This window comes from Microcebus murinus, chromosome 11 (assembly GCF_040939455.1).
Source record: "Microcebus murinus isolate Inina chromosome 11, M.murinus_Inina_mat1.0, whole genome shotgun sequence".
Classification (NCBI taxonomy): domain Eukaryota; kingdom Metazoa; phylum Chordata; class Mammalia; order Primates; family Cheirogaleidae; genus Microcebus; species Microcebus murinus.
This window is the reverse complement of record NC_134114.1, coordinates 65,504,914-65,577,002: the sequence shown is the minus strand read 5'-3', so window position 1 is coordinate 65,577,002 and position 72,089 is coordinate 65,504,914. Positions and strand designations below refer to the sequence as shown.

At 34.3% G+C, this 72,089-nt stretch overlaps 1 non-coding gene across 1 annotated transcript; it reads left to right on the top strand.

Moving 5' to 3' along the window:
* The first annotated feature begins 35,885 nt into the window (after window positions 1-35,885).
* Window positions 35,886-36,012, top strand: LOC142874201 (small nucleolar RNA SNORA72). Its single transcript, XR_012922017.1, has one exon. It is a non-coding gene; the product is annotated as a small nucleolar RNA SNORA72 (small nucleolar RNA).
* Window positions 36,013-72,089: the final 36,077 nt, after the last annotated feature.

The window sequence follows — 72,089 nt, the reverse complement described above, 5'->3', positions numbered from 1 at the left end:
CCCACTCTGCCCCTGATTTCCTATGTTCCAGGCACATCAGCCATTTTATAGTCTTCAAACACGCTGTGCTTATTTCCTGAGGGCTTTTTCCCTTGCTATTTGCTATTTCCATGCTTGTAACAGTCGGCCCCAATTCTTCCAGCGGAGCACTTCTTCTCCTTCGAGAAGTCATCCCTGACCAACCTCTTTAAAGTTTTCTTGGAACAGTAATAACCCTTTCAAAATTATTTTATGTGTTCCCTAGTTGACACGTGTTGTTTCTCTGTTTCCCCATTAGAATGGGAAACTTCCCCTGACTTTCGTGTTATTAACCATAATCCTATCCCATTATCTAAAGTAGGTACATGGTAAGCATTCAATAAGCATTAGCTAAATGAATGAATGAAATAGTATTTGAGTAGCAATAAAGCAGTGCAAAATATTTGCTATAGTCTCTTTTTCCTCTTATAGCCCTCAGAGTGGTATGTACTGAGAACATTGCTTGCATGAACTCTAAAACCAGACCAGGTGGCTTTAAATCCCAGATCCGGCATTAACCAACTGAATGAAAACTTGGGCAAGTTACTTAAATTCTCTGAGTTTTAGTTTTGTAATCTGTGAGTATGGTAATAAAACTCACCTAAACATACTTGACAAAATATCTTTGTGCAGTTGCTTGCTTTCCTTAGGATATATATGGAAAGAATTTCTACACCTAAAAGCAGGTGCAGATCAATGGATTTGATCATAGGAAACCTAATTTGGAATATATGCAATAATAAAGCAAATAAGACAGAAAGAGTGAAGTGTAGGAAATATTTGCAAGACATACATGATATAAAATCATGATTGCTCGAGCCTGCCTGGCAGTGCCTGACTTCGCTTACCAGCTCGGTGACCTGGGTAAAGTCATTTACTTTCTCTGTGCTTCAATTCCTCATCCATAAAAGTGGTGACAATGATATTACCCTATCACTAGGGTAATTATGAGGAGTATATATAAAGTGCCCTGAGCTATGCCTGACACCTAGGAATGAGTATATCAATGTTTGTTAATACACATGCCAAGGCTGGGCACAATGGTTACACCTGTCATCCCAGCACCTTGGGAGGTCGAGGCGGGAGGATTGCTTAAGCCCTGGAGCTCAAGATAAGCCTGGGCAACATAGCGAGACCCTGTCTTTACAAAAAACAAAACATAAATAAATAAACTTGTGAAGAAAGGGTAATTTTGAAAATACATCAAAAGTTTAAAGATCACTAAGATTAATCCTTGAGCAAAAAACAACTAAGCAGTTTGACAACACATTCACAGAAGAAACAATACAAATAGGCAATGCATAAATTAAACATATTTGATTATCTAAAAATAAAAATAAAAACCGGGAAGGTAAATCCATGAAATATATCTTGGCCTATCTAATTAACAAATATTAAATAGAGACTAACCAATAGTAAGATCCCTTGCACTGGGATAGTAATGTGAACTTGATTAACACACTTGGGAAATAATTAGGACAAATATAATAATAGCCTCAAAAATGGTTCGCCCTTTGACTCTAATTCTACCTCTGAGAATATACCTCAAGACATGTTCTAAAACATACACAAAGCCCATACCACAAAGATTCTTATCCAGATGTTATATGAAACGTGCAGCCCAAACAGCAAAGTGCTTAACAGGCTGAGCTTGGGAATAAGATAAAACCTGTTTTCAAATTATGACTGTACCAGGAACTAGTTATAGACAAATGCTTAACCCCCTTTAACTCAATCTTTCACTTGAAATTAAAGATAATACCTAGCATAGCAAATTTGATATAAAAAGTATACAATGCCTGACACAGAAATCTGAAGAAATGATTGCAATTGTTATTGTTAATAATAGCTCCAAATTTGAGGTAACCAAAATAATTGTAGACACATAAACTATCATATACATTTTTTCAGATATTTTAAAGGCATATTTAGAGAATGACATGAGCATTCTAATGGATATATTTACTTAAAAAGTGAGTTTTGAAAGTAAATCCATTGTATAATTTTAACTATGTAAAACTATAGATATAGAAGGTAAATTACATCAAATGGTAGTTATTTTTGTATGGTAGAATAAGAATTTTATTATCTCACTGTATATAAATATACATTTCTGTAATTTCTAAATTTTATATGTGGTACTCTTTCATGCAGAAAACAAGAATTTGTATAAATAAATTAAATCTCTAAGTAATTTTTTACAGCTACGATGATATACATATATAGTATTTCTTTGGGTAAGAATCTGTCTTTTTTTCTTATTCTAACATCTTCCTATTATCAAATATTTATTACGTGTTCCCAGGCACTTAGCACTTGCTACAGGCGAGCCTGAATAAGTCCCTATCCTCAAGGTGTTGACATACAAGAGATCATCTCACCAATAATATTCTCTAAGGTATAGGAAGTGTATACACATTCATGATGACTCATGAATAAATTCAATATGACAGGATATATTTCAGAGTAGATTGTTATGCCCATTGGTATACATAGATGAAATTCGTTAAAAGTTTAACACTTAAAAGTGGTAACAGACTACAAACTAATGTTTTCTCCAGGAAAATAAAAAGCCCAAACTTTCCAGTAACTATAAAGTTTTAGTTATATAGTTCAGAAGTATACATATCTGACAAAGCAAGAGATTTTACTAGTTGTCAGTGTATAAACAATGAGCAATTAATATTTTCCACACAGTGAGAAGAATCATCACCTCTACCTGTTATTTAAAAACCTCATTTCTCCACCTGGCTTTTCTTTTTTTTTTTTTTTATAAATTTGTGGATTTTGTTTTTTATTTATTTATTTTAGCATATTATAGGGGTGCAAGTGTCTTTATTTGTGAAGTCGGCTGGAGTATGCTAAGCAAAGCTTAAATCAGTTGATTACTTAATATTAGTAATTGATCAAGAATGTCCCAGAAATTCAGTTATAATATGAAACTTAACGTAACATGAAATTTTACTGCCACCAAAATTTTTTTTTAAAAGTCAAGTGAAATGAAAGAGCTAAATTTCATTGCGAAGCAAAGTTGGGTGCACCACTCCTTTTGTAATCCTGGTGAGGGCAGGATAATATTGCTGTTGCTGCATGATCTATTCTCTGTGTATCTAGCACATAGTGGATTTTACTTCAGAAAATGCTAAAACAAAGCATGCGAAACGGCAATCATGAAGCTCTAATACATATGTTACTAATTACTAATATCCACTTTTCAATTAAAGTATGAATGACTATGAAAGGATACAGAAGCATAAGGGGCCTGACATTTCCTGCCACACTCAGGATCTGATAAAGAAGATCTGGAGTGTTCATTCAGTCCATCCTGCTCATCACTGTGTAGGACACACAAAGTCCTACAACCCTATACTGTGGAAGAGGGGAGGAGGCGGAGTTGTCACAGTGGCAGATAAATATTTTTATGAAAGTAGAATTTTAGCATTTAAAACTCTTTCAAATTTAATTTTCAAATATATAAGTCATACGTATTCATTACAGAAAATTATAAACTATGAAAATTAGAGGAAAGAGAATCTACCCCATTCTCCAGCACCCATGGACATCTACTTGGACAACCTGGCAAATTCCCTCTCCATTTTTAAGTACCCGCCTTCAACACACACAACACACACAAGCACACACAACTATATTCTTCATAGTGAAGAGATCTAAAGAAAACTCCTGTCTCTCTGTGCTTCAGTTCTTTTGTTTATGAATTCCTTATATCATATTCAGAAGAGTTTGAAACATTTGTATTAACCCTCTGGTTCACTTCTCACCTCTACTACAAGACACACAAACTTTGTATCTCATTTGATTATCAGGTAGAAGTTATATTTAACCCCCGAAATGGAAGTAATCATCATAATCTGCAATGTTTTCTCAGCAGTTCTGCCCCATTCCAGAAAAAGGTTATCTATTGCCTTTAAAATAGGAAAAATAATAGTTCATTTCAGGCAAGGCTGCACTGAGTGAATATATCTAATCCTATTTTAAAGTATCTCCAAAGGGGAGATGCCATGATTTCTTTTGAAAGCCCATGTCAGTACTAAGCAACCTTTTCTGTAGCCAGTCTAGCATCTCTAGTGATTTATTTTAAATTCATCTTTATAAAAAATACCTCATTTCGAAGTTTTATTATGAGAATTAAACAAATTGATACATGTGAAGGAGTGAGTACAGAAACAAGCATACAGAATGAGTTAAACAAATATTAGTTACTATTATTATTTTCACATGGTCCCTATGGATTTTTGGAAAAGACCAGGGCAAAAAAAGGAGGGCAATGGGGCTCACGTCAATATCAACCAAAAGAAACATAGCAGAGCAAAACAGCTGTACTTCTTTCACTATATTTTTATCAGGGCGTAAGGGAAAAATCATTACATACAGGCATCACAAAACAAGCCCTACATGTGAGTATGCCTGGAAGGATTGGGCTGTAAGATTATACAATATTTTAAAATATTATGTAAATGCAACATAACAAATTATCATAATAAATATTGTGAAACCTCTCAAGATAATTATTTCTCATGTTCATTGTGTAACCAAAGCTAACACTTGCTATTCAACTGAAGAGTAAAATAAATAACTTCATGAAATTTGTAGTTTCTTAATTAACCTAATTTCATCTATAAAATATATGAGTCAACTTGGCGAGGATCAAATGCAATTTTATTTATCAATTTAAGATTGAAAAAATCCAGTTGACTATTTTTAAATTGTGTAAGAGCAAAAAGAAACAAAAAAGAATTATTGCTTTCAACGGCATCCTTTCTGCTTTTCCTACTCGAAAATGGCTCTGATTAAAATTTTTAGCTTTGGCAAGCAGTTATCCAAAAATATGATCAAATGATAAATAGATGAGAGACTCATAACTAAAACCCAGCTTTCTGCTGTGCTTTCTAAGTAATATTTTCAACCAAATTTGAGTAATTACCTTTACAATGCAGACTGTTGTGACTAATATTTGAGGAGTCTATGAAAAACATAAAATGGGGGAGATGCTCATATTATAGAGATTCAGTGGACAAAGATAAATTCATAATTAAATTACTTTGAATTTCTTCTGTTTAGTATACCATCAAAGATGGGGTTTCCCAGGAAGCAGACTCAAAGACAGAGGTAAAGGTATTTAGTAAGGAGGGCTTTGAGGATCAACATCTGTGGAAGGAAAAAAAAAAGCAGCAGAAAAAAGCTGAACTGCATCACAGACCCAATGCCAGCCTTGGCTGATCCCACTGGGAGCTGTGGAGCTAAATGGCCCTTCAGTATTCCCCCATGTGGGGCAAGAATGGCTAAGTCTGTATACTCATGCCCTCATCAGTCATGGAATGTTGGCTTTCCCCACAAAGGTGTGACCTTAGATGAGCTGTCTCTAACTGTGGCAATTTTTTAAAGATACCAACAGCTAAAGGTATCTGACAACAGAATATCCAGGATCTAGACAACAAACCCTTCCTCGGCAGATGAACTAGGTAAAATTTCATGATCTGGGCAAAATGTCTACTACATACTCTATCATGTTTGTGTATAGAAGTAGTGTAATTTCAGAATAAACCTACATGGAAAGTTTTATAAACTTTTCCCATTCCTCTCTCCTACCTGATTTCGTGAAGTTATTTCACAAATGTCTTTGAGACCAAGATTGAAACCAAATTTTATCACCTCTTTCAGGAAGCTTTTGCCGCCCAACCAGACGCGTACATATTACTTTAATATTTTTTTCAGAATTGTAATTAATGTGTCAGTTCCCCTCATAGGAGAACGTCTTTAGAGCAGGGATTGCACCTGGATTATCTTTATATCTAACTGTCTAGCACATATCTGCATTATAATAGTCACTCAATTAAATATTTATTGATAAATGAATAAATTTTTTTTACGTCTGTTAGCTCTATCATCTTAATCCTCCCTAATCTTTCCTATGATTTATAAACTCTTAATTAATACAGAATTAATACAAGTCATTCTCTTTTCCACAATTTGTAAACTCTGGTGGTTTTTTTTTGTTTTTTTTTTAAACTGTCTTGCTCATTAGTGTATCACTAGGGCCTGGCTTAAAGGAGCTTTATAAATAATCATTGAAAAGATGAATGTTGGTTTAAAGCCCTGGATGGGACAATAATGTAGTCTGTATACAAGGAACTACATGATTTGAAGATTTATCATACTACTGGAGGTTTCAGTAAATCTCAGAAAAATTGACATAAAAATTTTAATATTAAGTATTAAAAATTGGCATTTTATTATTTTAGAGCATTTGTTACAAATTATACTAATACTGTCATTTATTCATATGTAGAAATGTCTGGATTCCTATTTCCACTATCACAGACAATGCCTACAGCCTACAACAAACATTTTTTTAATACTTAAGAATTGTGTGACTTAAATGCGAAATATCTTTTAACCCTAATAACTCTATGAAGCATGTATTATTTTCATTCTCATTTGGTATGTGAAAAAAATTTGAGGCTCCCCAGGGATTTTAGAAAGTTATCCATGCCTGCATTTAATGAATGACAACCTGGGATTCCAAATGATTTATCAGACTTACAAAAATATTTTACTACCACAATCAACTATTGGTACTTTATAAATCTACAGATATTTACAAAATTGCTCATCATATTTATATGCACATATTTTTATCCTCAGAATTTAAATCTAAACCATGGCTTAAAAAATAAAAGAACTGGTAACAATATATTTTAAGGACACGTTGTACATTGTATTTTCCAAAGACAGTTGCAACTTCAATTCTGTCTCACATGCTCCTCTGCAACCTGACCTTGCCACTCCTCCAACAAGTTGTGGAATCTCTTCTCTTCTTGAATCTAGGCTGGCCTTAGTGATTCTCTTGAAACCAATAAAATGTGGCTAGAAGGATGCCCCATGCCTTCTGAGGCTAGGTCAGAAGGAGCCCTGCAGCTTCTTCCTTTGTCTCTTGGTCAGCTGGCCCTCTGGATATTCCTTCTCCAGCTGCTCTCTTTTGGATCCCACACATCATTTTTTGAAAGGCCCAAACTACATGGAGAGGTTACATGGGACAGGCTGTTGATAGTCACAGCTAAGCTCAGATGTGAAGTTATTCAGCCCAGGCAACATACATGTGAGTGAAGCAGCTTCCAAATTATTCCACACCCCAGCAACATAGGTCACCTCCAGCATTTGGGTTTCTCCAATTAAGGCCCTGGACATAACTGAAGATAGATAAGCCCTCCCTACTTTGTCTTGTCCTGACCCATGGATGTGTTGAGCATGCTGAAATGGCTGCCGTTTTATGGTGCTAAAAATGGAGTAATTTTTCACACAGTAGTTATCAGACATCTTAGCACTAACGCTTCATCTTCTATTACCCAAGTCTTAGTGAACTACCTGATTTTATCTGCCGAAGATGAAACGGTAAAAGGTACCAATTCTGAAATATTCCATAAAACACTAACTAGTCTTAAATGCATACTATCACACAAATTTGATTTTTCAGTGCATAAATTCTAAAATTATTCAAATTAATAACAGAAAAGGTGATAGAATGATTAAGTCACTCCAATTACTGTATCTTATATTGATAGTATTGAACGATTCTTCCATTTCCCATCCCAACTCCTCAAAATTGGAGATATAACAGCTTTAGGACAAAAAGTTTTGTTTATCTTTCTTAATAACTACCTAACTGGTTAGTGACTTTTATTGCTTTATTGATATGGCAGTACATTTACAACTTTATGAGACTTGATTTAAGTCCCATTTATGATACTGTAAATAGTAGTACTTAACTGCTACTACTTGAACTTAAAGAATGGATAGATTTTTACTCAAATTGATTTAGTAGAATAATGTATTGAGTGCTAAGGAAAAGGGAAGAGGATAATACTTTTAGGACTAATTTTTGACAAGCCAAATCTTCATATATAATATTCCCTTAAATATGTTTGACCGTAACTGTCTTCATCAATGTTATCAACGTTTTAGGATTGTAATTTTTTTGGCTACATTTGATAAACTCTTATCTGTCCTTCCATGCCCAGAATCATTATATTCATGTATGTGTATGAGTATATTCAAATATATATGAAATATTAGGCAAACCATATAGCACATACACCAGGTAATTCAGCTCTATTTCTAGAAATTCATAAAACACATAAAAATCAATATTAAAAATGAGAATGAAAGTAGTCAACATGAATATATAAAGATTAAGGTTCATTATTGTTTTTTATAAAGTGAGTGGAATATTTATCAACATTTTTCTTTATTATTCCATTGCCTAGCACAATGCAAAAGAACAACTTTAAATATATATTTATTCAAATGGTAAAACCAATCATTCATTAAGTGATATTTTCCTTTGCTTTGTATGTATCTTGGTTCTGAAAGCAGGCTAAAATGAAATTGTTGATGCATCTATTTCTATTTTTCTTTTAACACAAAGAAATCAGATTAATAGGAGTCTTAAACTGATAGGAAATAAGTCAATCCCTAGATGTAGTTAACATTCAAATTGAAAGAATACTTGGCAATTGGTCTGCCATCAGCCAAAAAAGAAAAAGAAAAGAAAAAAGGACAGGAGAAAACCCAGGGCCGGGCCTAGAAACAAATTTGTCTTTCTTAAATGCTCACTTTCAAGTGTGTCTGGTTTCTAGCCCAGTTTGTATCAGAAGGGATCAATTTTTTCCCCTTTTCCCTGTTCTACTTTTGCACTGGTATTGTCTGAATCCCAGAGTGAGCAGCAATACATCATCTTGCTTCAACATCTGCTAGAGCCCCCTCTCCTCCTAATCTGCCCAGATCCCCAAAGCCTTTTCCACCTGCTATAGCGCCAAATGCTCATTATAGCATACAGCTACGCCCTTCATTGTCCTTCCTCCCAGATCCTCAAGGTTAACGTGGAACAATGACTATTATTAAGTGGGGGCTTCAGGAATATAAAAGCAGACTGGGCAAGGAGAGGGGGGAGGGGCAGTGGAAGCACTGGGTGGAATGCCAAGAGAGCTGGCAGGAAAGAGCTGCTAGAAAGCGGTGGCCAATTTTCCAGTCGAAACATGAGTCACTGAACAGAGATGCCCTAGAAATAAATAGCTTCCCTGTTCATTGCCCAGGACAAGCGGAGACCACACCCTCCAGTGGTTTTGTGTCAGGGCACTTTTGGGTATGGCTCTGAGCAGCTAGTGCAGAAAAGGAGATAAAAATGTCCAGTTTGAGAAGGCTGGCAAGTCTACAAGTTGTGTTTACTGCTGGGCCAACTGTAAATTGTAAGCAATTGTCAGTTGTTCTGCCTCCTTTTTTACTTCAAATCACCAACCTGTTCCTCTGCTTGCATCATCAGACCAACTGCCAATGGAATATTTGAAGCACATGGGATTAGACTGCATAGAAAATAGAGAAATTTAGAATCTGGTGGTGGTCTGTATTCTTCTTAGATTTCCATAGAATCCAAAAAACTTTAAAAACAAAATCTAATGCGGGAGGAGGCAGCTTTACTTTAAATTTCTTGTCTTTAGCAGCTGAGCACCTCACTCCCAGATGTCATACTTGGTGTAATTTCCTTTTAGTTTTGTAGGAGATATTTTAAGAAGTTAAATGATGTTTCCTCAGTGACACTCATAGGGATAATCTTGATAAACCACATGAATGCGGGCTGGCTTTGGGCAGAGTTGGCCAGCACTGCCCTGGACTTAGTCTCCTGTTATGGACCACAAGGCAATGTCTCCAGCAGAATCAAGTCACTCCCTGTTGCTCTTCATCTCTTGGAAGAAATGTAAAACCATAGGTTTCTCCAAAGACTGTCTAGTACAATTTTACTTGCCTCTACCACCCAGGACCCCAAGGAAATGTGTCTCTATCCTATGGTCACACAATGTCCCAATCTAAATAAGACATAGGCTGCCTAGCTTAATCACTGCTCTAGCCAGCATGCTTGGAGGGACTGAATGAGCTCTCATTAAGAAACTCAGCTAAGTGTAAAACTGTCTGGGGTAGATAAAATAGGAACCTATTGCTTGCTCTGTTAAATGACAACACACCTGAACTGTCAAACTTACACTTAGAAGATTGTTATAGTTACCTTTTCCTTTTTTTAAATCCAAGTTTGAAAGTTACAACTAATTTTGGATAGGCAGGTTTTTCTCAATTACAATTAAAAAGACACACATCAAGGGATAAAAAAGTTCCTTGTTTTCACTTGAATCGATCAAGATACTAGATCTTCATTGGGGGTTTGTGTAAGATAGAAAAGTAATTAGAGTTTAACTAAATGGTGGACATTAAACTAAATGGTTTAACTAAATGGTGGGCAACTAAATGGTGGACATAATTTTAAAAGTCTAAAATCTAAATCTTGTCCTAGACATTTCATATATAAGCCTCCATTTTAAGATTAAGAGGTAGGAAGTACGTGCTAATATGAAGTATTTTATGTGAATGCGGTAAGAAAATTAGGGGAATATATATATGTGTGTGTGCGTAAAAAAATACATAAGAAAATTAAGGGAAAGTAGTTTGTCATTGAGATAAATATTATGAAACATCTGGATGCTTTAGAAGCATGATCTTAGCTCTTTCATTGGCTTGCTTTATAATTGCTCTTTCATTATAATTTTGGGCAAGTTTTATTTTACCTCTGTAGGCCTTATTTTTACAGTATAAAAGGAAGGTAGAAATACTATCTTACCTTCCTCATAAGGTTATTATGAGTATAACTGAAAGAGTTTGAGAGGGTGCCTGAAATAGTAAAAGATCAACCCATTTCAATTGGTATTGCCCTTAGTCTATTCTACTTGGAGACATTTGCCAGACATTTAAAAATTTTCATAGGACTCTATTTATTTTCTCCTTCATTTCTTCATTTTTTTCTTCTCTTTTTTTCTGATTTTAATTACTATATTTTTTTTATCCAAACCTTATAGAGAGTAGCATTCTCTTTCATTTTTTATAAAGTTTTATAACCTTAAATTAGAATATAATAAGATGTTACAAGTATAAATACCCCAAATTGTGGGAAAAAAATAAATGACTAGGTCTTAGCCAACTTGGGATGTCATAACAAAATACCATGGACTAAATGGCTTAAACAACAGAAATGTATTTCCTTACAGTTATGGAGGCTGAAAGTCCAAGATCAGGATGCCAGCATGGTCTGGTGAGGGGCCTCTTCCTGGCTTGTAGACAGCTACCTTCTTCCTGTGTTTGCACATGTCAGAATGAGAGCAAATTCTCTAGTGTCAGTTTTTATATGGGCACTAATCCACCATGAGAACCCCACCCTCATGACCTCATCTGAACTTAATTACCTCCCAAAAGCCCATTCTCCAAATACCATCACATTGAGGGTTAGGGCTTCAACATATAAATTTTGGGAGGAGACAATTCAGTCTATATCAGCCTGTTGTCTCAAAATCAGAGACCTGATATCATAAGCTTGATGGCAAAGTTTTCAATAGAACTAATAAACTTTGATCACCAAGATTCCAAATTTTCAGGCATTTTGATATTACAATGTCATCTTTGGAGTTGATTAGCTCTATACATTATTTTATACAAATTCTTCTTTGTCTCTAACAAGTCCCTCCACATAACTTCTTCATTGTTATGTACAATTACCAGTTTGGCACAAATTCTGGCCCTTTCTCTACACTGTTTTCTGCTTTTTTTCTTTCATTGGCCAGCTTGATCCTATCTACTCATTGCCTCACTCTCCAACTAGTACTGACCTTGTCCTAATCAGCCTTACTCAGAATAGTTTCTAAGTCTCCCTTCAGTATCTGAAAATCTTGCCTTGAGCCAAACCTCTTTTTATACTCTCTTCTCTGATTTCTTTCTCTCAGAGCTATCTGCACAAATCTCACCAAAGCATTTGGGATTTTTTGACCACTTCTCTTGTCCTCTTTCCAGGAAAGTCAACTGTCCTGATACTTTTTCCCCAGATTCTCCTCCAATGCCTCTTACCTTTCCTTTCCAAGTTTCTCTACATCTACGCCTTGGCGTAAGTCCCTGGTACTTCCTTCGCCTTTCTTTACTGTTCCTTCTGCATTTCATTATACCATCCACTTTCAAAGGTTTTACTTTCATCTCTATGAAGATGACAACCAACTCTTCCTTCATTCTAACTTCATAATTCAGCCCACCATCAAGAGCTCAAGCTTGGGGGAGGGTCAGCCCTAGGAAAGGGAGATATGAAGAAGTTTTTAATTGGTGAAAGAAATACTTCAATAATAAGGACAATTAACTTTGACGTCCTTCTCTAGCAACTTCATGATGTGGCCTTCATTTTATTTATATTGTTTCATCCACTGTAAAAAAAAAACTTAGGCTTCTCCTACTCTGCTGTATCACAATCACACTGCTATAGCTAATTCACTTTTCCAGTGCCATTGAATGTCTCCTAAATAACAGGTGTATAAAGTTGATTTAACAATATTTGTCTTCTTTCCTTACCAACCCATGTATGCTTTATGTTAATAGTTTTATCACTCTTCTAGAAATCCAAGCTCAATTCTCAAATTTGAAACTCTCAAATTCTTCCCCATAGACTATATTTTACAGTCATCAAGACCTCTGATTCTCCTGGAAATTCTCACGCACCCAACAGCTCCATTTCATTTCTACTGACATTATTTTGTTCAAACTTTTACTTTATCTACATTATTGTATTCTCTTTTTAAATGATTCTGGCTCTACTGCTCATTCCTGTCTCCAAGTTCATCATTATAAGCCACTCATTTTAACATCTCTTTATCCACTTTGGTGTCTCTTACTGCCAATCAAACAAAACCTAAGGCTTTATCCTGGCTTTCAATGCCTACTACCCATCAGGTTGTGCCTAATTTTTGGGATGCATAAGCTACAAGTTGCCTTCAAATACCCTCCACCGTTACATCCCAATCCTACTTACCATTCTTGAATGGATGTGGTTAGTCACATATTGGTGATGCTGCTGCTTTCACATGGTCAAGAGGCTTCTCCACTTTGTCCACTGGTTGAGATGTTTTTCCCTTTAAAGGGAAACAGAGATGTCAACCTCACATGAAGTTTTCTCTATTTCTTCCTGCCACAGCTTTCATAATTACATATGCACACACAGTTTTACATTTAAATTCCTTACCACATTCTACTTTAGTTACTTGTACCCCTTTCTTATGTTCTCTAATAGGTTAGGAATAACTTTGTGTCTAGAACCAGACCTATTTATGTCTTCCCTCTTCTCTACCAACAAACAATTTATCTGCAACCATATGTATTTGTCAAGTAATGTAGATTAAATCTTGATAAATATCTTTGAAATAAATATAAAATAAAATAATTAAATTACTAATATGAAAAATTCTACTTTTAATACTAGATCTTATTTCTTAAGAGGTTGACTACTTTGATTACTTAAAATAATTACAATATTGCTTATTATAGGAAGCAGCCTTTAGTTTTATGAATATATTTTGTTGGTAGAATGACATGATATTGGCAACTATATCCTTCTGTTCTCTAACGACTTCCATGCTTACATGCAAAATGGGCTACTATTATTTTTGTTTGCATGACCATAGATATCTACATTAGGAAGAATACAATTTTAAAAAGAATAATGGCTTTTTAGATATGAGAATATAGCTAGCATTTGGTTACATTGAATTTGTTATAGAATTATATTCCATTTAATGAATGTTATATCTGTGAACATAATTATATCTAAGAAAACTATACAAATTTAAAATCTATACTAAATAATTATTTATTTTTTTATTTTAGCATATTATGGGGGTACCAGTGTTAAGGTTACTTATATTGCCCATGTCCCCCGCCCCCCTCAAGTAAGAGCTTCAAGCATTATTTTTGATAAGAGATAAGATTAAGATTTTTAAAGAGCTACCAGTTATTAAAAGCTCTGCTTTTAAAATAATTTAATATAATAGGTTACATGTAAGGAAAACTTATTTATCTAGGTATGGGACATAATATTGCTACTATCAAAAACTAATTTCCTTAATAGAGATTACAAAGTCTTTCTTTTTCCTCAATCCCACCAAAGTCCAGGAAATTTTATATACTATAAAGAAAGAACTATGTGGAACGTTTTGGGTAAAACAAAATACAATAACGCTTTGTAAAAAAAAAGCTAGTTATTTGAGGGTATTCAAAAGATGCATCATAAACAGAACATGCATCATAGAAGTCTATATTTAGTCATTTTTGAAAAAGACAAGAGAAGTTTGATGATGGGATGGCAGGTGTCTGTGGCCATGATTGGGAGAACCCATAAAAGACCTCAGTCCTGTGTGGGAGGTTTCAGTATAGGTGACAGGATATTTCCACGTGTGCTTCCTTTCAGTTGATACTTTCTGGTAAAGCTTCCTATGTGCTGCTAGAATGCTCACCTACACCACCCACAGCCCAGCTTCTTGATTTGAGTTAGGCTTCATAGAGTGTGGGAAGTAGGAGTTTCACTAAATACCCCGACATCTGAGAATGTAGTGACAGCCCTAATTATTAAGTTCAAAGAGTTTCACCATTGCCAAAAAAAGAGAAAGTCTTAACAAAGAAAAATAAAAATCCATAGAACACAAATTTTATTACTTTAGAACCCTCATTTGGAAGGGACATTCATTCTAACTTTGTTATTTTGCAGATGAGGAAATAGAGATGGAGAAAAAGTAAAATGAGTTTCCCAAGGTAGAATTACAAGGTGAATATAGGTTTCCTGAATTCTAGTCATTCAACCTCACAGACTGACTTCTCTAAAGAAAATTATCATCTCAATATTAGGCATCTAAATGTCATATTTGATACAGTTAGTGAAAACTATTTTTCCCCCAGATTCTTTTCAAAGGGGCAGGTTGAAAGAGCAAGAAAATGTGTATTGAATTAAAAAGGGTTATAATGTGGTTGCATATGATTGAGTTCTTAGAACACTGACAAGAATCTGTTTATACACATACATATATATATAATTTCTAAAGGCTAAAATTATAAATTATGAAATAAGATGAGATATATTTGAATTGCCATTGAAAGTTATTGGGATAAGACCCACACATCTCATAAAATGTCCTTTGTCTAAAAATTGGCAGCTTGTTTTTCCTTACATGTTATTTTCCCTAATGAGTTCATGCACGGTGAAAAAGTATTGGTGGAAGTTGTCTTTGCCATACACTTAAAAGGCAGACAGGCAAATCAGAAAGAGTATAGGTTTAAATTATCCTTAAATCTGTCTCCGATGTGGCTTTGTTTAAACATCCTCAAGCCAACTGAGATCAATCATTCAATAAATTCCTATCATAATGCAAGGAAGGAAAAATGATTTTAAACTTCAGTGTTACCTTAGTTTGTCACAACTATTCTTGACTTAAAAGAAATGTAGAAAGAATTATTTCTGGAATTGAAATGCATATTGATAAGTCACTAAAAGCAGGATTAAAATTATCTTGCTTATACTTTAGCTGACCCATTGGTGATCAGCAGTTGTTAAGAAACTGATGACTTCTGGTTTGTGACTATACCTGGTTACCAGTATGATTACCTATTTGGGGTCTAAGTCTCTGCTTAGAAAAAATGTATAATGTAGGCTGAGGAAAAGAATCCAGAGTTTCAAATATAAGCACAGGAATTTGTGAAAAGCTGTGATCAAATATCTATTAGCCAAATGAGCTGGAGTGGAGAGTTCTGGAAGAGATATCCAATATGAACTGAGTAGACATAAATTGGAAAGAGGGGAAATAGAATTATGAGAAGACATAAAAACCTGATAATTGAGCCAGTGGAAGAAAAGGAACAAAATATCATGTGAAAGAATGATTAATAGAAGGTATAGAACAATATGCAAAAATAATTGAAAACTTAGCAAGTGAAGGCCTAGGAAATACTAAAGGTGAAAGTCTGTGTTTAAGCAGCTGGGAATGGTTATTTTACAGCATGGGCCTTGCAGAATATTGAGGAATTAGATTTTGTTCTAAATATCATGGTATAAATGAGAAAAAAATATATACAAGGACAGTTCAGAGGGGTTAGGGTTCACAAGGTCTCATTCAACTAACTCATAAAACTCAGCAATCCTCACATACTTTTAGCTATTACTCCCTTATCCCTGTTGCTCCACACCCACACACACACCTGCTGCCAATAATTTCATCTCAGGCATCCGCAAAGGTAAATTAAATAACTTGAGCTTTTTGACATCTCAAGACAATCAAACTGCTCTCTAAGATATGTGAAATGATATTACACAGTGAAGCATTATAAACCTTAAATATTTAACTCAATTCTACCCCCAAATTGAGCAAATTACATTTAATCAATTATATCTCAGTATCCTTGATTATTCAAATACTTAAGGATGCTTTAAAACTAAAATAAAAATGGTGATTTATTTGCATTTATGCAAATAAGAGATAGATATAAAGTATTTCTTAGACATTTTAAAAATTATTTTTTTTTTCTTTTTTTTTTTTTTTTTTTTTTTTTTTTTTTTTTTTTTGAGACAGAGTCTCGCTTTGTTGTCCAGGCTAGAGTGAGTGCCATGGCGTCAGCCTAGCTCACAGCAACCTCAAACTCCTGGGCTCAAGCGATCCTCCTGCCTCAGCCTCCCGAGTAGCTGGGACTACAGGCATGCGCCACCATGCCCGGCTAATTTTTTATATATATATCAGTTGGCCAATTAATTTCTTTCTATTTATAGTAGAGACGAGGTCTCGCTCTTGCTCAGGCTGGTTTTGAACTCCTGACCTTGAGCAATCCGCCCGCCTCGGCCTCCCAAGAGCTAGGATTACAGGCGTGAGCCACAGCGCCCGGCCTAAAAATTATTTTTAATTAAGATAAGACTAAACAAAATAGCACATTGGTATTCACAGAATGAAACTCATGTTATTACCAGTATTATTATAAACATACATCAGCAGCAATAGCATTAATACCAAATGGTTTTCGCCTGGCCAATACTTACCCCTTTCTGAGTAAAGTCCTATATCTTGAGCAAGGCAAGATTTTCACCCCACCTTCCTTTTAAGGTATGCAATATATGAGTCCATCAAAATATTGTTCTAAAGATAAACAATTCTCCAAATACAGCATAATTGTAAAATTCATTGTGCTTAGGGATTAGATTTGTTAAATTCAGAGGAAGAGGGACGCTTGGCACTTGTGCATTATTGGAAATTCCCCAAACACAGACAACAAAAGCTCAGTCAGTTTAATCAAATTATCAGCTTTTCCTCAGTCTGTGTTTAGTCTGTGTTTGTCTAATGTCCGGGTGCATATTTTCTACTTAAGAAAATCAATAAATCTGCTGCTTTAAAAAAAGGCACATTTCAAATGCAGTATACAGCGTATTGCACTATCTGATCCAGCAATCTGTCTGCCTCTGCCCACAGAAGGAATGAACAAGAAAATATGCCTGATAGCTTATGAGATGGTTTAGAAACTCATATTTGCAGGGAAAAAAGTGATGCCTTTCAGATGTGCACACCGTTCACTTCCAATGTAGAAGTAGGGCAAGAAATACATACCTGAAACTTTCTTCTGCTGTCTTAAATGGTTATGAGTGTCACAGTCAGAACTAACATGATCTCAGCAATGAAGTAGCTAAATATAGTTTCTTAGGTAAAATATTTATCCTTGTAACATTCTTTTATTGACATAATTTTTACTTTTCTATTTACCTTGCCGTCTGACAGCGTCTCCCCCTTTATTATTGTTGTTCTGTAAATATTTGAGTTGTCAATCTAACATGTAATATTCAATTTTCCAACTGTAAGAAACTATCATTTTGTTCCAATAATATTTTCTCATATCCAAGTTGCTCTCAAGTTCTCTGTTGCTATCTCTTCATTTGTAGCTATACTTCCTACATAAACAAGGCCAAAGAGCTATTTATATAAATCATCTTAAGTATTAATACTTTTGATATGTAAGTAGGTAATTAATTTTTGTCCTATAAAGATCATGCTATTGATAACAATAAATCAAGAAAAAGTGCAGGATTTGCTTAGACCAAACCAGAAAAATTCAGAACTCTGGTGCTAAGAAATTGGTTCACTCATTTCCATAGATTAACTCTGACTGTATTTGAATTAGTGTATGTTCTTTCCCAGAAGGGTGGATCTATATGAAATAAAATTTCAAAAGATATAAAGAACACAGGCACTTTGAAAATAAGATAGATGTTTCCCTATCGATTGTGATGTAAACTTACTAGAAAATAGATGTTTCCTTTCTTATCAATAAGTGATAGAATGCTAGACATAAGTTAATATATTAGGGCTTTTTGATCTAAAGATTTGCTCACTAGTAATCTTTAGAAATGAGCTTGTCATGATGTAAGTCTTTAATCTCAAAACCAGCACTGATGCCTCTAAATGAGTTGGTTTGAACAATGACAGTACACCAGATTTGGTTGCTAGAGAAATGTTATTTACTCCTTCTCCTTCTGTCTTTTTGGCAGTGAGAAGATAGGGGAAAATAGTGAATTCAGGCATCCAACGAATATGTCAAATATTAATAATTGCCCAAGTAATTTCTGAAACTTTTATTGATGTATGTGTCTGTGCTCATAGGGAACAATAAATGAGCAAGTATAGGGAAAGGAAGAAAAAAAGACTACTAAGAAAAGCATCCTGTATCAGTTTAACTAAAGACAAATTTTGATTAGCTGAGTCCCCTTCCCACCCCCTACAACATTTGATAGCAAATGTTTGCTTTGTTCATTATAAAAACGCAGAAGTCACCGCGATCAAGTTAAGTTTCTTGCTTATTTTTAATGATTTGGGGAGAATATTTTTATTTTTGGTGCACAACTCTCCCTGGATCTGATTTGCTGTTTTCCCCCACTGTTGTTTATGTGAAGAATTTCTAGTCAGGGTAAAAAAAGGTGTTGCTTGTGCAGAGAATCCGTTTAGTAGAGCAGGCTAATAGGCTGACCAGTCATTAACTAAAACACAGCTGGGAAGAGGCTATAATCCCCCAATTTCCTTCACAAATGCAGTAAATAAATATTCAAGTGAAGCAGTGTACAAATTTGCATATGTGTTAAACAAAAGCCCAGCTGAAGATTTGGTTTAAAAGCTCTGCTAATGTTTCTCCCTTTTTTACCTATAATTCTTCTACCTGAAGAGTTTATGTTTCACAAAGGTCCCCAGACTTCTCCCAAAATAGAAGTCCCTTTCACTTCAAGAATTATTTTAGAAGTCTTCTTTTGTTGTTAGGCCCCACTTGCTGCTTCATTGAGCCCCATTTTTTAAAGAGAATGAAAGCCACCTATAAAATTAAGTCTATTTCTTCTCCAGATGCTTTTGAGTATCTTTAATGTGTAACGTGCCATAGCACAGTTTATGTTCTGTTAGTTGGTGAATAAAACTCTAATTTTTGGACCCCAGAGCAAAAAAATACTTAGGAAATAAAAGTCTTCACTATTGGTATAACTAATTTGCTGACCCCTGACTTTTAGGAAGCAGATTCAGATCAGCTTCCTAAATTCCTTAGTCTGTCCTCTGAGATTTCAATCAAATGATGTAACACAGGATGCTGTTCAGTTAATTATTCCTTAGAATAAGCCTCAATATTGTTACAAATTCCCCACTCTTCCTCTCCTTTCCCTTTCTTGCTCTTATTCCGTGTTGGTAATTTTTAGAGTTAGATTCTAGGGCACACCTGACCTTAGGCTCTGCTGGGTTGCTTATCCTGAAGCAGTGTGAGTCCCTCCCAAGGTGAGGAAATATAATTAGAAGAAAAAGAGATCATTCAGTGAGGAGCCTAAGGTAGGACACAAGGGGTTACTTTCTAAGGGAAAAAATAGATTGCAAAAAAAAAAAAAAATTAACTGATTCTGAAAAGAAAAAAGAGTTCTGCAGTTAAAGAAAGCAGCATGTCAAAAATTAGCAAGGTAAATGGACTTTGACTTGTTTTCAACACTGCTGTCTTAACTCTTAGCAGGTCTGCCTCACTCCTCTTCCCTGGTGGAGAAAGAAAAACAAGAATACAAAGTAGCCAAAGACCCAGAGAGTTTCTAGGTTAAACTGAATTTGTGCTTTTTGTTTCTAGTTGTAAGAAGTGGACTATCACTATATATATAATGGTATATTTATAATATATCTAATTTGCATATGCTGTACATATATTTGCATACTATGTATAAATATATTTCATTACTTTTAGAAAACATCGTAGACTCTCACCAAAATGACATACATAGATTTGAACTCTGACTCTTATGATAATAAAGAAACGTGTTAGTTATTGAAACACTAAATCATATTTTGGCCCTTTATAATATTTTTATATAAGTAATGGAGAAATTATTTTTGCCAAGCTATATTTAAATGCATGAGAGGAATCCCTATTAGTGTCTCGTTAGTTACTTGCTATCCATGCAACATGCTAATGGGTTTTAATACCGTAATACATAGGAGCAAGTCTAGCTTAAGCAATAAAGCTTTCCAGAGTTGAAATAAAAGATTTTTTCCGTCTCATTCAATTACATTTACGAAGCATACTTGTAGGGAGAAAGTCACTATCATATAAACAATAATGCTTTGTGTTTGAACAAAACTATGTCAGTATGTTTTATGTTATCCTTTTTTTAAATGTAATTTTTCTTTTTGAAGAAAATAAAAGGTTTAATAGCAGGAGGCTAGTTCAAACATATGCTCTAGCTAATACAAGAATCAAGTTGTGTGAATTTGTGCTTTATACCTATGAGCACTATTTTGAAAAGAGGCTTTAAAGCTTTCAAAATGCATATAAAACATGGCAACATAACAACATGAATCTCTTTGGTTTTTACTAAGTTTTTTTTTTTTTTGCTCATCTTCTTAAAATCTATTAAAATATTTTTTCTGTTCAAGCCACATTGGAGCAAGTCACTGAGTTACCTCATTTGATCACACACTGGCTTGATGAGAAGTACTTAGAGGAACACCTGTTGAGTTTAGATATAGCTCCTTTTTAGTGGCCTGCTATTCCAATTGAACATTTCATGAAAAGTGGCCCCTCCCCATTTAGTTTTAGTGTCCTCAATGCTTCTGATGCTTACCTAAAACATTCTAGTAAAGTCCAGTAGCTCACATTCATCCACAGCCATTTGGGTGTGGCCCCTCCCTAAATTAATCCTGGGAATGTTACTAAAAAAGTCCTACTGTCCTATCTGCATGGGAGGATAGACTACATTTTAAAAATAGCTTTCAAATGAATTTACTGTTCTGATTTTCACAGGTTCCTTTTTGTTGCTGTTATTGTTGTGTTTGTTGCTTTAAACACAAAAAGTTCTTATCCTTTTGTTTTTTCTTTACTTTTTTTTATTGTAAATGGCTCTAAGTTATGTGAAATTGTGGTGTTGTATGTTAGGGTTAAAGCTTCCTAATCAGCTGCATGTCAAAGACTCTAGAAATCATTTATGGAATCCTAAGCTGTGAAGTGACAAAAACTAGAAAAGAGAGAGTATTTCAGTCATCATGGCAGGAAGATTTTTATCAGCCATTCTGTCTGAGCAAATGTATGTCCAGCAGTCCAGTCTGAGGTCATGGCTGCCCCAGAATTTGAGCGGTTGGGGTTATTTTGGGATGCTTTCATTAGAAGGTACAGAGTACAGTTAAGAAACAGGCTTGGGGCGCCAGCATGTGATTATGGCAAGACTGGCTGACCACTGGGAAATTGCTGAGCCAACAGGCCAGGGAATCAGACTGACCTCCCTAGTGCCAACTCCACGGAGAGCCACCACCCAGCACACCTTCTGAGGGGCAGTCTGAAGCACTGAGTGTTCAAAATACTCATCTGAGCAACAGATGTTTTTGTAAGACAAAAGTATTGTACATTTTCAGATGCTCTGTTTATGAATCTTCTTGCCATTCTATTTTTAAAGGTGATATATATATATATATATCCCTTATATTTACTTTAGAACAATCCAGCATCCCAGCCTGCCTGTTTGATTGACGGTGGTGGTTGGGAGGGGGTCTTGTTTTTTTGGGGGGGTTGTTGCAGAAGAGCTGTGACCACAATGCAGGAGTAACTTACTTAGCAGGCTGTAAGTTACCAAGAGCTTGTTCAGAGAACCATTATATAAAGCAGGTATTTTTTAGACTTCTTGTATTTAATGACATTTAATCCTTCTGGATAAAATCCTTTTTAATTTCAATTTGTAGCTAACAAAATATTCCCTTCCTTTCCTGACTCTTTTGCTTCTTATAGCACCCAAACTTGATGTGTGTGTGTGTGTTTGTGTGTGTGTCTCTCTTGATTTCCAAGCAGCCTGTTTATACACAGCATAGAAAAGAATTAAAATAAAAGAGAATTTAGGGAAAGTGTCATTTGATAACCATGACAACTCAGAAGGCAATAAGAAGAAATCTGAAATCTAATATTTGTTTTATGAGCAGCAGAAAACCTGGCAATTGAAGCAACAGTCCTCTGTTACCTGGCAGAGTCAGAGCATGGTTGAAATAGAATAAATCTGAAGAAAATGGGAAGATGTTAATACAATAACTTTGTAAGGAAGGAATACATAATAAAAAACCACTAATGTCATTTTTTACCACCTCACAACATCTCACAAAGTCTTTGTATTTGACAACACAATATTGCCCACTGATGCCCCCAGCCCACTCATTCCCCACCCCTACTTCCTCTCCCAACCCCAATATACATAAAATACCCCGGCCCCGGCCAGAGAGTTTTGATTGGGCAATAGTGTGTATGTTTTCTTAAAAGAACAGATAAAAGTAAAATAAAATGCTAAGCAAGATTAAATATGATAGACTTTAAAACAAATTGTGTTAAAGCATTGACTCAGGGTGTCAGGGATTTCAATTTAATTCATTTTGATTTAAGTAAAGCCCCTGAGCTTTTGCAATTCAAAAATCTACATTTCAAGTTTGGATGCTATAAGAAGGAAAAGGTTTTTTATACATCAGTCGGGACAGACTAAGCTCAGAACAATAGTGACTGTGATTGTGAGGTTTCTGCTAAAAAGACAACAAACCAACAGCAATGTAAACTAAAGTTTCTACAGAAAAGGCAAATCTATAAAAAGTCAGATCCTACTTACCACTTTATAGTCTGTCTTCATTTGTGTGCATGTGTGTGTGTGTGTATGTGTGTGTGTATACTTTTCTTTGCCACACATTTGCCTCTTCTCTATTTCCTCACTTATTGTTTCTTTCCCTTTCCTCTTTTAAATATATCTTAAGGTCTTCTTCAGCAATTCCAGGCCATCTGTCCTCACCGTACTAAATAAGCATTCATGGACACATGGCTGCCTCCTCCAGACTGACAAAGGCTCTTTAGTATAGCTAAGAGAAATGACCCAACAGCAGTGGTGAAGAGGCCTAAAAATATTTAAAGTACAAAAAAATAGCAAGACCCACCAACTTTCTCTTTACTTAACTCCCCCATTTTTCTTAAGTTTATTTCATGTTTTACCATTGGAATCTGCCCTTACAGAATACATTTGCATAATTGCCTGCCAAATTGAATATAAGCTTATTTTTAAAGGTAAAGAATCCTTATATCAGAAAAAGAAATTAAAAAAAAAAATAACTTTTAACTTCCTTTTAAGCCAGGGTTGCATATATTCTCATGTAGCATAGTCGGCAAGCATTTAAAAGACATAAAGGTGATTATATACTCCTTAAATTTCTACTTCTATAGTAGATAGAAAGAGTATGGTACATGTATATTTTTAGCAGTTTAATAAAAATGCACCCAATGATTAGATATGCTTTTAAACGACTTATACAAATTGTAAGACAATAAGGACACAGTTTTAAAAAACAGTAGTCAACAGATTAAAATTTTACATAAAAAATTTTGACTCATCCCTTTTCCAGTTGACCAATCTTTGATATTTTTAGCATAGTCTATAGAAAATCGACTTGTTTCATTCCCAATGAATAGTATTTTCTTATATAAATTTGTTGGTTTATTAAAACATTTTATCTAATGAAAAATATTTTAATTGGATGTAAATCATCACTTTATTTTTTCACAACAGATGCTGTGTGAATTACATGAACTTATATGAATTTCTGAGCTACTCATAAGTATTCAGAAAACTGCTAAAACCTGTTAGCTGAATAGAAGATAAGATATTCCTATTCTCTTTATGGACTAAACCTTGCATATGTAAAATCGTTAGGCATTTTTTTCCCCTGAATCTTAAGAAATCATGTATAAGCAAGTGTTTTTGCATTCTTACACCTATGCTATATATGCTTTCACCTCTATTAAGTACAGCCCACAGTGATGTCCTCTAGGACGTAAGTTACAAAATGGCTGAACACTACCTGTCACACGTTAATATTTAATGTTAAAAGAAAAAACTCTGCTCAATATTCAACATTGCTGTTATCTATTGACCTTCGAAAGTCTTTCTTAGCATGTTTTTGGCTTCCCTCTAGTTATTGCTAGTTAAATTTCTGGGAAAAAAATCCATTTCTTAAAAATATCTACAATAAAATTTTTAGTAAACTGGATTTTTTTTCTAGTTTCAACAAAAAGAAAATAACTTAAAAAATAGTCCATGCATAATGATGACACAAACAGAGTAAATCATCTAGTTGACACAACGTCATGGAAATCAGACATCAGAGAAATTATCATCTCCTCTCTTTGAAACACAAACCATGGTTTCCGGTTTTACAAGCCCTCTTTTGAAAATGTATATTATAGTGTATATGCTGTTAAAAGTGGTCCTCTGTGTGTGTGTGTGTGTGTGTGTGTGTGTGTGTGTGTGTGTGTGTGTGTGTGTGTAGAAGGCGCAGAGGCAATGAGGTGGGAAAGAAGGAACTGAATTTAGGTGGTGATAAATTTCATTAAGAAGTAGGTGTTCATCAGTGTGTGTCTTAAAATGTTCAGTGTTTTTTATAGACTATTTTCCCCCCTTCAAAAATAATCTAGTGGGTGTTCAGTGGGTTCTTTTGTTGTTCAATCTGCTAATTAGAATTTTGCAACAAATCTTAAAAGAGGAACAAAGTATGGTAGAAAGGTCTTGCTTTAAAATTTAGAAAATGTGAATGCCAAAATCAAAGTCAGAATTATAAACATGAGTGGAAAAATACCAAAAAATTTTATACAAGTTTGAAAAGAAAAAGCACAGCATCCTCTGAGAATCATAAGGCTAGAATTAGAAATATTTCCGGGATTTGATTTGAGAAGGAAGCGGGATCAAAGCAGCAGAACTATATAGGCCGTAGATAAAATGCCCATGCATTTATGGTTTCATTTTGGCTGACAGAGAACAAATTATAGTTCTAACTCAGATTTTTCCAAATTCTTAGATTAAATGAGTAGGGATCAGGACCTGCTTCATCTCTAATATATCATATCGTTTTAAAAAGAAAAAAGAAAAGAAAAGGGTATGGGAAGGAAAACCAGGAAATAGATGAATTTGCTTCTAAGAATCAGTTCAACTCTCCTTATAAGCTACGTGCAGCTGTCCAAAATATAGGAGCATTTCTTGTACATTTTTTGACCCCATTAATAAATATTTTCCTCAGCAATTCTGTCCAGTTTGCCATGTCAAATGCTTGATGAATTTAAATGGATAAGGAATCTGAACCATGTATCTTCTGTGTATTTTCAGTTAACTTCATAGGAGGAAAAGAATTGGTCAACTACCTGTAGACAACACTCATTTGAAAATAAATTCTAAATTCATGAGGTAGCAATTGGGCCCTCTGGGAAACAACACGGGATAATGGAATGATACAGGCATCAAAGCTAAACAGACTTAAATTATAAATTCTTACTCCATTTCTTACTAGGAATATGGCCCTTGCCACATCACCCACCTCCCAGAGCCTCAGCCCCCTCCCCTGTAATCAAGGGATAATAATTGCTTCATCATGGACTGATTATGAATACTAAACATGATAATATATGTAAAGTGCCAATAGAGATTTGGGCCCATAGTGGGTGCTCAGAAAATGTAACATCCCCCGCCTTTGCATACCTGGACCAGGACTATCTAGAAGCACATGACCAGTTTAATCAACAGAAAAATGATTGCTCAGGAATTTTCTGGAACAATCAGAAATCATTTAGATATTTTTAGTACTGATGTCAACAGTCTTCTTAAAAAAAGACTCTGAGCAATAAAAACTGGATTTTCATGTTTAAAAGATGCAGTGGGTAACTCTGGTAGGGGAGTTTTCTTTTAAAAATCCCCTGCTGAGAATCAGCTATCATGGGTTCTAAAAAGGTATCAAAATTACTGTTTCATCAACAAATTTCCCTTAATTCATGTATATACAATTTCTAAGCCATGGATTCACAAAAAAAGAAAATATGAATGTGGAATATGATATATTCAAATAATGCTTAGAGTTGTGATACTGTTACACTCAAATACATTTAAAAAATATATAGGTTTGGGCAATGAGGAGATTTTTATTTTTTTTAAATCATCTGAATTTCTCCATCAATATTTGACAGTAAATATGAACTTAAATTATTTTTAATTGAGGCACATGTTATCCATTGTATTAAATAAATAAATAATAAATCTCCTAAATAAAATAATTTTTAAATTAATGCACATGTTTCGTTTGGGGAGATACTAGCTTTTTTCTAGCCAATTATTTTAATCCTATGAAATAATGCATGTTTGCTTCCTTTTCAATTTATTAGAGACACTCTATATTGGCATATATGATATAGATGGAAATGACAGTTGTTAAATCTTGTGTAAAAACCACTATTTTACAGAAAAATTGATATTCTGCAAATTAGAAAAATAACTTTTTAAAAAATTACACCATACCATAATGCTTCCTAAAATTTTTAAATTTTTTTCCTGGAACTAGAGAAAAAAAATTACTTCTGATCAATAATATAAAGAACATGCTTTGCCTCTATTTGGATTTTTGTGAAAGTCATCATGGCCTACTAAATAAGTCTGTGTATGGAGTTTTATTGTGGTTAATTCTGGAGAAAGCATGAACGAATATAATTGTGTTATTTGTCATAGTTTTTAAAAGGATTAATGTCCATTTCTAACTGATTAAAGTGTATTTATCTACTTTAAATATATGCACATGCATGAATCCACATACACACACACAGACACACACACACACACACGCACCTTATTTTCTACGTGTTTAACCAGACTCATACAAATATCATTGGAGTTGTGTTGTTCTGGGGTGATCTCAGAAAGAAACAGAGAAAAACAGTTGAATTGATTTAAAGTTACAAGTCTTCAATTTTACCTGTATTACAAATGGTTCAGATATTTTTTGGAGTCTAGAAATGCCTAAAGGAACTGAAATCACTAGCAAAGATGACATGAGGCCGACATCTAACTTTGCTTTCCATTTACAGCAGAACAGTCTAAATTACCGTGGAAACAGAAGCACAATGACTTTGCCAGAATCTGTTATATAAAGTAGTAATAATCACTTTCTCTTGTTGTCAGACAGGAGAATGCCACATAAGTAAAGTAGAGAGAAAGTAACTGTAGGGAGAAAAGAGGAGGTGTGAAAGTATACAAAAGAAAAAGACTAACAAAAAGGAAAATGAAAAAGGTCTGTGTGACAATTTGAATCTGATTTCATAAAACTTAGGTTTGATTTACAAGACAACAAGTTAGAGCCATTTTTCTCAGTAGCTCAGGCAGGAAAACAGTTCATCTGGATTGGCCAAAGTGTGAATGTGAGGTTTTTTTGTTTTTTGGGTTTTTTTTCTGAAAAACATAGTTTAACCATAAATCCATGATCCTACACTTTAACTCTAGCCAGAAAAGAAACAGTCTGTCTTTTTCTGGTGAAGATATTTGAAGCATTATCAACATTATAGCATCTGATTCTGTGAAAAGTTAAAGAAAGGCATTCTTTGAATTTCTATAAATCTCACTGTCAGTGTAATCTGGGTAGGCTAGGATAGACTGCGGTAACACCTCCAAGATCGCAGTAGAGGAGTACAACAAAGGTATATTTCTTGCCCGTATTACGTGTTCATCGCAGGACAACTGGGAACTCTGCAGCACGCATTCTCACTCCACACTGATGACGCTTCTGGAGTCTGAAATGCTGCTGGTTGCCTTGGCAGTGGCAGGGAACAATAGCAGATTGAATTTCCTTTTAAACATTCCATTTTAAAGTGACACCTTCAGTGTCACTTCCCTCCCATTACATTAACCAAGGCAAATCATGAGGACATGAAATGTGTTTGATGTCATGAGAACAGAAAAACGCAATTTGACCATGTGACCAAAAGGAGAAGTACTAGTGGCCAACCACAAGAAACAAACCAACCACGGGAAGGCTGAGCAATGAATTTCATCTATTATTTTCGTTGTTTACATTCTTTTCATCTTAATGAATGTGGTCAAAACTAATGAATATCTTGTCCTTCATAGTTTAATTTCAGACAAAAAAATTAGTCCCTTACTTGCAGAGATCCATGGCCCTGAGATGTTTTTTCACAGAACAACAGCCATTAGAAAAGCGTTGGGCTCATAGAAACATTATTATTACAGAAAATATTTTATAGTCTCAGAGTATGAGCAGTGCTATGGGCACCATCTTCTCAGTTTATTTTATATACTCCTCTGCCTCTCTCTGTTGAAAGTCAGGGATCTGCTCTATCCAAAAATGTCCTTGGATTGACATCGCCATTACGGCTCCAGTTGTTATTGCTGTGCTGTTGCCAAGGCAGCTAAAATATAGACCTGGGTTCAGAGTAGTAACTGCGTATGTAAAAGGGTAGTCACTTCCACTCTCATGAATACAGCTGCTTGAATGTGACAAATACCATTATCATCATGGGTCTTATTACCTCAAACCACAAGGTGCTATCTGAACAAATGCTCAGCTTTAACTGTCAGATTCTTGAATGTGTCACATTTTTCTTTGGATCTTTGGGTTATTGTAACAGCTGTTTGTAAACATTGCAAAGCCCACATTAGCTACAGAGTGAGTAAGAATATTTTGACCCAAATGTCTGCCCCCTGAACCATGATAAGGAATGCAGCATCTATGCTGACACTTAAGCAGTAGATTTAAATAGTAACCAGGATCAACTTCCAGCTGAATAGGTCAATAGGCATTTTTGGTTTCTGACTCCATCTGGGTCAGTTTTCTTTCATTAACTGGCCTAAGAACATGCACGGTGTGCAGACTTTAAGTGGAAAAAAACAAGAGTAACAGACTAACAGGTATTTCCAACAAGATTTTGTCTGGGCGATATTTTCACTAAGAGTCTAATATATCCTCTTTGACAGTTAAAGCTACCAGTGCTTGTTTAATAGCAATCATTTTCTTTAGAAATGGTCATGAGCAGCTTTAGAATTTGTCATACTCTGATCTCTTTCATTCTGAAAATACTCCATGCTATTTTATGTGGTGGTAATGAGTTAGATATTTCTAGTGCTTGCCTGGGTAAGCAGTCATGAGGGCTGTTGTAATAAATAAATAGCAAGACTACATTGCTCTGATAATAGCAACTTTCATTGAAGGATGTGAATGTCCCTTGCAAAAGAGTGATATAGAATCCTTAGAAAGGCTTTTATTAGCAGAAATGTAATACAATGATTTTTAAATGGAACAGTGAGGCAGAGTGGAGAAAGAACCTCTGACATTGTGTTTCTAGTAGCAGTTGTAATTTTGGACATCCAAACTCTCAACACAAGTAATTGGGAAGCTAAGAAAAGTTCCAATAATAAAATGCAGTTGTAGCACATTGAATATTATGGGAAATCTTGTCCTTAGGATCTCTAGATTTTGTAGACACACATATCTGCCAAATAATTGTATTAGATGATTACCTTTAGAAGCAGCCTAATGATACATATGCAGTTGAAATTTTACCTAGGATTTAAAATAAGTTTCATACACTAATACTCTAATCCTTCTGTCTACACTTCACAGAATAATTAGATATTTTGTGGCCATAACCCCAAAAGTTAAAAATATTTCCCATCAAGCTTCCTTAAATATAGTTGACTGTCTACTACGTTATAAATAACTGTTAAGCAGTAAAGATAAATGTCATATATTTGTTTCTGGAAAAAGTACTGTTGTTTTTTTTTTGTTTGTTTAGAAAACTTATTTGGTTTTTTTTTAGAAAATGTTTGGGTCATAACTAAAGTTAGGATTAAATGCATAACTACCAATTAAGGTAACTTAGGTATATGCTGGGGGACAGGATAAAGTCAGACCAAGATTTTGCCATAACTAATCAAGAATTAACTGCACGCGGGATGTATGTTTTCATTTTAAAGATGCAAGAAGTTTTTTTACTGTTTTCTTTTCATGTAATGTTTAAACAAATTGAGGTTTGTTCTAGTCTCAACACACACTCTTTTTCTTTCTCTCCCTCTCTCAGAATCTCAAAATGAAGCTGGCAGAGCTGTATTCCACTCTTTTATAGTGTGATGATTGTGGGGTTTCTCACATTGTTCACATGTTTCCTTGAAATAAGGATGGCACTTTCATTTGGGCATGCATCCTAAATTTCCCCATGAAATCAAAATTGAAAATGGAGGCCAGGAATAGTGCCTGAGATCTTTTATGTCTACTTCGTCATGAAAATTATTTTTTGTCAAGGCTGGCCCTATATAAGTGGAGGAAAAAAATATGATTTTTCTCTATTGCCCTCTGCATCTCTTTGTATTATTCTAGTATATATTCTAGGATATTTTTCTAGGCATTACCTCTGTTCTGAAAGCCACAGGAGCCCACAATTTAATTCCCCTGAAAATGTCAGATTTTTAGAAAGTGTCCAATTTATAGGTTTTTAACACTGTCATCTATTATTACAAGTTTGCTAGACTAGAGTTCTGAGTTGCGTGCACTTTAATGTAATAAGTATATCAACACATTATACATCTTACATATCACATAAGCAAATATCTGTCCTATTATGGGAGATTGTTAACAGAATTTTGGATAAAAATTATGTTTTAAATGGCTGCTATGTTTCTAAGTTTGCAGAAAACAAGTAAAAACTAATGTTCCATTGTATTTAGTGTTTAGTACCCATGCTTCCCTCCTGGCTGCTCCTCCCTAAGTCTCCCAAGTTAGAAATGCCAGACTCCTAGAACAGGTGATCTCAGCAGGTTTAATAGGAAACAATCTGAGAGTACTAATTCCGACTAATTTATGAAGGTATGAATGACTCTTAATCCCTTAAACTCCTGAGGGTTGAGAGTAGTTAGAATAGTTGTTACTCAAATAACTCATGAATTTTTGGAACTGGGACACAATATAATACACTGAAGTGAGAAACACTCAGATGATACGTAAAGATTTATTTTCAATCAGCACATAGGCAGATTGTGCTAGTCTAGACTTTTACCTCTGGATCTTTTTGTCTGTAATGCTAATGATTTGAGCAGCTTTTTCACTCCTGTCACCCCATAGAATCTCTAAAAAGTCCCATTTGTCTTCACTGTGGTTCCCATTTCAGCAGCTGCAAGGCACTGGTGTGTGGGAAAGTGTGGCAGGAAAGATGGTGCTGTGTGCATTGATTTTGGGTAAATCAAAACCTCTGTGTATTTGCATTCAGCTAGGGACTTTCTGGGGATAGTTATGTCTTACTTAAAACTGTGAGGGGCTTAGGTTCTGTGGAAAGTCATTGAGAAAATATTGAAGTCCCTTAAATCACACCACTGGTACAGCCTTTTCTACCCTTTATTTTAAGTCAAGTATTCCTTTTTGCTAATATCTAAGTGATAGATGAGGTTTATAGATCCTAAGCCTGGATTTCTAGTTGTGGTTTTGGAATTCACTAGCCCTGTGTTTTTTGGGAAAATCACTGTATCTCTTTGTGTCTCAGTTCTCTCCTGAATCAAATGGGACTGTGATTCTATCCGTGCCTTAAAAGGGTGCTGTTGGAAACATGAGGAACTAGTAGATGTGAACATGCTTTGACAAAGTTGGGAGCATTATGCAAATTTGACCTATTTTAACTATCAAATATTACAAGATGCAACAAAATGCAGCTTTAAAACATTTTCTCTAGCTCTATATTAGAAGTAATTTCTTGTGGAAATCAAGTTCAAAATTTAGGGAAGTCATAAAGTCAACTACTTTCTTGAAACTGAAATTAACATGCAGTTTCAGATGTTATAAAGCATTTGTCGGGATATCATTATACAACAGCTTGCCCTCTGTCTTTTGGAATGCCAGGGAAGTCAGCATACTCCTTAAACACCATCAATGACAAAGTAGTTTTTCTCCCCTTTAAAGTCTGTGTCGTTTTCTTTTATACTTGGGGTATCAGTGTTATTCTAGGTAAGGATTCAAAGTTATTTGAACATATGTGATAAACTAAAATTAAACTGAGCTAAAATTAAAACTAGGGTTTTAATTTTGTATCATACAAAGCATTTATGCAAGTATATTGTTTTATTTTGGAACCAAGGAAAGAACCTTTGGGAATGTCAAGATGCAATTGAGGAGATCTTTCAGGGGATTGGGTCCTCGATAAACAGACTGAAGTGGAGGCAGGGAGGGGTGAAACTTTTTACACAATTGCCATTAAAGTCCATTTACACCAACAGTCTATGAAGCTTTCGGAAACACAAGCCACAATGCAATCTAGTCAGCCAGACATTTGTACTTCACACAAAAAGATGGTGTAGTGCTAAACCAAACACTATATAACTCATTTCCATAGACTGAAATTGCACAGACTTCGTTTTATAGTGTGTGCCATAGTATATGCCTAAATAATAGCTCCATCTGGTAAAACCCTGAATTGCAGATAGCAATATTAATATTCCAAAATATCTCACCATGAATCTTATTCTTTCTAAAATGCAAAACATCATATTCCTCCACCAATTAGGAACAGGTTTTAAATATTTCTTTACAATACATATTCATTATTTATTACATATATATTGATATATACATATATAAATACTTATAAGCATACATATGTACATAATAATTGAGATTCTCAAATCTTCTCAATATTATTCTATCACGAAGCCAAGTTTTTTCTTTGATTTATGTCATTATTATACTTTAAAGTTATTCTTATTCTATATATGAAGGGCTCTGGTAACTCTATATTCAGAAACTTAATGCAAACTGACTCACTGTGTGTGAGTGACTCAAAGTGATGTGGGTGCCAGAGCCAGATACTTAGGCGTTTAACAGACCTAAGGCCATCTTTGCATCAGTGCACTGTTCCTAGCTTTAGCAGAAAGCAAACTGGACAAGGTCACCTGCTAAACAACTTGGCCTAGGGTGTCAGAGAAGAACTCACTGACCTCCAAAATGAAGATAATAATGGTAAAAGGAAAAGTCAGAAATCTGGATGTTGCCTTGACTCCTGACTTTCCCTTACTCCCACTTATAATCAACACCAAATCTACCTTTTAAACTTTTCTTACATTCATGAATCTCCTTTAGCACACCTCTGAGATTACTATTATTTTGCTAGCTGTGGTTTTAGCATTCACTAGCCCTGTGTTTGGGGGAAAACATAAATCACTGAATCATTGAAACAGTTTCCTAATAGTGTCTTATAGTCTAGTCCCCCTGAAATTAATTTTCCCTGAGGCAGTCAAGTACTCTTCTAAATATTCGAGTAATATGAAATCTCTCCCTTGCTGAAAAGAATGGATATCGTTTACACTTCCCTTAGCCCTGAGGACAAATGATTAGTTTGTTTTGTTTGCTCATATTAGACCTTGTCTTCCATATGGTTGGTTTAGCCCAACTTTCTCAAGATTCTTAGGTGTCTAGTCACATTTATAAATGATGGACTATCTTGAATAGTAAAGGTAGCTGACATACATTCTGTTGGCTTTTGTGCGGTACCATTCCCCCTTGAGGCCTCTCACCTAAAAGAGAAGGTTGACTGAAGGTTCTGTATAAGTGGGGGAAGTCAGGGGAATGTTTTGACAGCAGTCTCTTTGAAGTACCCATGGGGAAATAGCAGGTTACAGAGCAGGAGCCTCCTACAGGCTATAGTCTAGTGTATTCTACTACCAAAGAGAAGTACTTTTATTTTAAGCTTATTTTTTCTGTGTGGCAGTCTAGAGTTATGTTAAGGTATGCCCCACTTCTCTCTCAGACTCCAGCATCTATATAAGGTAACTTTGTTATGGAAATCACCCACTTGCACTTGATTTTGAGAACAGTCCTTGGGCTTAGGCCCCAGGACTAAAGCCTTTGCTGCCAAACCATAGCTCTATTTATACCTGTATTGGAGAGAGGAGGTCCACTGTCCCAACTCTTTGGAAACTAGTCTCCTAAAAAATGACCCATAATTCCCCCCTGGCCTATTCCTGCCTTCTATATTTGTTGATTCACCTTGGAGGTTACTGGTGACTTTTGTCAAATTTTGTCTTCTTTCCTTTCCCTACCAATCATATTTCATTTGTTTGCTCTCCTCCCGAATTTTTATAAGATTTTGATTCACTAATGAAACATATTTTTTGCTTTCCATGGTGTCACAGTGTCAGTCATTTTAATGCATTATTTCTGTCAATTAAAGGAGACTTTGAGAAAAAGAAACTACAGACAGATTTGTGCTTACCAGATCAATGTGGACTAGGTTTATGTTTATCTTTAGTATTTTGGAAAAATAGTTTGAGTAAATTAAAACTTAGATTGTTAAATTGTTAGAGGCAGTTTTAATATCTAGAGAAACTCACTATGTTATGACCCTCAACAACTTCAAAAATATTTCTATTAACTTATAAATAATTTTATTCATTATATAAGAAGATTCTTTAAGAATCAATTTATAAAACTTAATTATCAAAATTAATCAGTTAAATAAATAATAAAATATCAAATTAATAACATTAAGTGTCTTTATAAAGATTTTATTTTCTAACTCAGACAGGTATTAATTTTTTTATTTCAGCTTATTATGGACTTTTTAAAATGTGATGCTATGTATACAAAGAGGGCATAGCATTATATTTTTTAAAAGTAAATTGAATTTATAGAAATTAATGGGGATTAACTAGATTATATATCGTTTTGAACTCTCCTGACAACTAGCGGCTTCAGTAAAGATTTGAGAACCATCATAATGTCCCCATAGAAATTGATTATCATAAGGAATCTATGATGGTAAAAAAGAGAAAAAAATAATGAAATATATGAGGCTTTCTTCTCAAAATGTATATAAATTGTATTGGTGGACACCAAACATTCACTCCTTACAGAAAATCTAAATCTAACCTTGGAAATTAGTCTACAGGTTGTACATACATTTCACAAAGAAATTCCATCAAATCTGTTTGAGGAGACAACCCATGAGACAAGCAAAAAATGGTTCTGTGATAGGAAGTGACTTTTAACTAAAGGTTAAATAAAATTGTACTGATGTTATTTTAAACTGATTGCTCAAGACAGTGATTCCTTTGGAATGGTTCTTAGTTCGATTTGCTCTCTACTTCTTTCTGGTTGTTTTTTTTTTATCGTCAGTATCCTTTTATTTCTCTGATGCTCCTATTTTCATCTCTATCTACTTCTGCCTCCCCCAATCTCTCCAAAACCTTGTCTCCTCTCTCCTTTTTCACAAGGATCTAGAGGTGCATGAAACCACCCTATTCTTTGACCCACCTCCCACCCATGATTACCTTTTCTTTCATCACCATTCATTTATCCCATTTGTTTTTGTTTGTTTGTTTGTTTGTTTGTTTGTTTTTCTTCCTAGGGATTCATCAGGGCAGAGCACTAAGTTCCCACCGATAATGTATATTGGACTACAATGGCAATTATGGACTGGGTTACATGCTTCATTCATCAATGTTTACTTTGTTTACTTTGTAACTCAAGACTAAAATTTCTTGAAGGTAATTATTATTTCTTTCTTTTTTTTTTTTTGAAATCATCACTTTATTCAAAGTTTTCAACTTTCCCTTACTAACAAATCTTTTATAAGCATTCCAAATGGATGGCAAAATGAAGTGACTGTACTCTTCTATTTTGTAATAATCAGGACAGGCTAAACATTCGCTATGTTAAAACTATGCACATGTCCCCAGACCTAGTTCTTTCCCTAGGTTTGGTTTTATAAATGCTTGTGATAAACCAGGTTAAAAAAAAAAAGAGGTAATTATTATTTCTATTACTGATCTATGTATCCAAACATTTTGTAAATTATATACATCTTTAAACAAGGTCCTATCCTTTGAAAATTTAGCCATGGATATATTGAAATTTAACTTTTCCCTCTAGTAGTATTAATTATAATGGCTCTCATATATTCATTTATTCTGTTCCTCAGGACTAAACTTGTTTTACAATTTACCATTATAATGTATTTTAGAAAATCGTTTCAATAGTTAGGTAAAATGGACAACTATAACATATATAAAAGTGTGTTTATACGTAGAGAGTTAAAATTAGGCAGTAGTTGGAATTAAACAAGGCTAGGCAAAAAAGTTGAAAAGAAAAGCTTTAGTTTTCATTCATTCTGAACCTTTTTCAAAATGGAGTTTAATTCAAGACCTGAAGGCACATTTTATTAGGAAAAACTCTAGCTCTACTTCAAATCTTTGCATGGGAAGTTAGCTATTAATACTGACTGGAATTGTCTATAATTTGGTTGCAGAGAGTTCACTCACACCTGACAATTTTGAATGCTAAGAACTGTCAGGGTTGATTTTTCTTCAGGGGTGTTGCCCCAGTTCTTTGTCTCCTGGCTTGGAAGAATCATAAGCCGGACTAGTGCAATGGAGAGATGACAGACATGAGAAACTCACACCGCAGCTTTTACTGCAGGTTTTTCAGCATCTAAAGTGAAAGGACTTTTCTGAGGGGAAATGGGTCTATCTCTGCAAGTGAAGAAGACGCTGAGGTCTTGCCATACTTCTACTTTTATGTCTACACCTCATGATTACTGAATGGTGGGTGGCATAGTCATTATTTCTGTGGGAAAAGGGTGGAGAGTTCTTAGAGCTAAGGGCACTCCCCCATTTTATCCTTATAGGGTAACTTCCAAGGGTTGCCATGACAATTATAAACTTTCATGGAGCTGATAGGTGCAATTTTTATTATGCTAATATGTGTTGGGGAAAATGCTACGTTTGGACATGAACTCCTGGTTTCCGTGCTTGCTCCTGGCTGGGAGAAGTCTCCAAGCTCAAGTTATTGCCCTTGGTGGTTTGGTTCTAAATGTTCATTGACCTCCTCATTTTTGCACCCCCCCTCTTTTCCTGTGGTTAGCACTGCTTACCTGCATTTGTCCCTAACAAAAACCAAAAAAAAATTAAGGATAATGTAAAGATACCGGGTAACTGAAAAATACAAATTTTAATTAACATTAAAATAAGGAACTCACCATGGTTACACTTTTTAAGTTTGAGAACCATAGCCACAAATGTGAAAGTTAATATTTGTATACTTCTTTTAAGCAAAACGCATAAGGTTCTGGAGAAAGATACAGACGAGTCAGGCAGAAATCCTCCATTCCGAGAGATTAGAATTTTAAATGGAAGATGGAATTCCATTATGCCATTAATCAAAGAAAATAAAAAAGAAATTTTATGATGTTAAAAATTGTTCATGTCTTCCCAGTTTGATTTAAACTCTTCTGTAAGAAAGCTGTCATTTCTACAACCCTTATAACAATACAAGAAAAGATGTGGATTGCTTGTAAATTTATATGGAACCTAAGTACAACTGAGCCTTTTGCGTTCAACCTTAAGATCAACCTCAGCATAGGATCACATCAAAAAGAACAGAAATCTGAGAAAAATAATTTAAAAGATAAATTAACATCCATGATATCTCATAAAGGCAATGAAGCACAGCACACTGCATCAACACTATAACCCTTCTTTAAAATCCTCTTTGCCCAGGTCTTTCCCCAGCATCCCACACATCAAATGATTGTTCATATTTTTTCTTGTTTTAAAATAATATTATGTCTGTTTCTTTAAATAAACTTTTTTTATTTTGGAATAATTCTCTTTTTCAGAAATGTTGCAAAGATAATACAGAGACTTCCTCCACCCCGCTCATTCAGTTTCCTACATTTTAAAATCTGATCATGGTACACTTGTGAAAACTAAGAAGCCACCGTTTACTGTTAACTAAACTCAAGGCTTCATTTGGATTTCACCAGTTTTTACACTAAACTGTTGCACAGTTCATTCCAGGACACCACCTTGCATTTATTTAGTCCTCATTCTCCTTCCTTAGTCTTCCATGATCCGTAGTAGTTTTTCAGTCTTCCTTTGTTTTTAATGTTTTAATAGTTTTAAGGAATACAGGTCAGGTTATTTTGTAGAATTTCCCTCAATGTGGCCTTTCTGATATTTTCTCATGTTTAGACTGGAGTTATGAGTTTTGAAGAAGAATAACTCACAGGTGAATTCTCCTCCTTATCCAATTATATCAGATGTACATGTACATGACTTATTATTGGTGACATTAACCTCAACCATTTGGTTAAGGTAATGTTTGCTAGGCTTACTCCTACAAAGTTACTGCGTTTTCCTTCCCTATACTTTATTCTGTTGGTATGAGCCACTAAATTCAGCACACAGTGTGTCTGTGTGTGTATGGTGGGATGAGAAAAAAAAAATAAGCTCCACCTCCCAGAGGGTATTTGGAATTTTTTGTGAGAAAGATTTGTTCCTTCTCCCTTATATATTTATTTTATTTAAATATTTATTTTATCAGTATATGCTTATATATATGTATATTTAATACTTTGGCTTAATTATATATTATATTGAGTTGAGATATATAAAATATATAATATATTGAGTTGAAATTATATATATTATATTGAGTTGAATAGTGCCCCTGAATGGTCATGTCCACACAGAACCTGTGAATGTGACCTCATTTGGAAATAAGGTTTTTGCAGATTTAATCAAGTTAAAAGGGGGTCATACTGGGTTAGGATGAGTACTAAATCCAATATCACTGATGTCCTTATAAAAAGAGGAAAATTTGGAAATGGAGATTGACACACTCACAGGGGAGAATGTCATGTGAAGACAGAGGCAGAAATTGGAATGATGTATCTACAAGAAAAGGGATGCTGGCCAACCACCAGAAGCTAGGAATAGGTAAGGAAAAGGAAAGGGTTTCCCTCAAGAGCTTTCAGAGAGAGCAATGCCTGCCAGACACCTTGATTTCAGATTTCTAAACTCCAGCACTGGTAGACAATCAACTTTTCTTGCTTTAAGTCACCCAGTTTGTGACAATTTGTTACAGCAGCCCTAGAAATTTAACACAATCATGCTAATTATTTTGTTGCTAAAATTGTTCCAGGTTTTCCCTATAGGAGATCTTTTAGGTTTGCTCCTGTATCCTTTGACATGCCACCCCCAAATACTGGATTTTGTTGCTCCCTTTTCTTTTCTCTCTTCTGCCATGCTTCTCTAACATCTTCGCTTGTGTGTGTGTGTGTGTGTGTGTGTGTGTGTGTGTGTGTGTGTGTGTGTGTGTGTGTGTGTGTTTTCCTCCAGGTATTACCTTCCCCTTTTTTAAGATAGCTAAAGACTGAATGTTCCTCTTTCCCACCGTTAATCCAGAGACATCTTAACTCTGGACCAAGTAAGTAAACTTCCCTTGTAAAGGAATGGGAAATTTGGGAGGAGGCAATGTAAGGATTCTATAAGGGGTATATCTCCCAGTGTCTTTTTTCTTTATGTGGTACATAATCAATAGGTCCTATATTTAACTGATTATTTTGCTGATTAATATACATTTAATCAATATTTACTGACTTAGTTTTTTAATAATTAATCACAAATCTTCTTATCCTTTCAAAAATCCCATAAATAAATATTAACAGCAAGTGCAAAATTTGGAGGGTTATATACATTTTAAGATTATTAGATATCGTGAAAACAGACAACAAAAAACACGTAGCAGAATTACCATGGGACACACATAGACTTAGCAAAAGGAAATCAAGTGAAATAAAATATTCTCTTTCTATAGGACCATTATCTTATCAAGAATCTCAATCATCAATTTATTATAAAATTTTATCAGCACAATTATCCTATAGCCAAATAAATAGATGAAATATTTGCTTCTTTTTTATTGCTGCCCAATTAATAATACAATAGATAGATTTCATTCAGTCTGTGGGAAATTAGCAAATTAAGCACCAGGGGAATAATCTACAAACTAGATAATTACATAAATTGACTAAAAAACCCTCTATCCTGAGACTCTTCTTGATAAATAGAAAACTAAACAATTCTCCAAATTTTACCTTCCTGATGTAGGAACTAAATGTGGTAATAGCAGTTTTACTCCTAAGCTTATATGTATGTCATTGTTATTATATATATTCTAATATGTTCAGTATAGTAATGATAAATTAACTAAAAAAAAATAAAAGGACCAAATCTTATGTGAAACATATGAAAATTAGGGAAAAAGAAAGGTTTTATTTCTCATGATTTTATGCAACTACTATTTCTAGCAATTATCCCTACTATTTTTGCACAAATGGGCTCATTATAGAGTCTTATTGTAACTCACTCAAAAGTATGTCTTATGTATAACTGAACTATCTGAAGCTCAGAGAGTCCAGTTTCTATTTAATGTCTTCTATGTGAATGCCTTGACTTGAAAGTCAAGTTTCTAATAAATGTCCATGAAAGTTTATTAAATTTTCCAGAATCTTCAGAATTACTTTTTTGGGGAGTATGTTTTTATTTGTATTTATTTATTTTTCTTAATTTCAGCATCTTACAGAGGTACAAATGTTTAGGTTACATATATTGCCTTTGCCCCACCCAAGTCAGAGCTTCAAGTGTGTCCATCCCCCAGATGGTGTGCACCACGCACATTAGGTGCAAATATACCAATAACTTCTTCTCCCCACAACCTGCCCAACACCCAAGCAATATTACTTCTATATGTACACATACATATTGATAAGTTCATACCAATTTGATGGTGAGTATATATGGTGCTTGTTTTTTCCATTCTTGAGATACTTCATTTATAGAATGGGCTCCAGCTCTATCCAGGATAATACAAGAGGTGCTAGATCACCATTGTTTTGTGGCTGAGTGGAAGTCCATATATATATGGACTACTATACATATATATATATATATATATATGCACACATACCATATAAATGTGGTATACATATACCACATTTTATTAATCCACTCATGTATTGATGGGCACTTGAGTTCCTTCCACATCTTTGCAATTGTGAATTGTGCTGCTATAAACTTTCTAATGTAGATGTCTTTTTTATAGAATGTCTTTGTGTGTGCCTGGGTACATCCCCAATAATGGGATTGCTGGATCAAATGGTAGTTCTACTTGTAGCTCTTTGAGGTATCTCTGTATTACTTTCCACAGAGGTTGTACTAGTTTGCAGTCTAACCATCAGTGTATGAGTTCTCCTATCTCTCCATATTCATGCCAGCACTTATTCTTTTGGGACTTTTTGATAAAGGCCATTCTCACTGGAGTTAAGTGATATCTCATTTTGGTTTTGATTTGCATTGCCCTGATGATTAGAGATGTTGAGCATTTTTTCCTATATTGGTTGGCTATTTGTCTGCCTTCTTTTGAAAAGTTTCTGTTTATGTCCTTTGCCCACTATTTAATGGGGTTGTTTGATTTTTTTTCTTGCAGATTTTTTTGAGTTCTATGTAGATTCTAATTATCAGCCCTTTATCATACGTGTAGCACATGAATATTTTCTCCCATTCTATAGGTTGGTTGTTTGTTCTCTTGATAGTTTCCTTGGCTGTGCAGAAGCTTTTTAATTTGATCAGGCCCATTTATTTATTTTTGTTGTTGCTGTGATTGCCTTTGGGGTCTTCTTCATAAATTCTTTCCCTAGGCCAATGTCTATAAGAGTTTTTCCAACATTTGCTTCTAGAATTCTTATAGTTTCATGCCTTAGATTTAACTCTGTTACCCACCATGAGCTGATTTTTGTGAGAAGTAAGAGGTGTGGATCCAGTCTTCTACATGTGGTTACCCAATTTTCCTAGCACCATTTATTGAATAAGTATTTTTTCCCAGTGTATGTTTTTGTCTGATTTGTCAAAGATTAGATGGCTACATGAGGGTGGTTTTATGTCTGGGTTTTATATCTGGGTTCTCAGTTCTGTTCCATTGGTCTACATCTCTGTTCTTGTGCTAGTACCATTTTGTTTTAGTTACTATAGCCTTGTAGTATAGCTTGAAGTCTGGTAAATTGATGTTTCCCAATTTGTTCTCTTTGCAAGTCTAAATTGGCAATCCACTCTGAATCTCAATGTATCATTCTTATTTTGAGACTTTGAATATGGAACAATGTGTTCATATTATTAATGATAAGAATATAGTTCATTGCATAAAATATGTAGAAATATGTAGAAATTCTAACATTCATTTAACATGGAAACACAAGGAATTTTTCTAAATACTATTTTCCTAAAATATTATATGAAAACAACATATTGGTCAATGTATGTTATATCTACCCAGTCTACCCACTGGCAACCTCACATATAGAGAAGAGGAATGACAAATGTTATTTAAATACACATTAATACAAGAAAATTGAAAAAGCATACATCAGAGCAATTGTCAGAATGAAAAACAAGAAAATGCCTTATATGTTTGAAGAGTTTAGACTGTACTCCAATAATCCAGGTAAAGATACAATCAATGCATACAAATGATTATAAAAAAAATAAATACACATTGTTTAAATTAGTTACCTTATAGTTGGATTGCCTGATGTTACATATAGCCTGAGCTTCTATGATGCTAAAAATTCAAATTGCCCCAAGACAAGGCTGACTATACATAGTATCTTACTAAAATGATTAATTCCAAGTAAAGAACCATAGTGATATTATATTTGATATCTGTAGTGGATATTACTGTTCCTAATTATCCATTACCTCCCCTATAAGAGTATAATTTATCCCCACTCCTACCATGTCTCTCAATAGGTAGATTCTAATTTGCTACATTGCCATGCTGAGCATTGTACTTGCTTTTGATAATGGATATGACATACACCTTCTGGACAGAAGCTTTAAATATGTTTGCATAGTTTGTATGGGTTTATTGCTTTATTTCTCTGCTAAAAAAGGAGAATATCACACATTAGGCTGTTCCTTCAACCTAAATTCTGGGATGAGAAGGCATTCAGAGTAAAACAGTGCTAACTTGCAGACCGATAAGAAAGCTATGGATGTTTACTGTTATAAGTCACTCATTAAAGCAGTATAATTTGACTAATACAAATTCAGGAAATGATTTGACAGTCATTATTGGTCTTTAGTCATCTAGTACCCTCTAGCAGCTTATTATCCCTCTGAGTAAATTTGAATCGAATAAAAATCTCAACAAATTAGGCATAGAAGGAACATACCTGAGAATTATAATATGACAAACCCACCACCAAGGTAATACTGAATGATGAAAAGTTGAAGCATTCCCCCTAAGAAATGGAACAAAACAAGGGTGTCCACTGTCATGACTTCTATTCAACATAGTACTGGAAGTCCTAGCCAGAGCAACTAAGCAATAGAAAGAAATAAAGAGTATCCAAGTCAGGAAAGATGAAGTCAAACTATTCCTTTTTGCTGATGATATAATCTTATATCTAGAAAATCCCAAAGATTCCACCAAAAGACTCCTATAATTGATAAATAGAGCAAAGTCTCAGGTTACAAAATCAATGTACACAAATAAGTAGCATTACTATATAATAATAACAGTTAAGCTGAGAGTCAAATCAAAGACGCAATACCATTCACAATAGTTATAAAGAAAATAAAATACTTGGGAATATACTTAACCAAGGAGGTAAAAGATCACTACTAGGAGAACTACAAGAAACTAATGAAAGAAATCATAGATGATACAAAAAATAGGAAAACATAACATATTCATGGATTGGTAGAATCAACATTATTAAAATGTCCATATGGCCCAAAGTGATTTACAGATTCAACACAATCCCTGTCAAAACACTAATGCCATGTTTTACAGATCTAAAAGAAATAATTTGATGTTTCATTTGGAAGCATAAAAGAGCCCACATAGCCAAAGAAATCTTAAGCAAAAAGAACAAATCTGGAGGCATCACATTACCAGACTTGAAATTATACTACAAGGCTATAGTAACCAAAACCAAATGGTCTGATATAAAGGAGACATAGACCACTGTAACAGAATAGTAAACCCAGATACAAAACCCTCTACCTACAACCAACTGATCTTTCACAAAGCAGACAGCAACATGCATGGGGGAAAGGAAGCCCTATTCAATAAATGGTGCTAGGAGAACTGGATAGCCACATGCAGAAAACTGAAGGAGATCCCTATCTCTGGCCACATATAAAAATTAATTCAAGATGGATAAAAAACTTAAATGTAAGACATGGAACTATAAAAATTTTAGAAGAAAACATAAGAAAAACTCTTCTAGACATCAGCCCAGGGAAAGAAGTCATGACTAAGATTCCAAAGGCAAATATAGTAACAACAAAAATAAACAAATGGGATTTGATTAAATTAAAATCCTTGTGTGCAGTGAATGAAATAGTCAACAGAGTTAATAGACAACCTACAGAATGGGAGAAAATATTTGCAAACTGTATCTCTGATAAAGGGCTAATATCCAGAATCTATAAAGAACTCAAGCAAATCAACGAGAAAAAAAACAACCCCTTAAAAAGTGGGCAAAAGACACGAATAGAAATTTTTGAAAGAAAATAGACAAATAGCCAACAAATATATGAAGAAATGCTCCACTGAAGAAATGCTTACTAATCAACATGGAATGCAAATGAAAACCACAATGAGATATTCCCTTACCCCTGCCAGAATACCAGAATGGCCATTACTAAAAAATTAAAAGCAATAGATGCTGATGTGGATGCAGAGAGACAGGAATGCTTATAAACTGTTGGTGGGAATGCAAATTAGTACAACCTCTATTTAAACAGTATGGATATTCCTTAAAGAAATACATGTAGACTTACCATTTGATCCAGCATTCCCACTACTGGGTATTTACCCAAAGGAAAATAAGTCATTTTATCAATAAATGCACTCCAATGTTTATCAGAGAACAATTTGCAATCACAAAGATGTGAAATCAACCTTAGTGCCCATCAATTCATGAATGGATAAAGAAAATGTGTTATATACATACCACAGAGTACTAGTCAGCTATAAAAAGAATAAAATATTGTTTTTTGCAGAAACTTGAATGAAATCGGAGACCACTATCCTAAGTGAAGTATCTCAGAAATGGAAAAACAAATACTACATGTACTGTGTAATAACTGGGAACTAATTAGGCACACTCAGGAACAAAGAGATGTAAAAGACATTGGAAATTAAGATGAAGTGATGAAGAGAGGAAGCAAGGAGAAAAAACCTAACTATCAGTACGGTAAACACTATTCAGGTGATGGGCACACTAAAAGCCCTGACTTAAGCATTATAAAGGTATCCATGTGACAAATCATTTGTACCCCCTTAACAATTTGAAATAAAAAACCAGAAGATGGTCATTTGCAAACTTGAGATGGTAATACCTCTGGTTTTACATGTACATATTTACCTATTGGACTCCATTATTATGGGTTACCTTAGCTATTGAACCATTTAGGACTTTACTCTGCCTTTGGCCCATCCTCCATCAGATGGGATGACATCAGGTTTCCAGGCTGAACTGCCTGGTATTTTGGACTTTCTATTTGAATCTGTCTTTATTTACCTACTATTCTAAAAGTATAACACCACAGCTGACATTTAAATGTGTTAAACCCCTGCCCCTGCCAATGCAAAGTCAGAATTTTACCTAGTCCTGTGTTTCTCTCTTCTTAAAAGTACAGGAGCATCACTCAGATTGTTGATGCTATCTATGTAATCAATATTTGAGGCAGATTGCAAAGGCATTCTACATCAAACTAAGGAGATCTGGTGTGCAAAATCCAGTAAGTCTGTTTTTAAGGAAGGGAGTGGCATAATACCTGTTATTAAATGAATAACTGTAGTAGCAAAATGGTACAAAAAGTGGGCTAGGAAGAAAACAGTGGCAGGAAAATTAGATAGGAAGCTTTTGCAATACTAAAGTTCAGGCAAGTGGAAATTTCTGAGGGTACGGAGTAAGATTATCATGGTAAAGATAGAAAGATAAACACAAATATGGGGAATTTGTAATGTAATCCCGACAAATTCAATTTGGTGGTGAGAGTATTTTTGCTTTAATTAAATATATTACACATTTGACAATGTAACAAATGCCAATGCAATTCAAAAGACATTCTGTAGATGAGATGGTGTTATTCATCAACCATTTAGTAGTGTATGTGATGCAAACACAGTGAGAGAAGAAAGAGAAAATAACTCCAATCATTGAGGGATAGAAAATACAAAAAAAGGAAAGAGAAGACAGCTGAAAAGTAACAAGATAAAAAGCACATAATACAGTTGGGTGCAGTCCTCAATGAAATACTACTGTTTTAAAAAGTGGGAATCAGGCCGGGCGCGGTGGCTCACGCCTGTAATCCTAGCTCTTGGGAGGCCGAGGTGGGCGGATTGCTCAAGGTCAGGAGTTCAAAACCAGCCTGAGCAAGAGCGAGACCCCGTCTCTACTATAAATAGAAAGAAATTAATTGGCCAACTGATATATATATAAAAAATTAGCCGGGCATGGTGGCGCATGCCTGTAGTCCCAGCTACTCGGGAGGCTGAGGCAGAAGGATCACTCGAGCCCAGGAGTTTGAGGTTGCTGTGAGCTAGGCTGACGCCACGGCACTCACTCTAGCCTGGACAACAAACCGAGACTCTGTCTCAAAAAAAAAAAAAAAAAAAAAAAAAAAAAGTGGGAATCATATATTATGTTTTCTTCACTCCACTCATAAAGCAATTTACCTAATTTTACTTATTCATAATTGGCACTGTGCAAGATAAGTCCATCCTCATAAAATTCAGTGTGGCACTTTGAATAAATAAAATTGTTATTACCAACATTTTATGACTGAGTGGTTAAACATTAATAAGTCAGTCCAGTTGCTCAGCCAGCGGAGGTTAGTAGCATTTGGAAAAGAGTGTTCATATTTCTCCCACAGATGTGGAGGAGACTGGTGTTGAAGTCTTTTCTGTTAGGGTCAAATCCTTTGGGTTCAACATTTGTGATATGAACACTGGTAAAGATCACGATCTTAAGGACGAGAAAAATAGCAAGTCAGAATGTAGAAATTTTCAGGCTAATAATCACAGTCGGCAAAGGTTAACATCCTTATTCTCTGCTTAAGGGAGATGATGACTCATTAATTATACAAAGCAACTCTGAATACAGTTTTCACACATATCTTTATCCTAACCCATTTTTTTTTTCTAAATGAGGAATGAACACAAAATGTAGAGTTAAAACTTCTTTCTTACAAAAAAGGAAAAAGGAAAGAAAAAGAAAAGTTTTACTTACAATTATATTATAAATATATTAGTCCCAGTATTAAATATCTTATGGTGAAGGTGGCCTTTTCATCACTTTATTAGTGGAAATTTTCTTTTTCTCAAAATCAAACTGAAAATATCAAGTTTAACTGAGTAGGAAATGAGAGAACTATATTTTATACAAAATAAGGGTAATATTCAGAATTGTATTCTAGGCACTGTTTCCAATTAATTATTTGTTGATAATTCTGATGCATGCCCTGAACAAAAGAGGTAAAATTTACCACAGAAAGAACTGCCTAGATATTATGAAACCCCTGCTGTTCTTTGGGACTTCTCAAAGCAGCAGCTTGCCTTAGTGCAGGACAAAATCATTTTTTGTATCAACTCAAAAGCAGTCACATTTACCAAACTGGGGTATGGAATATAAAAAGTAATGATGAACTACTAGATAATCTATATACTATGTAAAAGTAAAATAATTATAATAGTGTGTACTAAGAAATGAAAGGATTTTTATAAATAAATACAGTGGTCTTTTTAGAGGACAGAAATATAATTAAACCCTTCTTTTCTTATTTCTCTGTACTATATCCATGAAAACTTACTCTAAAGAGAAAAATAACCCTCAATTATTGTTTAAGAAAATGACAGAAAGCAAGTAAATTCTTGATTCTTACAAGAACTTCTATGGTCTGTCACCTAATGGGTTAAAATCCAGGAATGATGTCTTCTCTCAAGCAGCCCTAGGCAGTCTTTTTGGAGAGGCACAGGCCAGAAGTCAGGGTGCTTGGACAATGAAAGGAATTAAAGACACTACTACAGCTATAGGCTGAACTCACAGAAATTGGCTCAGTAAGAGCAATCCAATGTTTGCGGTATAGGAAATACTATACTGAGGATAGACTCAATATTCCAGCCCCTAATATGGCCAATAATGTCATACTGGAAGAAAAAAAAAAGAGTAGATGCAAAGATCAGCCTGAACTCTAAGCCCAATTCTGAAGGTTTAAGGAAGAGGATAGGAGTGAAATGCTCATCTCCAGTTGACATACTCCTTATTTTTAAATATGGAAGATGTACTTTACTATTAAATAGAGCATCGCATACTATGCAAATTGTGAAAAGAGCAATGAAAGAATCTTTCCAAGATAGTACAATACTCAATTCTAAATCCACATGATACATCATCTCAAAAATTCTGCTATGGCTATAAAACTCACACATAGAAACAAAAGTTTCAGCATCACAGAAATAAAAAAATCTTTCCTTTGTCCCCACACTAAGCCATTCCTTGAGTTTATAGCTAGATCTTAGAATTTTCTTTTTAGCCATGGCACCAGTAGAACTTGCCCCAATACCAGAGCCATAAATCGAGCACTTGCCACAACACCTCAAACCTTTCTACCATTAGAATAGGTACCTAGAGATTAGCCAAATAATCACAACAATAGATAAAGAGCAATAATAATAATTTGACTTGGTAAAATTTGAAGAATGAAATGGAAGAAAAAAGTTGGTAGAAAAAATACCCGTGTCATCCCTGATACAAAATACCCATGCAAAAGTAGATTTTGTAAACAGTTGCTATTCTTTTGTAGGAAGAAAAGAAAGCACAGTAGTTGCAAAGCAAAAACTGAACTAATTAAATCTTGTTAAAGAACAATTCAAGTCATCATTGAAAATAATTAAGTAGTGAAAATCAACGATTCAGACAATCAGTTAATGAAACAGAAAATGAAATTGAGAAACATGCAAAATGTGAAAATCATTAATTTTCTGAGATAAAAAAAGAGAGAAAATGGAAGATATGGAAGACAGTAGAAGAATAGCACCATTTTAAAAATACCTAGACATTGTATAAATGAGCAATGATTACCAGGGCTAATTAAAATTCCACATAGAGATACCCCAGAAATTGTATTGCTCATAATGAAGGAAGTACATAGCACCAGTTTGTCAAAATCTCAAACTTTAATCTGATTCAGCCTTGCGTGATCTAATTTCCAGTGTTCTGGATACAGATGCACATATACCATAGGGATGGTATATGTGCAGTAGGAAAAGTCCTGATTGTATGAAATTCTACAAGAGAACTAGTCCAGCTCTTCAACAGGACAATTGGGGGAGAAAAGAGAAGTAGAGTAGAGTAGATTAGAAAATCTTGAGAAGTCAGCAAAAAATCTAAATCTGAACCAAATCTGAAGTTGTTACAAAATCACTGCCAGAATATAATGGAGGGCTAGCCTCAAAATGCTTAAAGCAAAACATTAATGAACAAATACCATGCAAAGCCAAATTGTCATTCATGTATTGCTGGAGGGAGGGCAGGGGAAAGCTTCTTTTTCACTCCTGCGGGGATGAGTTCTATTTGTCTAACATACCATTCCTTAGCTCACATCTAAGCAGAAGCAGCAGTCAAAAAATAATTGGCGAAGAATGGGGGCCATGGAGAGTGACCTAGAAGAGCCTTTACAGGAGTGGGCTAAGAACAATATCACTGCTTTTAAACTGAAAATCAAATGAGTTTCATGTACCCTAGTAAGATTCTAATTTAAATTGTGAGCTTCATCCCTAGACAGACAGTACTAGATCAGCTAACTCAAAATCCAGATTGCATTTTGTATCAGGAAATAAAAGATGGGAGGACTAATCTAAAATTAATGTAGCTTTTGCATAAGGCTCAAGAATATCTTCTGCTACAAGTTTACACATTGGTCCTGGATTGGTTAGTCATATATGAAGAGGAAACTTTGTTTCATAGGTGTATTTCTTAGACCTACATAATTCCACAACCAGAGGCAGGCGAAATAGTCACAATGCCAGATACCTGGAGATCCCTGCTCATAAATAGGGTGTGGGCTTCATCACTCAAAAGTCACTCAATTTAATTCCACAATGCAGAAACACAAAAGTAGGAAGAAAATGGGAATTCAGATGTTTGGAATATACTATGCAGGAAAGAAAAAACTTTATAAAAGACCTCACAATGAAGATGCCACAGAGGCAAATTTATAAACATATGAAAGAATCTCATGATGTTCAAATGGAACTCTTTGAGAGAGGAGGCATTTTACACAAATGGATGACAAGCTCAACCACATGCTGAATGCATAATGTCAAAATTAACCTTTTGTTGGGAGAACCCTTCCAACAAAGTGTGTTCACTTTAATTTCTTTGAACTTTAACTCATAAGCATAAAGCAATTTAATTCACACTTTTTTTCCCTTGTTCTAGAACTACCAGATAGGTGATTATGCCTAATTCTGAGGTTCAGCATTAGAAAGAACACTAGAATATAAATACAAGCCAATTATTCCATAAAGATTTCCCATGAAGACAATATTTTGGTTGCTATCTCCATTTTTCTCTTTTTATTATTTACAAATTAATGGCAGTGGAGAGAGATGTTCTTTACGGGTCTTCTCAAACCCTAACCTATGTGAACATGAAGGAAAGAGTTTCTCATTTAAATACACCTTCAGATTTACGATACCAAATACCAATTTATGATACCAAAATAAACTACTTCTATAGGATCATTAAGGGCATCGTCCAGAAATCATTCAACAAAGGTCACTCTAAAACAAAATGCTTCTGTAGGAAATAACCAGTAATTCTCAGCAAAACCAATGAAACACTCAAAATTAAGGAAAAATAAAAAGGACGAGGGATGTTTAGTTTATATAAAACCTCATTTATTAAACAAGTATTTATTGATATATGCCCTGCAAGGTAGAGGAAATACAATGTTAAACAGACATTGAACAGGGTACCTGCTGCCACAGAGTATAAATTCTCGCTAAAGAGAAGTAATAAAACAAAACAGAAATAAAACAAAAACACTGAGAGAAGAAGATGCTATGCTATTCTGTATGTCTAAAGTGAGATACAGAAACACTATCAAACTAGCTTAACAAACGAGTAATGGGTTGAGGAACAGGATGAGCAGTTGTTCTTTGTCTTACTGAGACTGCATGATATTTTAACTCTGAAACTTTCTGCAGACATGTGAAGACTCATGCCTTTTTTCTTTGGTTTTAGTATTGTTCTTCCCCAGAACTCAGATATAATGCTGGTGGTGGCTAACCATCTAAAAAGCATGGAATGATGAGGCCAATGGCCAAAGTTCAGCTAAAGTCAGCTGAGTAAAGAAGCTGAAGCAGATCAGGTCTTCAATGTCATGGGAAATCTACCATAAGAGCACTGGACTTCTCATTTCTAGAATTTGGGGATGTGACAAGCCACTGTGAATGGAATTTTCATACACATGCAGCAAAATGACGTAAACTATGTCCCTTTGTGATCAGTTTGTGATGCCTACCTATATCAGAGAAGTGGATTTTGACTAGTTATGGACTCTAGGAAGTCTTACCTATAACTACTAATGAGAACAGCAATAGTATCAAAATACAAAAAAAAAAAAAAAGAGTAAAAAAATGCAGATAAACTCAGTGAAAAAAATGGAAGAGCATGGAGAACTGCTGTGCACAGGCATAGTACTCTTTACACTCCATAAAATTTAGACATATATTATATATATATATGATAATTATATACATATATAATTATAGAATAAAAATATTTTTACAATGCCTTTTAAATTAGTCAACATGATGTAAACATCAAATCCATGGTATAAAAGAAACTATCAGTTAAGCCTAACTAATAAAAGTGTGTATGTGTATTAGATGAGAAAGAAAAACCTTATATAAAGGCAAATGGAAATACTGTATAAATAATAAATGAAAAATCTCAAATTGAAATGGAAAAAAAAATGCTAGCTAGATGTAAGATGTGTATGTAGAGCAAAAAGATTCCAGAAAGTTAAAAATAAGAATGTCAAAGATGTATTTATTTATTTATTTTTATATTTTTATTTCAGCATATTATGGAGGTACAGATGTTAAGGTTACATATATTGCCCATGGCCCATCCCTCTTCAAGTTAGAGCTTCAAGCATGACCATCCCCCAAATGTTGCACATCTCACTCATTATGTTTGTATATACCCATCTCCCCTCCCCCCTCCCACCTGCCCAACACCCAATAAATGTTATTCCTATATGTCCACTTAGGTGTTGATCAGTTAATACCAATTTGCTGGTGAGTACATGTATTGCTTGTTTTTCCATTCTTGAGATACTTAGTAGAATGAGTTCCAGCTCTATCCAGGAAAATACAAGAGGTGCTATATCACCATTATTTCTTAAAGCCGAATAGTACTCCATGGTATACATATACCACATTTTATTAATCTACTCATGTATTGATGAGCACTTGAGTTGTTTCCACAACTTTGCAATTGTGAATTATGCTGCTACAAACATTTGAGTGTAGGTGTCTTTTTCATAAGGTGACTTTTGAACTTTTGGGTAGATGCCCAGTAGTTGAATTGCTGGATCAAATGGTAGATCTACTTGGATCGCTTTAATGTAGCTCCATATTGCTTTCCACAGAGGTTGAACTAGTTTGCAGTCCCACCAGCAGTGTAGGAGTGTTCCTATCTCTCCACATCCATGCCAACATTTATTGTTTGGGTACTTTTTGATAAAGGCCATTCTTACTAGAGATAGGTGATATCTCATTGTAGTTTTGATTTGCATTTTCCTGATGATTAGAGATGTTGAGCATCTTTTCATGTTTGTTGGCCATTATTCTGTCTTTTTTTGAAAAAATTTTGCTCATGTCCTTTGCCCACTTTTTGATAGGGTTGTTTGATTTTTCCTTGCTGATTTTTCTGAGTTCTAAATAAATTCTAGTTATCAGCCCTTTATCGGATTTTCTCCCATTCTGTGGGTTGGTTTGCTCTCTTGACAGTTTCTTTGGCTGTGCAGAAGCTTTTTAATTTGATCTGGTCCCATTTATTTATTTTTATTGATGCTAAGATTGCCTTTGGGGTCTTCTTCATAAATTCTTTGCCTAGGCCAATGTCTAGAAGACTATTTCCAACATTTTTCTCTAGAATTCTAATAGTTTCACACCTAAGGTTCAAGTCTGTTACCCAGACAAAAATTTATTAATAAACTTTGTATAAAGCCATATGTGTTAGTATTAATATCAAACAAATTAGAAATTAGCTCAAACAATCACTGCATAAACTATTTTATTATTTACCATTTCATTTTCAAAAATGATAGAGTTATCAAACATTAATAAACATCCATGCACCAAACAATATAGTCCATAAAAGCATAAGGCAAACATTTTTAGAAATATAGTATTTGTCAAAAAGAAAATAGAAGATTTGATTATTCCCATTGTTAGTCTGTGACAGGTCTATTATGCAAAAATCAAGAGAATCACTAGAGGAAATTAGTAAATTAGGGAGAAGTATGGTTTTGATGTGATAGAGGTATCAGTTTGAATCTTGGATCCAAGTCAAACACTATATAGTTCTGAAGACTCAAGAAACCCTCTTTTTGGAATCCAAGAGGAAGAAGAACTAGGTGAAACAGACATTAAAGAGGAAGAGATGGAGGAGAAGGGGAGATGGAGAGAAACAAAAGAGACGAAGGAGGAAAAATAAGAGAAGGAGAAATCTAATTCTGGTCCTGTCATTATATGTATTATTTCATTTAGTCCTCATATGCAACTATCCCCATTTTATAGAAGAATGAACATAATCTCAAACATAAGCAATTTTTCCAAGATCACAAGAAGGGTTTTTGTTTGTATTATTTTTTATGTTATCATATTTTCTTTTATTGATATTTCAAATTTATTTTACAGGACTATTCTACTTTAAAGAGTTTGAAAAAATCAAGAGAAGTAATTTTCCAGTTTGGGGAAACAAATTTTAAAATGTGATTACGTTAAGCTTCTTAACTGAAGAGTCAAAATTGTATAGTATTATTCGCTTAAAACTTGTTGATATATACTAACAATTACTTTATATTTTTAATAGTCATACAATTGAATGTGAATGTTTTCAGAGAAACTGTTTCTAAAATTATTCACATTTGTTTTCCAACCTCAGAAGCATGAAAGTTACAGGGGAAGATAGCTTGAAATAAATAAATACATAAATATAATGTGCAGTTTATACACAATTTATATGATTCAGGTCAAAATATATCACATGATAGGAATCTCTTCACTTTCATAAAGTAACTATTTGAAATCCTTTAAAGCATTATTCTTTTCAAACATTTTGAAACAAATTTGCCTTTTGATTGGAACTATGTGTTTCATTATAAAGATGGAACGCTATGTTCTGGCTTACATATTCTCTGCAGAAGGAGGTCCTTTTTTGTACTGAATTTTTAGCATATAGTAAAGATCCAGATTGTAAAAAAAAATAATTTCAGGCATGACAGACTGGAAGTATATATTGAACAGATCTGGGAACAGAAATGATGCAAATGCCTTTCTCCCAGCTTCTGAAAATTATGTAATGGACCAGAATTTCAGGATAGACTTCTGTTTGAGTGAAGCATGGACTCTCAATCAGAGGATAGTACCAAAAATGACTTTTGGAAAGCAAAACTGCCTTAACGGTTTCCCACAAATGGTAGTTCCATGAACATTGACTCTAGAGATATCATTATAGCTAAGCTATCAGGATACTCACATATATTTTAATTATTAGTGATGGTAATAGAACTAGGATAGAAAACGTTTCTCCCGAATGAGCAAGAGCAGTAAAAGAAATTGACTCATGAAAGGAAGAAGACCAGTGATGCATTAAGAGCTAGAAATAAAAATCAATAAAATTGTTTTAACTCTTCAGTATGTTGCTATTATGTTTAAAGTATTACACACTATGTTTGTTTGCAATGATGATGGTAACATTTAGATTGCCTATACATTAATCTATCTATTATTTAGTGTTCCCACCTCAAAGCAAATAAGAATACTGATAAACAGGCTAACAAAAAAATACTTGAAAGATTTGTCCATTTTTATCTATTTAAAATATGACAGTTGCAAAGAGTACAACTGAATAGTGCTAGTCACTTGCTAGTATGAGAGTTTTACCATGAATTTCTTTAATGAATGACATATATATCCTCAAAGAAACTAATGAAAAATTAGCAATTCTAATACATGAAGAAATGAGTTTGTGTATATTTATATACAAATAACTAGAATTAGGAATCTTCCTAATAACACATAACAAATATAAATAGAACAGATGAACTTTTAGAAAGGCTCTGTAAAGCCATTACACTTACAAATTGTCTACAAATTCAATTTGGTTGAAGACAACTCAAAAATGTTTATTAAGAGCCTGTTATGTGCATTTTTTTCCTTAAAGAGTTTCTAGGGAGATGGGAATAAAAAAAGAAACACATCCAAAAAAATTTTTCTAAGAAAAGATATGACAAACCACATTATTCAAAAAGTACAAACAAATTTGAGATAGTACTGTTATAAAGGGCAATAATTCAACATGGAGAGCTATAAAGGGGGGCATCATTTGAGAGTGAAAGCCAGTGTAACTCTACTGTCACAAAATTGCCTTTAATAAAAGTGAATAAGGTCATTAGCTCACTTTGACTCAATAAGAAAAAGGCAAAGGATCTAAGTAGCCAGGGCTCATCTATGAGCAGCTTGTGCAAAATGGACTTTCTTTTCTATCTCTACCTCCCATCTCTGACCTATTATTTATCTATTTCCATTTTTCAGTTAATATGTATGCATGAAATAGCACCTACCTAATTTTGTCAACAACAAAGTAGTTACATTTATACACCCACACACACATCCACACACTATGTGTCTGCTGTTCTCAAAATATCACCCCTTGATGTCACAAACAAAGAATTTATAATCCCTCAAAATTCATTTTGTGAAATATTTTCATGGACATTTTTAAGTATGATCTTGCCTAAACCCATGTCTTTAAGATAACGTTTAGGTAGAATTTTATGCCACAAAAACTCTAAATTTAAATATAAATTTTCATCACTGTAATTATCTGAAATAAATCACTTCAGAGGATAAGATTTATGTTATGGAGAAAACAATTCAAAGGCAGAAAGATAAATGAACAAAAATGTGAGATGTTAGTAAAATAGAAAGAGAGAAAATATTTGTATAATTAGCTAAATTGCTCCGATGATCTCTTCAAATCAAAACATTTACAATATTTTAATTACAAAAATATATTTTAAAAATTTGAATTATGGCTAAAATCTTAAATTCCTATTTTTCCTCATCTTCAATAGATTTTTTGTAATAAATATTTTTCACAGTAATTATATTTTTATTTCTCTAGGGTCTTTATTTCTCTTAGGGTCTATTTCTCTGACACTTTTATTTCAATATAAACAACTAATTTCTATTTTTTAAATGGTCCTTTTGTTCTTATAATTTTCTCTTTTACCAAATGGAATACTTAATGGCCATATACTGTTTGGTATGATAGAAGTTCATAACTGTTCTTGAATCACTTACTTCTTCTCTACTTACAATATACTATGCTAATGTTACTTCCTTTTTCTAGTAATACTTTTTTATTTTGTCATCTCTTAATGTCTGCTTATATGCTCCTTCCTCCAAGAAGACTCAGAAAATAAAACAAAAAATTATATTAATTACTATAGTTCTCTTACTGTTTGTATATGATATGCACTGGGCTAAATGTTTTGCTTCTATTATCTATTTTAATAGTCTCAGAAATCTTCTAAAGAAATTATTGTCAACCCCATTTGCAGATGAGGAAATCGAGGTTCAGCATGATTCAGGTAACATCCAGGAGTGTCAGATTCCAAAAAGCAGCATGATTTTCATGTGTTTTTTATCTTGTCCTTTTCCTTAAATATATGCAAATATGTATGCATGAGTACATATGCAAATAAATACATATGTATGTATACATGTGTGTATATATATATATATGTGTGTGTGTGTGTGTGCAGATATGTATGTATGGAAGTGTGTATGCATTCCTACTGATTTTTGCTGAAGATTGCAGCTAGTCTTTTTATATCTTTCTGCAGATTGGATCACAAAGTGGTTAAATGCAATGACAGAGTCTTATTCATAGTCTTTGCAGAGTCATCACAGAGTCTTTGTGTTTACTTTATTAAAACAGTAACTGGCAAATAGTAGTTGCTCAATAAATTATTATTAATTGACTAACAAAACATCTCTAAATTTTCCTGGAGAGCTGCCTGAATTTGTAAGAGTTACAAATGCCTTACATTCTTAATATATTTATTCATTAATGCCCACACAGCTGCTTTTCATTAGAAAAAATGTTTTCTGTTCATTTTATTTTCCCCATCTTTAAATATGTTTTTAGGAAATTTGCCTATTACTAAGAAGAATATGTTCTGGAAGTGTCAAATTTGATTTTGCACAGCAAAATGATTAAAAATAAATAATTTTATCACAAATCACCTTTTGTAGTAGGAAAAGTAAGAAATTCTTTTAGGGTTCTTCTTTTTCAGTTGATACCAATTAGATTTAAAAACACACACACACACACAAGTTTAAAGCTTATACTATTCTGGCTTGAACAGTGCCAAGTGATAATCCAATGTGACATACATTTCCTATAGCAATAACATTTTGGCAGATAAACTCCCCAATGAGAAACAACCATTTCTATGCTTAGATGAATTTTGTGATAGAAGGCAAATGAAAAAAAGAAAGTAACAGAATTTTCAGAAAATATTCTACAGTATAATGAATCCCCTTTCCATGTTTACTGAAAGTGCCTAAATCCATAGAGTGTAAAAACATTGAGTATATATAATAAACAATACATCAGAGATTTCTCATTGTCCTTCGAAGGTTGATAGAATAACTGATTATTATTTATACTGAAATTCATTCCTAGAAATCTTGTATCCTTCCCTTCATTATGCAATGCTGTCTTGGACCTGGGAGTCTAGAAATGTGGAAATTATAACACTTTGACACACCATGTAAATGAGGTATCACTGTAACATGCTATTTAAATAAAGTTTGGAACAAACATTCAGTAGGGAAGTTTGGAAAACTTATAACGAGATTACCTCATAACTTTTTTTTATAAGAGTATTCTTGTATTTCCCCCCAGCCATCTTTTAATTCCAACAAGAAGGTACAGTGTGCCAATTTAGCTCTCCAGCAGCAAAGCTGCGCACTGGATTATTGTGGCAATTAGTCAGGAGCTGAGCTTGTCGTTTGAGGCTCCCTCCTTTTCTTTACGTAGATAATATGTGACTTGGAGGATCATTGTCTGTCTGATGAAAATGCCTGAATTGGATATTATCAGTCTCAATCAACAAGATATTTCCCATCATCAGTTCTAAAATTGAGGAAAGCATGGGATGGGTAGTAAAAGTTTCCAGATTAGTCTATGCACTTTACTCATTTTCTACATGTTATTTTCATGATTAGTTGCAAGATCTGGACAACTGGATGCCTGTGGAAATCTTTGAGAAAGACTCAATTTAAAAGTTTCTTTTTAAAATGTAATAAGTTTATTTTTAAAATAACATGGCTGTAGCAGCACAAGTGACTAGCCATAGTTAGAGATGCCACCTGTGGACGTGCAAAAAAGAACAGAGTGAAAATACCTCATCCTTAGAGCTTCAGCCCATATATCTTTAGAACTGTGCTGTTTGGGGGATCATTACTTTGCTAATGACTTAGACACACACACACACACACACACACACACACACAAAATTAGAAATAAAGAAGCATGTTACAAAGGAAATTACAAATTTACATTCCCTCTAAATCTCTGCGGGACAGGCTAGATAGCACGCAAAATATTTATCTATTAAAATTAAAATGTTTTCGTCTTTCTGCAATTCAAGAGCTGCTAACAAGTGAAAGCATAGAGACCTTCTATGGTGTCTACCTCCTGTTCAGTTAGTGGCACCCTGAACTCTTTGATTCCTACACTTTATGTAGATTTTGAATTCCAATCACATCCCCTTATCCTATCTTTTCAGTTTTTCTCTTTCACTTCTTTTTCCAAATTTCTTACTGTAAATAAGCATTTATGTGAAAGCTCTTTCTATAAACAAATTAGATAAATCTAATGAAACAAAGTTACAGCAGGCTAAAGACCAGAAAGAGCAAAGAACTACCCACAGAAGAATTTGGCAAGAGAGGCTCAGACAGTCCCTCCCTCAAAAAAACCCAATGCATCTCTTCAGAAACTATTTCAGTCACCGTGTATTCTCTAAATAGCTTTCTGAAGAATTTCCCAAGGAGATTTCTTCCCAGGGCACTTAGAAAAGGTTCCTTCCATTAGGGTGGGCTTTTGGGAAGGAGTGGGTGAAAGAAACCATTAGGTCAGGTTACTAAAGATAGCCTGCCATATACTTTAATCCTGCCAGGGGAAAAAACAAAAAACAAAAAACATCGTAAGGAAATAGCAGAAAGCTTTCGGGTTTATGAGATTTTCAAATTCAAGTCTGGCTATCCCAATGCCAATACATATGTATATCAGATTATGGAAAGCTATAGCTTATAAATAATCTATCTTCTAATGTTTTCATTCCCGAAACTATTTCCCAAAATAGAGCTCTATCTCTTTTGAAACTGTGGCCTTTCTTATTTACATGACTAGAGGAGCAAAAGGCAAATTATCATTTCATAGCTCTTAGGCATCTTCAATCCAGAAAGCCACTTGTCAGTTTTATTTGCCCAAATACTTTAAACTGATGAGTTGTTTTTGAAGGAAAGCAATAGAATTTAAGTCTAGTTTTCGTTTGTGCTTTTTGCTAGTTTCCAGCAGAGTTGGCTGAGAAAAAGCTGAAGGGCACTGTTTTAAAATCAGAGTGGATGGAATAAGCCGTTGCACTTTCTTAACAGAGTTTACCAAAAATACATTTTGATTTCTTATATTTATCATTTACTTAACAAGTCTAGGCTTAATTGTGCCTGGTTGTTTGCTTTGTTGAAATGTATTAAAAGTTCACATATGTTTAAATAAAAATACTTTTTGTTTAAATAAAAATATTTTTAAATAAAAATACTTTTTTTTTGGACTCGGCAATATTAACTAAACCTAATTTTTTTAGCTACAAATATCCTTTAATTTTTATTTTGCTTTTATTTTGTCTCTGGTCATTTAGATAACAATAGATGCATCAGGTTTTTATTGTTTTATTTGTGTGCATGTCTTTAAAATTTTTAAATGCTTTTATATTGGGTAATTGCTATTTTTAAATGGGGAAATATATCCCTTGTAACTCTGTCTGCTGATTTCTAAACATACATAAACATAGCTACTGCACATTGAACACATTTTCCTATGAGAGATTTTTAAATTAAAATTTATTCTGTTAGGCCACCAAATGATCACATTGTTATGTTTTTTGTGACAGGAAAAATCATCTCTTTCTCCACAAACATCCACAACAAAGTACTGGTTCATTCCTGATTTTCTTTTGTGGTAGTTTGTATGTAAGGAAAACACAGCAGAAGGTGGATCCTGGATTTCTATCCATTGTTTAGATTTATAGGTTTAGTGGAAGTACATACAGATCGTGTAATAATTTCATCTGATTTTTAGTCTTTTAATTTTTAGTGACAAATTCTGAATACATTTTCTTTTCATAATATCTTGCCTGTATATATGAGGAATCCATTTTATTGTAACTTACATCTATTTGATTAAATTGACTTTTATTTTTTATGAAAATATCACACCCTTAAACCATGTTGAATAAATTCTAACATCTTTCTATTAAGATCAGGGAAGCCTACCACTGAAAGGCACATGTTGCCCTCCCTTGTTTTTAATAACTCATAAAAATGTATTCTCTCAGTATCACTTGAAATTTGATGAATATTAGATTATCTATGAATTTTGTTGTTTTGATAAATTTTAATTAATGAAATCATTATTTCAGCCTCCACTATAACCTAATATTATAAAAAGAGAAAATTAATTAAGATATAAGATCTTAAGTTTTGTGAATTTCACCTTAAAATAATCAGATGATAACACAGATTTTAATACCGGCTATCAGTATATATTTATGACATTTCATTCTAAGAAAAGATTAGAAATTAAAATTCAGTGTTAGCCATTACTACAATAGTACTTTACTATTAAAACCAAATATATGAATGAAAATCTTGTAACTTTAGTATTAATTCTATACAACACACAAAATCAATAGAACTAGTTGATTTTCAAATAAATTCAGTCAGTTGAAATTCAATTTAGCAAATATGATTAAATGACTGACTGGGAAAATATTTATAAAAATATGAAAAGCAAAGAGTTAAAAGCCTTTTGACATGAAGAACTCATAGATTCATATGAAAAATACTGACATCCTGGAAAAATGATAGATAATTTGAAAACAAAAGAATCACACATACTAATTAGGTATGCATTTATGTTGTGTGTGAATATAAAAATATAAACAAGAAGAATATGCATAATGGAAGTACTCTGGGGGGAGAAAAAAAAGGAGAGAAGAATAGAAGACATTTTAAACATCACTATAGCATTCTATTTTAAAAACAAACAAATAAATGAAGCTAGCATTGTACAATTGCTATGTTTGTCAAATTTTGCTGGTGGGTTTAGAAGAATTTATTTTCTGTACTTTTCTTGTGTTCCTTATATTTATAACTATTTGTAATTTGAAAATAATCATCAAATAATTTACAAAATAAATGTTAAAATGGCCAATATGTGGCCAAAAATAACCATTAAACAGTTTGTCAACATTATAGGTAATCAAAAAATGCAACCAAAGGGATGATAAAAATCAGCAAAAAGCAATCAGATTTTTTAAATGTAGGTTACTCAATGTTAGCATAGGTAGGATGACAAAGTCACATTCATACAATGCTGTGGGAGTGTAAATTGGCATAACCTTTCTGAAAATCCATTTGGCAGTAAGTATAAAGAGCATGAAAATGTTCCACTCATTTTGATCCTGTAATTCCATTTCTGGGAATCTAGCCTAGAGACAAAAGACAAATGTAAAAAAATACATAGTCACAAGTATGTTGACCATTTATTCATTTATCTATTTAATGAATATTTATAGAGACTTTACTATGTTTCTGACATTGTGTTAGCCACTGAATCTATAAGAAGCATCAAGACAGGTAAGGTCCCCATAGATTTTTTTCCATTGAAGTGTTTTTCTAATGATGAGAAATTGAATACATCGTAACTATATGACAACAGGGGATACATACATTTATATATAGTATATACCACATAATAGAATAATTATAATTCATATTGTATAAAGTTAAGGTGTTCAACATTATGTTTTGATATACATTTACATAGTGAAATAGCTATCGCATTTATTGAACAGCTGCAGTATGCCAGGATCTAATTTAATTGTCATTACATGTATCGTCTTGTTTAATCCTCACAATAATCCCATGATGTTGTGTATTAATGTCCTAGTCCTGTTGTAACAAATTTTAATGACCCTAATAGTTTAATACAACACAACTTTCTTTTCTTACAATTCTGAAAGCCAGAAGTATAAAATGGGTCTCACCAGGCTAACCTCAAAGTGTGGGCAGGGCTGCACTTCTGGAGGCTCTTGGAGATAACTTGCTTTCTTCCCCTTTTTAGCTTCTTTCTCCCCAGCATTCCTCATCTTGTGGTCCCATTTCTTTATCTCTGAAGCCAGCAAGGTCAAGCTAAGTTCTCCATACGCTACCATATCTCTAAGTTCTCTCTCCCGTGCCTCTTCCACATACAAGAACGCTTGTAATTACATTGGGACCACCAGAATAATTCAGAATAAACTCTCCATCTCAAAGTGAACTATTAATATTAGCAACCTTATTTCTGTCTTCAACCCAAACTCCCCTTTACCCTGAAACCTACTATAGTCATAGATTCTGGAGATTAGGATGTGGACATCTTTGGAAGACCATGTTACAGCTACCACAAGTAGGCCATATCTATCCTCATTTTACATAAAATAAGGTCATAGGGTTAGTGACAAGACTGGTATTCAAATCTAGCTAAGCAATCTAAACCCTGGGCTTTTAATTACTATGTTACAGTATTTGATAAACAAATTACTGATGCTAAATTCCCTATAAAAAAATAGAACAGTTTTCAGAGAGAAAAAAGTAAGAATCTGTTAGAATGTTAATAGTACTTACCTCTTGGTCATGAGCTTATGGGTAATTTTTATTCTGCTTCTTAATATGTTTTTATAATTTCCACATTTTCTTTAATGAACATGGTTATGAATTATTCTGTTGTCAACTTGGTTAAGCTGGGGACTACGTGTCCTAAAAGCACCTGCCATGGTCAGTCTAGGTTCTAGCTAACCAAAAGTTATGCTGCATGTGTTCTGGAAAGTGGAAGCTAAGCACAGATACTACATTCTAATGGTCACCATCAGTCAGAGGCTATGAGAGATGCAGGCTGGTCTGCATCTGGTTTCAAACAGGTGAATTGCAGTTTGCTCTGCTGCAAACTCACAGGAACAATAGTCATGAAAAGCCAATAACTTCCCATAGCTAGAACTCTATACCCACCCTCCTTTGTGACTTCAGTTCTGCAGCTGGATATGCATAGTTTCCAGATTGCCATGCAAGAACTGACTTGCTCATCTGTAGAAGAGCTAACTAGGTACTTTTCTCTGGCCTTGCTGCTCCTTTCTTCAGACCTTTACATCCATCGCCTTTCTCGCAATTGTCCAAATTCTAATTCTTATGATGAATTTCTTTTTTCTAACACATACAATGTTTCTGCATTCCTGATTGAATTCTGACTGATATAGTTATTGGAACCAGAACTGGGTTGTTTCTGTCATAAAAACCTAAAAGACGTTCACTTTGAGACTGGTGGTGGAAAGAAGCTGGAAGGACACTAATGAATCTGTTATTGAAGACTTGAAGGAAAATATAAAAATTATTACTGGAAGCTGGAGGAGAAAGTGCTCAATGTACATATTGACAGCAATATCAGCCTTATCTGTACTAACATGGAAAATAGTAAGTGTACCCAAGAAACTCACTGATCTGACTAAAGAGTATGTTGAAAGAACTAACTGGTGTCTTCTAATTACATATGATACAATATGAGATAAAAGAGGTAAACTTATGAAGTATTTCATTTCTTAGCAGAATTCAGAGAGGTTGTAGAGTGTCAAAGATAGTTATTCCATAGAGAATTAGGCTCTCAAAGTAAGAAATGGCCTCAGGGTAATGATTAAATCCAGGAAACTACTAGTAAAATATTATTTCAGTTTAAAGATAGAGCCAAGAACGCAGCTTTAACCCTTTGTTGAGACCACAGATAGATTTAATGGCATGTCTTCTAGACTCTCTCCACTAGACAGGAAAAAAAAAAAAAAAGCTTGTTAGTTTGCCTCTCAGATCTTCTCTGCCAGAGGATTTCTATGGATTTTAAGGGTGTTATACCAGAGTACCCTAACACTCAGGTCAATAAAGAAAGTGACCTGTTTCAAAGAGATTTTTCTGGATGCTTATGTCTAACAGTATATCCATCAATAAAATTCTGAGAAAGCCACAATGTCTTTAAGACATTTGCCTTAGTGGATGCACTGATAAATCATATTAAATGGGAGAATTTTAGTTCAAAATAAAAAATATCAGCATCCCTGAGGGTGAAGAAGAAAACACACAAGGGTTGTATAAACTATTTGAGGATATAATGGAGGAAAATTTCCCTGGTCTTGCTATAAATCTAGATATCCAGGTACAGGATGCCCATAGGACTCCTGGGAGATTCATTGTAAATAGGAAGACACCAACACATACTCATCAAACTGGCCAAAATAAATATGAAAGAGGCCCTCCTATGAGCTGTAAGGCAAAAGAGCAGGTAACTTATAAAGGAAAACCCACCAGACAAACTGCAGACTTTTTAACTGAGACCTTATAAGCCAGAAGAGACTGGGACCCCATTCTCACTCTTATCAAATTGAATAATATCCAGCCTAGAATCTTGTAACCTGCAAAGCTAAGTTTCTTATATGAAAGAGAAATAAAGACCTTCTCAGACAAGCAAAGACTTAGGGAACTCATCTAGACAAGACCTTCCCTCCAGGAAGTACTCAACAGCATTACACACAGATCAACACAATAAACATTCACCAGTGTAAAAATCATCCAAAAAGCTAAAGGGCAAAACCCAGATACCACAATGGCTCAAGATGAAAACAAAGCAACAAAGTTCAACTCAACAGGATGAATAGAAATATGTCCCACCTATCAATACTTTCAATAAATGTGAATGGCTTGAACTGCTCACTAAAGAGATATAAGTTGGCCGAATGGATAAACATACACAAGCCAAGTATCTGTTGTCTTCAGGAAACACATTTAACCCACAAGGATTATACTCAAGTTGAAAGAATGGAAAACAATATTCCATGCAAATGGAATAAAAAGAAAGGTATAGTGGTTCTGATTTCAGTTAACCTAGTCTTCAAATAAACAAAAGTAATGAAAGATAAAGATGATGACTACATAATAGTAAGAGTACAATTCAAAGAAGACATCACAATTCTAAATATTTAGGCACCTAACTCAGGTGCACCCCAATATGTACAGCAAATCCTATTTGACCTAAACAAAATGATAAACAGCAGCACTGTAATAGCCAGGGACTTCACAATAGCAAGAAAGAAATCGAAATACCTAGGAATATATTTAAGGAGGTGGAAGACCTATACAGGGAGAACTATGAAACACTGAGGAAACAAATAGCAAAGGATATAAACAGGTGGAAAACCATATCATCATCATGGGTAGGCAGAATCTACACTACCCAAAGTGATCTACAGATTCCATGCAATTCCTATTAAAACACCAGCATCATTTTGTACAGATCTAGAAAAAAATAATTCTACACTTCCTATGGAACTAGAGAAGAGCCCATATAGCAAAAGCAATCTTAAGTAAAAAGAATAAATTGGAAATCATCAATTTACTAGACTTCAAGCTATATACTACAAGGGTATAGTAACTCAAACAGCATTGTACAGGTACAAGAACAGAAACAGACCACTGGAACAGAACTGAGAACCCAGACAGAAAACCTTCCTCATATAGCCATCTAATCTTTCACAAAGCAGACAAAAACATACACTGGGGGGATAATCCTTATTCAATAAATTGTGCTGGGAAAATGAAATAGCCACATGTAGAGGACTAAAACAAGACCCGCACTTTCACCTCTCACCTCTCACAAAAATCAACATACAGTGGATAACAGACTTAAATGTAAAGGACAAAACTATAAGAATTCTAGAAGAAAATATTGGAAAAACTCTTATAGACTTGGGCCTAGGCAAAGAATTTATGAAGAAGACACCAAAGGCAATTATGCCACCAACAAAAATAAATAAATGGGACCTGATCAAATTAAAAAGCTTTGGCACAGCCAAGGAAACTATCATGAAAACAAGCAAACAACCTACAGAATGGGAGAAAATATTCCCAAGCTACACATCTGATAAAGGGCTGATAACTAGAATCTATATAGAACTCTGGAAAATCAGCAAAAAAACCCCCCAAAAACTTAAAAACCCTGTTAAAAAGTGGGCAAAGGACATGAACAGAACTTTTAAAAAGAAGATACACTAATGGCCAACAAACATATAAAAAAATGCTCAACATCTCTAATCATCAGGGAAATGCAAACAAAAACCACAATGAGATAACACTCAAGTCCAGTGAAAATGACTTTTATCAAAAAGTCCCAAAACAATAAATGTCGGTGTGGATGCAGAGAGATAGGAACAGTTATACACTGCTGGTGGGACTGCAAACTAGTACAACCTCTGTGGAAAGTAATATGGAGATACTTCAAAGAGCTACAGGTAGAACTGTCATTTGATCCAGCAATCCCATTACTGGGCATCTACCCAAAGGAGAAAAAGACATTCTATAAAAAAGACATTTGCACTAGAATGTTTATAGCAGCACAATTCACAATTGCAAAGATTTGGAAATAACCCAAATGCCCATCAATACATAAGTGGATTAATAAAATGTGGTATATGTATACCATGGAGTTCTACTCAGCCACAAGAAAACAATGGTGATCTAGCACCTCTTATATTATCCTGGATAGAGCTGGAGCCCATTCTACTAAGTGAAGTATCACAAGAATGGAAAAACAAGCACAACGTGTACTCATCATCAAATTGGTATTAACTGATCAACACTTATGTGCTTATATATAGTAGTAACATTCATCAGGTGTTTGGCAGGTGGGAGGGAGAAGGAAAGGATGATGTATTCACACCTAATGGGTGCAGTGTGCACTGTCTGGGGGATGGACATTCTTGAAGCTCTGGTTCAGGTGCGGCAAAGGCAATATATGCAACCTAAACTGTGTGCCCCCATAATATGCTGGAAGAAAAAAAGAATGAAAAAATAATTTGTGCACCAATTTTCATACCTGCATTATTTATAATACTATAAAAATGGAAACAATCTAAATGGATAAACAAAACATAGTATAGTCATATGACAGAATATTATTCATCCATAAACAGAAATGAAATAGTGAACCATCCTACACATGGATGAACCTTTAAAATGTTATGCTAAGTGAAATAAGCCAGTCACGAAAGGCCACATATTACATAATTCTACTTATATGAAATGTCCAGAATATGCAAATCATTAAAGACAGAAAGGAGATTAGTAATTGTCATGGACGGAAGAGAGGAGAGAACATGGAGTGACTGCTAATGGTATGGGGTTTCTTTTGTGGGAGATGAAAATTTTCTCAAATTAGATTGCCATGATGGTTGCACAGCTCTGTGACTATACTAAAAGTCACTGACTTTACACTTTAAAAAGTTAAATTTTAACTTACATGAATTTCGTGTCAATAAAGCTGTTATTTTTTTTTAAATGCAATAAAATAAAATAAAAATATCATAGGCTTTCCCAAATTCCCATGGGCAGAAAGCAGGCTGAGAAAGGCAACTGCGAACACGGGCCATTCCCTATGGAAAAAGAAGGATGATTCAGAGCGTGGAGCCAGGTGGCTGGAGAGTGGAGAACCACGGGGAATCACTCCCGGGGAGCACAACTGGACCCTAATCAAGGAACTCACACTGTTGTACTGGCTGGAGTAGAACTGCTTTTTGGACTCGTGACTACTGTTCAGTCCGCACACCTTGCTTTTGAATGGGAAAGTTCATTGAGGTTTTCCTGATACCACACCTACCCTACGACCATACTGCTGTGGGGAAGCCCACTGTTTACATGGAGAGGCTGAGGGAAAAAAGAGGTGATAAGAAAGCCTCCAGCTGGGCCTGGCATCCCAGCCTACACGTCAGTGCCTGCAGCAACACTGTGGAGAACAACCCAGGACTCCAGCTGAGGTGCAGAACAGAGGCCCCATGCAAACCACCCCAGCCAGCTCCAGCTGCACGTGCCCCCCAGCGGAAGCATAGGCATGCTCAGGAAGAGATAATCTGTCTTCCTAGTTCACTGCCTGAATTCTTGACCCACCAAATCATGAACAAAATGAAATGGTGGTGGTTTTATTCTACCAAGTTTTAGGGTAGAATAAGCATATAACTGAAACAATATGAAATGTGTAATATTTTAATATAGGTACTAATTTTTCATATATATTTAAAGAACTTGAAAAATAGATTGTGAATATCTCTCTTTTTCATTGACTAATTTAAAATATAAAACTGAGAGGAGTAGCATCTTTTAAAAAAATTATTATTTTACTTATTTATTTATTTTAGAGACAGTGTCTTATTGTCAACCAGGCTGGAGTGCAGTGGCATGATCATAACTCACGGCATCCTTGAACTCCTGCTCTGAAGTGATCCTACCGCCTCAGCCTCCGGAGTAGCTAGGACTACAGACATGTTCCACCATGCCCAGCTGATTTTTTTCTTTTCTTTTTCTTTTCTTTTTTTTTTTTTTTGCAGAGATGGGGTCTCACTACATTGCCCGGGCTCTTCTAGAACTGATGGCCTCAAGCAATCTTCCTGCGTCAGCCTCCCAAAGCATAGGGATTACTGGCATGATCAACTAGGCCAAGCCAAAGTAAGTATCTCATTGTTCCAAATCAAAGGGTGACAATCCATCTATTAATAGAATTCAAATGTGACCACCCAATAAGCATTCCTATGTGGCTTCAAGCCTAAAGTAACCTTCCTCTCTTTCTTTTCCCCATAACTCTTTTTTGAAATTTTTTTATGTTCAATTATTATGGGTTCATAATAGTTGTATATATTTATGTGGTACATGTGATATTTTGGTACAGGCATACATATGCAGTTTTCCCAGCACCATTTATTGAAGAGACTGTTCTTCTCCAGTGTATATTCTTGGTGACTTTGTTGAAAATGAGTTCACTATAGATGTGTAGATTCATTTCTGAATTCTCTGTTCTGTTCCATTGGTCTATGTGTCTGTTTTTAATGTCATTACTATGCTGTTTTGAGAACCATGGCTCTATAGTATAATTTGAAGTCAGGTAATATGATTCTTCCAGTTTTGTTCTGTTTACTCAGGATGCTGTGGCTATTCTGGGCCATTTGTGTTTTCCTATAAATTTTAGAATTATTATTTTTTTCTATTTCTGTCAAGAATGTCATTGGTACTTTGATGGGAATTGAATCTGTAGATTGTTTTGGGTAGTATGGACATTTTAACAATACTGATTATTCCAATCCATAAGCATGGAATATCTTTCCATATTTTGGTGTCCTCTTCATTTCTTCAGAGTTTTCATTATAGAGATCTTTCACTTCTTAGGTTAAGTTTATTCCTAGGCATTTTATTTTATTTGTACATATTGTAAATGGGATTAGTTATACGGTTTCTTACTCAGATTGTTCACCGCTGGCATATAGATATGCTACTGATTTCTTTCTGTTGATTTTGCATCCTCCAACTTAACTGATTCATTTATGAGTTCTAATCACTTTTTTTCTAATTTCAAAATGTTATTGGTGTACAAATGTTTTTTGTTACATGAATTGATTTTGTTATGGTTATACATGCTGACTTTGTTATGCTTCAGTCAGGGTTATAAGTGTGCCTATTACCCAGATAGTGTTCCTTGTACTCATTAGGCAGATTTTCATCCATTCCTTCCTCCCAACTACTACCCCTTGCTTGATTTATACTGAATTTGACTTCTCTCTGTGCACATGTGTGCTCATTGGTTAGTTCCAATTTAATAGCGAGTACATGTAGTGTTTGTTTTTCAAGTCTTTAGGTACTTCACTTAGGATAACATTCCCCAGTGCCATCCAAATTGTTGCAAAAGGCATTAAGTCATCCTTTTTTGTGGCTGAGTAGTATTCCATAGTATACATATACCACATTTTGTTAATCCACTCATGAATTGATGGGTACTGTGTTGATTTTGTTTTTGGTAGAGTCCTTAGATTTCTCTAAATATCAGATATTCTCCACAAACAAGAATAATTTGACTTCTTTCTTTCCAATTTGGATTTCTTTCTCTTGTCTGCTCTAGTACTATGTTGAATAACAGTGATGAACCTGGGCATCCTTGTCTTGTTCCCAATCTTAGAGGAAAGGCTTTCAGTTTATCTCTGTTCAGTATGATGCTAGCTGTGGGTCTGTCACATATTGCTTTTGTTGTGCTGTCGTATGTTCTTTCTAAAATACTCAGGTATTTTAGAGGTTTTTTTTTTTTTCATTATGGGGTATTTAATTTTACTGAATACTTTTTCAACATCAATTAAAACGATCACATGGTTTTTGTCCTTTCTTCTATTGATATGATGTGTCACATTGATGTGCATATATTGAGCCATCCTTGCATCCCTGGGATGAATCCCACTTGATCATTATAGATAATCTTTTTGATGTGTTATTGAATTTGGTTTGGTCCCCATAACTCTTAATAAAATGTATCATTCATCTGGCATTCCCTATAAATTTCTTGGTGATTTAAATATCAGTGATTTTATACTATATTTTAATGGTTAATTAAATGTGCTATGGAAGTTATAAATATATGTAAGGCACTATTCTTGCCCTCAAAGAACCCAAAGTCTTACATTCTATTCAGAATACTTTTATAACTAAATATGTGATTGTTATATATGACTAACAAACTTTGTTCCATAAGGAAAATAGGAAAATTCAGAGTATTATGAGGGATTTAAAGGAGAGAAAAATCTTATTTGCTAGAGGTTATAGAAAAGTGTGTATGTAGGACTCACAACTGAAATGAAACTAGGATTATAGACGCATTTGGTCCAAAGTGGCTTCCAAACTCTGATAGAACAGGAATATCATGATCTTTACCTCTGAATTCCTGAAACACCTGTCAAAGAATTTTGAAAATTATAGAAACTCAATAATTGTTTGTTGAATCCAATTATTGGAGGGATTTCCAATTTCTGTGTACTGTATTGTTGGAAAAGAATCACTTGATTATCTTTTGTTCTAGGATAATAATTTGACAGTGTCTTTTTTACTACCAATTTCTGTGGGATGGAGAGAAGCTTGCATATAAAGCCATCATGACAGTTTTAGATAAAGTAACTCTAAAAGCGCAAATTAATATTAGATTAAAAAGAGGATAAAATTCATTAATATTTCTCACGCAGCAATGATGTTACCATGTTTGCCTAGAGTGGCAAGGGCAAATGGCTTCAATATGAAAGTCCATGAAGTTTATTCAAGATATTCTAACAGGTTCTACGTATTCTCATGACATTATAAATTATAATGTTTATAATAATCATTGTATGCCCTGATTGAAGTAAATGAGAGCAAAATAGAGAAAGAAAATTTACTTCTAAAAAGAGCTGTAAAAACAAAAGATTAGAATAAAGTCCTTTCTGTCAC